General features: G+C 41.1%; 1 protein-coding gene and 1 pseudogene across 4 annotated transcripts; both read left to right on the forward strand.

Moving 5' to 3' along the window:
- Positions 1-9897: 9897 nt before the first annotated feature.
- On the forward strand, positions 9898-59963 carry SFPQ (splicing factor proline and glutamine rich). Of its 4 annotated transcripts, none has more exons than XM_047726087.1 (12): positions 9898-10807; positions 11524-11712; positions 12066-12367; positions 12467-12562; positions 13855-14051; positions 14156-14240; positions 14578-14695; positions 15031-15079; positions 15160-15281; positions 24154-24201; positions 25684-25770; positions 59842-59963. In XM_047726087.1, exons 1-10 carry the CDS (start codon positions 10010-10012, stop codon positions 24175-24177), a joined length of 1980 nt encoding a protein of 659 aa, XP_047582043.1. In that variant the 5' UTR covers positions 9898-10009; the 3' UTR covers positions 24178-24201; positions 25684-25770; positions 59842-59963. The 4 variants fall into 4 exon arrangements, with proteins under 4 accessions (XP_047582043.1, XP_047582042.1, XP_047582041.1 ...); XM_047726086.1 differs by lacking the exon at positions 59842-59963 and adding an exon at positions 31713-33914; XM_047726085.1 differs by lacking the exon at positions 59842-59963 and adding an exon at positions 27090-27770.
- LOC125097905 (ER membrane protein complex subunit 2-like) lies at positions 59613-60214 on the forward strand (annotated as a pseudogene).
- The last annotated feature ends 3525 nt before the right edge of the window (positions 60215-63739 follow it).

Consider the following 63739-nt stretch of genomic DNA (forward strand, 5'->3'; position numbering starts at 1 on the left):
TATTTATAATACGCTTCTAATTGGTGGATTTAAGGGGAAATACTTTGTTTCTATGAAATAAAGAGAAACCTTTTTGGTACTCCTCAAATAACATTTATAAGCATAGGTAGTCTTTATTCCCCCATAAATGTATAAGAAGCCCATTTTGATAGAGTTATCACTATGGGCAGGATACCTTAGTGTTTAAAGGTATGGAGATAGATTGTCTGTATATAATTCTTGGTTCCACCACTTAAAAACTGCATGACTCTAGGTAAGTAATTTAATATCTCAGTACTCCAATTTCCTTATCTTAAAAAAAAAAAGGCAGTGAAATAAGAAAAGAAGAATAATTATAGGGTTGTGAAAATTAAATGAGTTAATACATGTAAAGCCCATATGCATATAAAATCCACTTTGGAAAATCTGGAAATTATAGAAAAATAGAGAAAAAAAACAGAAATTGCCCAACCTCAGTAACTCAATGGGCAGCAGCTAATCTCAGTGGTGCTTTTGTACAAATTACAAAAGTTGGCCCTGCCTCAGGATACTTAACTGTCAATAAGCCAGAAAGTTGTCTTAATAAGGGGCACCATTTATTAATTATGTGGGGACATCAGGCATGAACCTAGATTGTCCCAAGCAAAACAGGACATTCTGTTACCTTGTCTGTGGATGACAATGTAGGATGTTTTCAATTTGAGACCATTACTAATCATGTTGAGATGAGCAAATTTGTACATAAAGTTTTTCCTGTATTTAGAATTTAGGCTAGATTCCAGTACCTAGCAGACACACAGAGGGTATTTGTTGAATAAAAATGAATGAATGAAAGGGGGGGAGGGAAGCAGCTGGAGGGACAGGGAGCCTGTAGGGAAAGAAGAGAAAAAGAATGAATTTGCTGAAGGATATACTAAATTATTTTCTGGAAATGCTAAATCTGTATTGGCTGTTTCAATTTGTGTTAACCTAGATTGAGTGGTATCTCAATTTAATTTGCATTTCTGTAATTACCAGTGAGGTCGAATATTTTCCATATGTTTGTTCATTTATTTTGGCTGTTTATTGGGAAATCGGCTTATAAGATTGTGTAAATTCTTTATATATTGGAGGTATTAACCACTTAATTTTTCTTTGCAACTATTTTTTCAGTTTAATTTTTAGCCGTCGTTATTTCTTGTTGTTTTTTTTTTTTTTCCACGTGGTGATTTCCAGGAAATTTATTGTTGTTTAGTTTTGTATTTATTTTATCACATTAAATCTCAGAAATTTCCGTTCCTGACAAAGAACTGATATTCACATGTATTTCTTTCTCATTCTTTCACAATCTGATTTAATAATATCTTTATCTCTTTAATCCACCTGGAATTAGTTTGATAATCTGTGTGTGTGTGTGTGTGCGTGCGCACAAGTTATTCTAGTATCATTTGTTGAATTTTTATTTCATTTTTCATCCATTTTGGATGTCACCTTAGGGTAAAAATTCATATATATATGGGATCTTTCTCTGTGCTATCTTCCTCCATTTGGTGATTCTTTAAATTATTTTTTTCACCTTTAAGATCAGTTCAAGTGGTCAATTTAGCAGCCAAGACTGATGGATATCTTCAAGGTGATATGGTACTTATGTGCAGGGAGTCTGGAAGTACATTTAGTTCATTGTGGGGGGTGAGAGGTGATCAAGATCAGGTAGAACATCATAATCACCTCAGATGAAGACTCCTTCCTGCAAAAATAAATACATAGAAAAATAATCAAGTAAATGCATGTACAGCCAATACAGTATGTCATCCCTAAACAAAGGAAAGTAAGAAGAATGAGACACTGCGATTAATCCAATGTTCCTATTATTAAGAGAGGCGATCTAGCTATTCATGAGATCTGCTGGAAAATTAACCCAGTGTTGAAATCAACCTTCAGAAATGTTCTTTGCTTGGAGGCTCAGTAACAATAGAGTAATGGTGTGTGCAGCTAGCTGCTTTCCAAGGAGATGGAGGAAGTGGCACGGCCACTGAGACACCTAGTGGCGAGGATCTTTACTGCACCGTTAGAGTTCGCCAGTTGGGCTTGTCTAGGAAACATTTATTCCAGGGGAGTGTACGTTTGGGGGGCTTAGGTGCCCTCTTTGCTCCTCCCCAATAACGTAATTTGAGGCCTCTGCTGCGTGCAATGAAGCTGCAGAAACAAGTGCCAAAAGATCTGGAAACTGAATAGCCCCTGCAAAGTTGGAGCCATGAAGCTAAATGAACCCAAATTAAGCTGACCAACATGGATTCTCAAGCCCTGGGATGCAGTTTAAGATGCAAATTCAGTCAGTCCCATTAATATTCATTAGGGAGCAGCAGAGTGTTTCAGCGAGCATATTATCTCCATCCCCCACCCTTCCAGGCTCACAGAAAGTTGAACCAGAGGATAATTATACTTCTTATTTATTGTAATTATAGTTTTGAATTATAGGCTCACCCACATTCGGACTATTACAAGGTGAAGATTGTTCCACGTGCCTTCCAGGATAATTTGCCACACATGTGAACTGCAGAGTTGTGCTTAGGATCTGAAATTAGTCACTGATGACTGGGGGCATTCTTCAATGGCTCAGAAAAGGACAGATTAATGGAGTCATTCATTCACTCATCTCTTCATTCATCCAAATCCATATAGAGTGTCACAACACTATGCTCTGGGGTTATGGCGGTGAACAGAGAACCTCAGTCATTGCTCGCTCATGATCTCACAACCTAGAGGGTACGATTTAGAAAGTCTCCACAATCAGTGAAATGATGTTAGGAGAGTAAACAATAGGATGACAATCGAGTGAAGCGGCTTGGTCTCTGGGGTCACAGAAAGCCTTCAGAGGAGAGGTACTAGTTGAGTCCTGAGCAACGGATAGGAGCTAACAAAACGTGAAAAGAGAGTGGCCAGAGGGAGGCTATTTCAGGTGAGAGCATGATAAATTTAACTTAGAAGCAGTCATGTGACTTGAGCAAAGGATGCGAGAGGGAGAGACAAGGGAAGAAGAATGTGATGGCCAGAGAAATGTAGGACAGCCTCAGGACTTCGGGGCTTTTTGTGCTTCTCCTAAGGGTGATTCAAAGACAATAAGGAGTGTTTCATTTTGTTCTGTTTAAAGATTTATTTATTTGGGGGCGGGGGCGGATGGAGAAGGAGAGACGGAATCTCAAGCAGACTCCCTGCTGAGCGCGGAGACCAGAGCCTGATTCGAGGCTTGATCCCATGATCCTGAGGTCATGACTTGAGCCAAAATCAAAGAGTCGGAGGCTCAGTTAAGCCTGACTGAGCCATCCAGGCGCCCCAATAAGGAGTTTTTTTTCTTTTTTTCCCAATAGGGAGTTTTTTTTTTTTTTAAATAAAGATTTTTTTTGACAGACAGAGATCACAAGTAGGCAGAGTGGCAGGCAGAGAGAGAGGAGGAAGCCGGCTCCCCGCTGAGCAGAGAGCCCGATATGGGGCTCGATCCCAGGACCCTGGGACCCTGGGACCATGACCTGAGCCTAAGGCAGAGGCTTTAACCCACTGAGCCACCCAGGCACCCCAGCCAACAGGGAGTTTTAAAGAGTAGGGTAAGAAGCATCAGATTTGCTTTTTTAAAATTTTTTAATTTTTTATTTATTTGACAGAGAGAGAGAGAGAGAGAGCACAAGCAGGGGGACCAGGAGAGGGAAAAGCTGGCTCTCTGCTAAGCAGAGAGCCCGATGTGGGGCACAACACCAGGACTCTAGCGTTATGACCTGAGCTGAAGGCAGAGGCTCAACCAACTGAGCCACCCAGGCACCCCATCAGTCTTGATTTTTTTTAAAGTTGATTTTGGATGCTGCCTGGAAAATAGGAAGGAGGAGAGCACTTACAGCACCATTTAAGAAGCTTAGGTGAAAAATCATGTTACTGTATTCGCTGGGGTTACAGTGGTATATTAATCTGTAAAATGAGGAAAACAATACCATCAATCTTATAGTTAAAATGGTAATTCAATATTAAATATTGACACAAGTGTCTAGCATATGGTAAATGACCAACTAATTTTGGCTTCTGTTATCATATTGGCTGTTATTTGAGGCAGCTGTTTCTTACTATATTAAAGAAATTTCCTTTTGGTACTTTTAACAATAGAATGAGAAAGAGTGAATGAAGGTCAGATTTTATTCTAGAAATGTATTCATTACCTGAATCTTTTACACTTAACATGTGTGAGTGTACTATTCGTGTACTTTTTAAAAATTAATAACTAAGCTTAAAATTGAACCTAAGCATTAACATCTGGAATGAAAGAAGAGGAAGGATAGAGGCTTGATGCTTGAAAGGCTCAGAGCTTGAAATGTCAAGTTAGAGAGATTCAGATTCAAATCCCAGCTCATTTATAGCTGTGCAATGCTGGGAAAGTCACTAAACTTCGGTAAACCTCAGTTTCTTCATCTGTAAAATGGAAATAATCATGGTATCTCGTTCATAGCATTGTTGTAAGATTAATGGAGATAATAGAGTGTCTGGTACAAAGCAAGTGGTCAGGGCTGCCTGGGTGGCTCGGTGGGTTAAGCCTCTGCCTTTGGCTCAGGTCATGATCTCAGGGTCCTGGGATCGAGTCCCACATCAGGCTCTCTGCTAGGCAGGGAGCCTGCTTCCTCCTCTCTCTCTCTCTCTACTTGTGATCTCTCTCTGTCAAATAAATAAAATAAAAAAAAAAGCAAGTGGTCATTAACTGGCAGATAATCCCGATATGTAGAATGCATGAAATTACTACTTTTCCATTTCTGAACGTGGTTGGTATAATCTGAATTCACTCAATATAATATAATAAAGACTTTCTAGAAGAAGAATCCTGCTGTTTCAATTTTTTAAAATGTGTATAACTCAACGAGTGTTGAATTTTATCAAATGCCTTTTCAGCATACACCTGTGGTTTTTTAAAATTTTATTTATTTATTTGACAGAGAGCCAAGCAGGGGGAGCAGCAGGTAGGCAGAGGGAGAAGCAGGCTCCCTACTGAGCAAGGAGCCGGATGTGGGGCTCCATTCCAGGACCCTGGGATCATGACCTGAGCCGAGGGCCGTCACTTAACTAACTGAGCCACCCAGGCACTCCTACACCTGGTTTTTATTTATTGATGGGATGTATTATCTTAATACTTTTCTTCTGATACCTTAATAACCTTCCTGATGTTAAGACATCCCACTATTCCTAAGAAAACCCCTACTTAGCTGGGGTGGATCATTCTTTTAGTCTACTGTTGAATTCAAGAATAGACTTTCTTGAAAAATGTATGAAAGGGGCTCCTGGGGGCGCCTGGGTGGCTCAGCGGGTTAAAGCCTCTGCCTTTGACTCAGGTCATGATCCCGGGGTCCTGGGATTGAGCCCCACGTCGGGCTCTCTGCTCGGCAGGGAGCCTGTTTTCCTTCCTCTCTCTTTGCCTGCCTCTCTGCCTACTTGTGATCTCTGTCTGTCAAATAAATAAATAAAATCTTAAAAAAAAAAAAGAAAGAAAAGAAAGGGGCTCCTGGCTAGCAAATTTGGTAGAGCATGCAGCTCTTGATCTTGGGGTCATGACCTCAAGCCCCACATTGGGCATAGAGTTTGCTTTAAAATAAATAAAATAGGGGTGCCTGGGTGGCTGAGCCTGTTAAGCATCTGCCTTTGATTCAGGTCATGATCCTGGAGTCCTGGGATTAGGCCTGCTTTGGGCTCCCTGCTCAGTAGGGAGCCTGCTTCTCCCTCTCCCTCTGCCCCTCTCCCCACTCATGCTCTCTCTTCCTATCTCTCTCTCAAATAAATAAAGTCTTAGATAAATAAATATTTACTGAATCAATAAATAAAGAAATATTTATATATTGAGTAAATAAATAAATACATAAAATAGGAGTGCCTGGATGGTTCAGTTGGTGCGCCTGACCCTTGATCTCAGCTCAGGTCTTTATCTCAGGGTGGTGAGTTTAAGTCTAGCATTGGGCTCCACACTGGGCATGGAGCCTACTTAAGAATGAATAAAAATAAATAAATACAATAGAACTCAATTTTATTTTATTTATTTTTTACGAGGGTGGGGAGGGGCAGAGAGAGAGAGATAATCTTTTTTTTTTTTTTAAGATTTTATTTACTTATTTGACACAGAGAGACACAGGAAGAAAGGGAACACAAGCACGGGGGAGTGGAAGAGGGAAAAGCAGGCTTTCCACTGAGCAGTGAGCCGGATACAGGGCTTGATCCCAGGAGTCTGGGATCATGACCTGAGCCAAAGGCAGAGCTTAACGACTGAGCCACCCAGGCGCCCTGAGGGAGAGAAAGAAATCTTTTTTTTTTTTTTTTAAAGATTTTATTTATTTATTTGTCAGAGAGAGAGAGGGAGAGAGAGCAAGCACAGGCAGACAGAATGGCAGGCAGAGGTAGAGGGAGAAGCAGGCTCCCCGATGAGCAAGGAGCCCGATGTGGGACTCGATCCCAGGATGCTGGGATCATGACCTGAGCCGAAGGCAGCTGCTTAACCAACTGAGCCACCCAGGCGTCCCGAGAGAAAGAAATCTTAAACAGGCTCCAAGCACAGCACAGAGGCCAACACAGGGCTCATTCTCACAACCCTGAGATCATGACCTGAGCCGAAATTAAGTCGATTGCTTAAAAAAAAAAAAAAAGAAAAGAAAAAAAAAAAGTCAGATGCTTAACAGACTCAGTGACCCAGGAGCTGCCAAATAAGTTCAGATTCTTTAAAAAAAAAAAAAAAATCGTTCCAAACTTCTTTGCCTTTCAAGAATACACTAACAAGACTTTACTGAACTCCACTTGTCTTCAATACTCAAATGCCTTTAGAGATCCCTGATTTTTTCCCAACGATAGCTAGGATTTACTGAGGGCTGAGAAACTGCTAAACACTCCGCATAATCCTCCTAAGTTCCCTAAGCAATAGGTACCACTTAGGGAGTGTGTTAGAAAAGTAAAGGATCAGGATGCCTGGGTGGCTCAGTGGGTTAAGCCTCTGCCTTCGCCTCAGGTCCCAATCTCAGGGTCCTGGGATCCAGCCCCCATCAGGCTCTCTGCTCTGCGGGGAGCCTGCTTCCCCCTCTGCCTGCCTCTCTGCCTACTTGTGATGTCTCTCTCTCTGTCAAATAAATTTTTAAAAAATGTTAAAAGAAAAAAAAGAAAGAAAGAAAAGTGAAGGATCTTGGACAAAACCCTGGAGATGAACCAGAGCCTGTTTTTCAGTGTTATGATTTCACTCATTCGTTCATTCATTCAACACGTGTTTATGAAGCATCCCTGTACTGGTGTCTGTGTTAGCTACCAGTGGTACAGCCTTAAAGAACTCAGACTCAGAATCCCAGTCTAAGAGGGGCGTCTGGGTGGCTCAGTTCAGCATCTGTCTTTGGCTCAGGTCATGATCCCAGGATCCCTGGGATTGAGCCCAGATTGAGTCCTGTGGGGCTCTGTGCTCAGTGAGGAGTCTGCTTCTCTCTCTCCCCATGTCCCTCCCTCTACTGGTGCTCTCTCTTGCTGTCTCTCTCTCAGAAAAACAAACAAACAAGAAAACACCTCAGGCTCCCAATCCCAGTCTAACAGAGATCAACAATAAACAAGTGAAGAAACACACAAGATAAACCCAATGTGTGAAGAGAGCTGTTCTGTACATGACACCATGTACAGCATGGTGTAACAGAGGCTTATTTTAGATGTGGTGGTTGGCAGGGAAGTTTTTTTGAGGTGACATTCAAGCTGAGATAGAAGAATGAAGAAGCTATAACTGTAGAAAGTTGGGGGTGGGACCGGAGGGGGGGAAAGAAAGCACTCCAAGGCTGAGTAAACAGCACGTCCAAGAACCCTGAAGCAAAATGTATCCAGACAAAGTAACCTGATAAATCCTAAGAACAAGTGGATGTTGTCAGGCAACTAGACAGATAAGACTTGGTTGGGGAGCCTGGCTGGGTCAGTCAGTAGAGCATGCAACTCTTGATCCCTGGCTTGTGAGTTCAATCCCCATGTTGGGGGTAGAATTTACATAATGGAAAAAAAAAAAAAAAAAGACTGGGAAAGCAGACAGGGGTCACATCAGATCAGAACTTGGTAAGTTAGTGTTTAAATTTTATTCTAGGAGCAATGGGAAGCCACTGTAGGGCCTTTAAATAAGAGAAGAAAATGACATCTGAATCATTATTTTTTTTTAAAGATTTTATTTATTTATTTGACAGAGAGCGAGAGATCACAAGTAGGCAGAGAGAGAGTGGGAAGCAGGCTCCCGCTGAGCAGAGAGCCCGATGCGGGGCTCGATCCCAGCACCCTAGGATCATGACCCGAGCGAAGGCAGAGGCTTAAGCCACTGAGCTACCCAGGCGCCCCTGAACTATGGTTTTTTTAATTTATTTTTTATTTTTTTTTAAAGATTTTATTTATTTATTTGACAGAGAGAGACCACATAGACGGAGAGGCAGGCAGAGAGAGAGAGAGAAAGAGAGAGAGAGAGGGAAGCAGGCTCCCCGCTGAGCAGAGACTGATGCGGGACCTGATCCCAGGACCCCGAGATCATGACCTGAGCCGAAGGCAGCGGCCCAACCCACTGAGCCACCCAGGCGCCCTGAACTATGGTTTTTTTATTTTTATTTTTTTAAAGATTTTATTTATTTATTTGTCAGAGAGAGCGAGGGAGAGAGAGCGAGCACAGGCAGACAGAATGGCAGGCAGAGGCAGAGGGAGAAGCAGGTTCCCCGACGAGCAAGGAGCCCGATGCGGGACTCGATCCCAGGACGCTGGGATCATGACCTGAGCCGAAGGCAGCTGCTTAACCAACTGAGCCACCCAGGCGTCCCTGAACTATGGTTTTTTTAAAAAAAAAGATTTATTTATAGGGGCGCCTGGGTGGCTCAGTGGGTTAAGGCCTCTGCCTTCAGCCCAGGTCATGATCCAAAGGTCCTGGGATAGAGCCCCACATCAGGCTCTCTGCTCAGCAGGGGTCCTGCTTCCTCCTCTATCTCTGCCTCTCTGCCTACTTGTGATCTTTGTCTGTCAAATAAACAAATAAAATCTTAAAATAAAGTATCTTAATCTGTTCACAAAGTGTTGAGTGCTAGTGGATTATTTTATTTTATTTATTTGAGAGAGAGGGGGAGAGAAAGCACAAGCAGGGGAAGGACAGAGGGAGAGAGTGAGGGAGAAGCACACTCCCTGCCCAGCAGGGAGCCCAACGCGGGGCTCCACCGAAGGACCTTTGGTATCATGGCCCAAGCCGAAGGCAGATGCCCCAGTACTAGTGGAAGTAAAGAAAATGTTATATTCCTTCTGTGATTTGTGTATGTAAATTACTAGTCTATACACACGCACGTACACAATTAAAATTTTTCTTTTTGAACAGAGTGCAAATTGAACAGAGTGCACTAATTTAAGCCTATTCCGAAGTTTATATTGCTAAAACAAATCTGTACTCCAGTGAGGGTCCAAAATGAAATTAATAAGACTGTGTGTGAAATCGGTAAGATTTTATTTCTCTAATTTAATTGGCCCAGCACAAGGTAGAGTAGGTAGTAAGCACAAGTAATTTATGCTTTTGAACCGGAGAACATCTGTTCTTTTCGGGCAAGAATACCGGCAGGCAGCTCTTGGGGGGTAATCAAGAAAAGAAAAGGGTCCTCTAACATCTCTCCCTAGGAGCTGATAGGGCCCTGGCTATCAGGGAAAATTGCTCTGGCGAACCCATTCAAATTTCTCACAGCAAATCACAGTGGCCTACAGCCAACTCCTTTTCCGCTCATTGGCCAACTGGAAACTTCAGCCCCTCCCCCTATGCCTCCCTTCTCTCATCCGGAAGCCAATCGGAAAGATTAGCGCTCCGTAACTTAGTGTCATCAAGTACCGTACTTGTAATTGGCTATTGGAGCTACCGATCGAGAAGTAGGCGGGGCCATACCAGCTGGTCTATATAAGAGGAGGACAAAGGCGGCGCGCCGCCTGTGTCATCCGCCATCTTGTGCGAAGCAAGGTGGCCTCCACGTTCCCTGAGCGTCTTCTCCGCTTCTGCCTCGACCGCCCCTTGATCACAGACATGTCTCGGGACCGGTTCCGGAGCCGTGGCGGTGGCGGTGGCGGCTTCCACCGGCGCGGAGGAGGCGGCGGCCGCGGCGGCCTCCACGACTTCCGCTCCCCGCCACCCGGCATGGGCCTCAATCAGAACCGCGGACCCATGGGGCCCGGCCCGGGCCAGGGTGGCCCCAAGCCCCCGATCCCGCCACCGCCTCCGCATCAGCAACAGCAGCAGCCACCGCCGCAGCAGCCGCCACCACAGCAGCCGCCGCCGCTTCAGCCGCCACCGCATCAGCCGCCGCATCAGCCGCCGCCGGACTCGTCCAAGCCCGTCGTTCCTCAGGGACCCGGCCCGGCTCCCGGAGTGGGCAGCGCTCCGCCGGCCTCCGGCTCGGCACCGCCTGCCACTCCTCCGACCTCCGGGGCCCCTACGGGGCCGGGCCCCACCCCGACTCCACCGCCCGCTGTCACCTCGGCGCCCCCCGGGGCGCCCCCGCCCGCGCCGCCGAGCAGCGGGGTCCCCACCACCCCGCCTCAGACCGGGGGCCCGCCGCCTCCACCCACAGGGGGCCCGGGCCCCGGGCCTAAGCAGGGCCCGGGGCCCGGAGGCCCGAAAGGCGGCAAAATGCCAGGCGGGCCGAAGCCCGGCGGTGGTCCGGGCCTAAGCACTCCTGGCGGCCACCCCAAGCCGCCGCACCGAGGCGGCGGGGAGCCCCGCGGAGGTCGGCAGCACCACCCGCCCTACCACCAGCAGCATCACCAGGGGCCCCCGCCTGGCGGGCCAGGCGGCCGCAGCGAAGAGAAGATCTCCGACTCAGAGGTGAGTGTCTACCGGAGCTACGCGTCGGTTTCTCTAAGATGGCGGCGGCCCCCTCCTCTTTCCCTTCCCGGCCTCCATTTTGTCAGAAACCGGAAGGCGCGTGCGCGCGGGCGGCGGAGGGCGGGGCCGCTGCCGGAGCGAGGGGTGGAAGGCGTGGGTCCTCTTCCTGGCCCCGGGCTAGCCTCCCGGCTGGCTGAGGACCCAGGGTGGGTGGCCTGAGGAGGCAGCGATGAGAAGCTGTGCTGGGCCCTGTTAAAAGTAGAGGATCCTGGGGACGGAGTAGAGCGTGAAATGCAGGGTTGGCCAGGTCGGAGGAGACCTTAAAAGCGCAGGCACAAGGTACGGGTGATAGCAGGATTTTCTTCGCATCCTTTTTTTCACTTAATAGATGGTGGCCTTTTTAACTTAATGTGTGCTACGACTTAGGTTTGCCAGGAATACTTAACATATACAGCTGATGTTGGTTGTGTAGAGTCGAGTTTGGAGAGCGTTATAGGTCCATTCTCGAGTGTTTTGGATGGTTTGGGCTGTTTGATGTTTGGATAGTTAATACGTTGGAAATTCCTCAGATACGGAATCTTGACTTCGACTTTAAACGGAACAGAAAAGCAACCCGATTGGTGGTACTACCCAGTCTGGGAAAGCGAACATTATTACCGGATTTTTCTATTTGCTAAGGTCACTGGTTTCTGAAAATTTCCTTCCTTTTTCATTAGGGATTTAAAGCCAACTTGTCTCTCTTGAGGAGGCCCGGAGAGAAAACTTACACTCAGCGTTGTCGGTTGTTTGTTGGGAATCTACCTGCTGATATCACAGAGGATGAATTTAAAAGACTTTTCGCTAAATACGGAGAACCAGGAGAAGTTTTTATCAATAAAGGCAAAGGATTTGGGTTTATTAAACTTGTGAGTTTTTTTTCTTTTTAATGTGGATTTAGAGGGGTTTTCCCTTGTTTTTTTGCTACTGCAAACTCTAGTGTTCGAGCCAACAGCAGTAAGTTGGTCTTTAAAATTTTCATCGTTTTTTACAAAAAAGGTGCAACTGTTGTATTGTGAATAATTGTTGGTACTAAGAAAAGAGAGGAGTGGGTGGGTAAGACCTTACCTACCCTGGGTGGTGTCAGGGAGAGCTGCCTGCGGATCTTGAGCTGAGCTGAGCTGGAGAAAGGGAAGGGAGTTAAGCTTTTGACAGACAGTTTTAGAGTGGGTGTTAACTGATGTTGAAGTTATATTAACATGAATATGTCTGATACTTTCAGGAATCTAGGGCATTGGCTGAAATTGCCAAAGCTGAGCTTGATGATACACCCATGAGAGGTAGACAGCTTCGGGTTCGTTTTGCCACACATGCTGCTGCTCTCTCTGTTCGAAATCTTTCACCTTACGTTTCCAATGAACTGTTGGAAGAAGCCTTTAGCCAATTTGGTCCTATTGAAAGGGCTGTTGTAATTGTGGATGATCGTGGGAGATCTACAGGGAAAGGCATTGTTGAATTTGCTTCTAAACCAGCAGCAAGAAAAGCCTTTGAAAGATGCAGTGAAGGTGTTTTCTTACTGACAACGTAAGTTCATATGCTTATACTGATTTTTATTTATTAACTTGGATGAAGAAGTTGGGATAAAACTGAAAGCAGTTAAGATGGAACCATTTCTGTTACTAGAACTCCTCGTCCAGTCATTGTGGAACCACTTGAACAATTAGATGATGAAGATGGCCTTCCTGAAAAACTTGCACAGAAGAATCCAATGTATCAAAAGTAAGATTGATTTAATCTGAGCAATTTTTAATTGCAAATGAGAACTTGTAATTTTTCAGTTTTGCTTAGAGATTGAGAAATTCTTTGAAATGCATGTGCTTGATAGAAATATAAGGGTCAGGAAGTTTAGAGGTTTTGGAGCAGAGATAGTCAAATGCTTAATGTTACTGAGATAGGTATTTTTTTTTTTTTAAAGATTTTATTAATTTCTTTGACACAGAGAGAGACAGATCACAAGTAGGCAGAGAGAGAGGGAGAAGCAGGCTCCCCGCTGAGCAGAGAGCCCGATGTGGGGCTCGATCCCAGAACCCTGAGATCATGACCTGAGCCGAAGGCAGAGGCTTAAACCACTGAGCCACCTAGGCGCCCCGAGATAGGTATGTTTTATATGCAGTTTTGTTTGGCCTTCGAACAACTGCATGATGAATACCTATCTTTTTAAGGATTAAAAAAACAGTCCTTGAGGGATGCCTGGGTGGCTCAGTCGGTTAAGCTGCTGTCTTTGGCTCAGGTCATGATCCCGGTGTTCTGGGATCGAGTCCTGCATCTGGCTCCTTGTCCAGCAGGGAGCCTGCTTCTCTCTCTGCTTCTGCCTGCCACTCTGCCTGCTTGTGCTCTCTCTCTGACAAATAAATAACATCCTTTAAAAAAAAAAATAGTCCTTGAAAAGGAATTTGGTTAGAGGAAATAAAATTAGGAAATGAGGAAGGTGGATTTATCTCCCAGGATTTATTGTCCTGGGATCTATTATTTATTACTTGGTGAAGATTTGTTTATTAGCACGGCCGTGTACGCGTGGCGTGGCAGTGGGTGGGAGTAGAAGGAGAGAATCTTTTTTTTTTTTTTTTAAGATTTTCTTTATTTAACAGAGAGAGATCACAAGCGGGCAGAGAGGCAGGCAGAGAGAGAGGAAGAAGCAGGCTCCCTGCAGAGGGGAAAGCCCGATGCGGGACTCGATCCCAGGACCCTGAGATCATGACCTGAGCCGAAGGCAGAGGCTTAACCACTGAGCCACCCAGGTGCCCCAGAAGGAGAGAATCTTAAGTAGACTTCTGCTGAGGCAGGGCTCACTCTCATTGCCTGAGCCAAAATCAAGAGTCAGAATGAGCCAACCAGCTGCCCCTGGAACATGCCATTTTTAATGTAGGCTATTTTACATGAACCATGGGGGCCGTTGCCTTTTGGGATTTCTTACATGTGATAGGCCGGGGGGACATCTGTGTTTTTAGGGCAATCAGGTAGTATCTCTTGTGTGTGTGTCCACAAACTGGTTCATGTTTAAATACTGTCAGGGAGAGAGAAACGCCTCCTCGTTTTGCCCAACATGGCACATTTGAGTATGAATATTCTCAGCGATGGAAATCCCTGGATGAAATGGAAAAACAGCAAAGGGAACAAGTTGAAAAAAACATGAAAGATGCAAAAGACAAATTGGAAAGTGAAATGGAAGATGCCTATCATGAGCATCAGGCAAATCTTTTGCGTCAAGGTAAAAGACCCTTTTGTGTAAATTTCACTGATAGGATCAGTTGGTTTTTGAAATTTTTTTATAGTCCCACTGACGTGAATTCAAAACAATTTTCTAATGTTCAGATCTGATGAGACGCCAGGAAGAATTAAGACGCATGGAAGAACTTCACAATCAAGAAATGCAGAAACGTAAAGAAATGCAACTAAGGTAAAATTTTGTTAAGCTAATAAGCCTTTGCTTCTGGATTAACATTTAGAGGAAAAGATGGGCCTAAATTTTGCAGGCAAGTCTAATGGACTACAGAGAGGTTACATACTGTGTCAGTGTTGGTTTAACAGAAAGTTGGAGTAGAATGTAAGGTTTTGATTGATGATGTGTTTTCTTTGCCAGAATGCTTCTAAGTCTATTATACACCACACTTTCATGTGTGTTTGCTGTAATCTAGACTTCATAAAGCTCTGAGGCACATTACTAGCTTTCTTTAAAATGGCTTTTAAAAGATGCATATGACACTTTAGTTTATATGCTTGATGAATATTTCCAGGCAAGAAGAAGAACGACGTAGAAGGGAAGAAGAGATGATGATTCGTCAGCGTGAAATGGAAGAACAAATGAGACGCCAAAGAGAGGAAAGTTATAGCCGAATGGGCTACATGGATCCAGTAAGTAAAATTCTTTTGAAATGTAATTGGAGTTGTCTACAAAACTTGGAGGTACCTAAAATGAAAATTAACTCAAATAATGACATTTTACTTCACTGCCGTTCTTTATACAAGTGTGTTATTATGATTAATACACTTTAAAGTTTTATTTTCTTGTCTGGGCCTAAAGATTTCACTGGGTGGGAAGAAGCCTTACAGGTTTTCTGATAATTGAGTTCTCAACATTTGGTTTCAGAATATTGGTTTTACGTGTAGTCTTAACCGATTTTTAAGTTTTGGAAATTTTTAGGTATAGTACAGGTGTATGAAAGGGTTTATTTTTATTTTTCTTGCAGAGAGAAAGAGACATGAGAATGGGTGGTGGAGGAGCAATGAACATGGGAGGTAAGCAGGAAAATAAAATTAGCAATACCATTAGAGAGCAGTGTCCTGGTTGAGTCGTAACCAGCATTTTTGTTTCTTAGATCCCTATGGTTCAGGAGGCCAGAAATTTCCACCTCTAGGTGGTGGAGGTGGCATAGGTTATGAAGCTAATCCTGGAGTCCCACCAGCAACCATGAGTGGTTCCATGATGGGAAGCGACATGGTAATGTATCCTGTATGACGTAGTACGAAGGAAATTCTCATTTTTCACAACTTACGTGTGTGTGTTTTGTTTTTTGTTTTTTGTTTTTTTTTCTTTTTTAAGTAGGTAACTGGACCTCTTTTTAGTTCTCTTATCACGTAAATCATAATATCGAGGAGTACTTTGGCAACATAGAAGAACTGTGTGCGGTAACCTAAACAGCAATGGTTGCCAACAACAAGTCAACGCTGTCAGTAGTGTGTTGGAGTTCTCTTTGGCAATAAGTAGACATAGGTGCTTTCTATTATATTGCTTGTGTACTTTTGCACTCTAGCACATGGCAAATTCAAATTCTAAATGTTAGATGATGTACCTGATTATTCTACATCCAAGTGAGAGTAATCAAATGGCAAACTGTCATTCATTAAGCTGATCTTTGCCATAAGTATGAGTCAGACTTGTAGTTTATAGTTTTAGGCATGTTCTAGTGATGTGTAGGACCTTGATCTATATTTGGTGTGGTTTATACCCATGAAAAGGGAGTTGTTCACTGTTTTTGACTCGTCGTTTCCCACTTGTTGGGCCTGTCCATAGGTGTACCTTCTAAAATAAACTGACATCTCTATTTTGCTACAGGATAGCAAAAATCATTGACAATTTCAAGCATACTAGTTGTGTGCATTTGATCTGAACCTTCTTGATGCTTTCATATTTTAACTGTACAGATAGCCTGTCAGGATGCTTTAGAACCACTAAGTGAGTTGGTCTGAGTGGCTGTGAGGGCTTTACAGATCGTAGGAAAATTAAATAGTGGATTTAGAGGTGGGTTTAGAGAAGAGTGCATTTTCACAACTGAACTGAATCTGATTGGTTCACCTGCAAACTTTTGGCAGAGGAGGGAAGAAGCTTCAGCTTCATTAGATTCATTTTATATTTTTATATATTTTACATATAGGAGTATAAGGATTTGGTATGGGGCCTAGTCTATTTAAAATCTACATAAGGTTTTTTGAGAATTAGAATCATAAATACCTGGTTGGGTTAAAACATAGTGTTACTAGCTTTCTTTAAATTAAATTTTAAAAAATACTGTGGGTAACATTTTGGTTTATATGCTTTTCTAAAAGGTAGATTGTAGGTCTGTATCAGATTTGTAAAACTAATTTGACGTGATGTTCCCACAATTAAGGTTCTTTGTATGTCCCTTGTAACAGGTAGGGTTTTAAGATGATGTAATAACATAATCGTGAAACCCAAAAATTTTCTTAGAGCTTTTGAGATACACAGCATAATGTGCTAATAAAACCCTCAAATTTTTAGGATTTTGAGAAATAGTTTAGAGGGTTGAGGTTTATTTTTTTTAAGTAGTTCTATAGTATTTAGTAGGAAACCTATTGGAAATATGTATAGGAACAGTTAAACCCTGATCCCCCCCCCCCCCCCCCCCCCCCCCGCATTTTTGGAGTGATGCTCTCAGTAATTTATTTTGAATGGAATTTGAAAGATAGTTGAGGCTTCTGTGCTTTGCATATCTATAGGGTTTTTCTGTTTGGGGACTACAGGTTTCTCAGATTAGAAGTACTTAAAACTAGGTGGAATCATGAAATCCTGCTTTATTGCAGTTACTTGAGCTTGGTGTTTAGGTTGTTTGAGAGAAAGCCAAAATGTGGAATCGTAGCTAACCAGTGGACTTCCAAAGACCTGAAGAAAAAGCTGGGCCGGTGTGGGGGTGGGCTGTATATTCAGTCAATTTGCAGCAGTACAGACTACTGTGAACATAATTGTCTCTGGTTACGTAGTGATGGTTCTGAAGGTGGTATACCTGTGAGAATATGGCAACACTTTTTAATGAAGTTACTGTGCCGGTTAAGTGACTAAATCTGTTAGTCTTTTATGCTTTTTCTTTTCGTAGTCTGGTAGCATTTTATTAAAACTTTGAACCTTTTAAGATTTCTGCAAGTTAGCAGATGTGTCTTAAGATCTTGAAAAGCACAAGGTTTCTTATGCAGCTCATGCCACTAACTGGTGAGTAGGTCTTTGTCACTTCATTGAGTGCATTGAATCTGTCTGGTTGGGCTTGTTAGGCTTACTTGGAAAATAAATTTCCTGTTCAGACCTTGAAAGTGAGAAGTTTGCAAGCTTTTCCAGTGGGTTAATCTGATGTGAAATTTCTTAAAACTCATTTTGGAATGGGTTTTCACATCTGCACTAATTCTTAAATTTTTTAGCACTACAGGGAAGACCTATTCTTTGAAACAGGTGTATGAGAATGGCTCAAGTGGGAACATACCACAAGGCATGTATTATCGTAAACTAATTTTCAAATTACCCTTTTTTCCTTTCTATGTTCCCGGTACCTGTGGATCGACTCATTGGTGATTGTATCGACGAACGTTGACTACGGAACCTTCTAAAATATTTACTTAACACACATGGACATCAACTACATATAATGAACTGTTAATTTACTGTTCCAATAGCGTACTGAGCGCTTTGGGCAGGGAGGTGCGGGACCTGTGGGTGGACAGGGTCCTAGAGGAATGGGGCCTGGAACTCCAGCAGGATATGGTAGAGGGAGAGAAGAGTATGAAGGCCCAAACAAAAAGCCCCGATTTTAGATGTGATACCTAGGTTTTCATTCCAGTTTGTTTTTGTCTTTTCTTGTTTAGATACCAATCTTTTAAATTCTTGCATTTTAGTAAGAAAGCTACCTTTTTATGGATGTTAGCAGTTTATTGACCTAATATTTGTAAATGGTCTGTTTGGGCAGGTAAAATTATGTAATGCAGTGTTTCAAACGGGAATTTTTTTTCTTTTTATTTCCTTTTTTTTTTTTTTTTAACTGTATAATGTCCCTCAAGTTATGGCAGTGTACCTTGTGCCACTGAATTTCCAAAGTGTACCAATTTTTTTTTACTGTGCTTCAAATAAATAGAAAAAATAGTTATAATATTGATCTTCAACTTTGCCATTCATGCTTCTATGCACATTAGGCTAGGTATTCCACTTTGAAAGCATGAGCGTGTCTAGGCCTTCAAATGGCACCTGCCATTTCTGGGAAATGTATCTGTAGGCTAAGTATTGCTTTCTACAAACAAGTACCCCCTTGTTTTAAAAAGAAGAAATGCATATTGAAGTAGTTTCATGATTTGATTTGTTTGGCATTATAGGAAGCAAGCTGGTGCTAAGTATTTTTAAATGGTTATGTAAGCAAGCTGAACTGTAAATCTTCCTTCGGGAATGTGTATTAAGATGATGGAATGGGTGAAAGACTATCGGTAGGGAGAGGAAGTGGGTATGACTAAATGGATCTTTATGGCCCTATGATCTATCCTTTCCTTGAAAGTTTCTGAAGAAAAAGTGGAAAGATCATTCTGTTGCATTTCTCCATTCTTGTTTTTAAAAGAACAAGTCCAAGCCCTACATATGGCTTGTATTGAACTTTCACATTTGAATTAAAGATTGTTAAACATGAAGCCTTTTCATGTATTACTTCAAGTGATTTATGAAGATGGGGTTTAGTCTGAAAAATGCAACTGGAAAGTAAGAAGCGTAGTAGCCATAAAGTAGCTTTAGCTATGTATGCATTTGTACTCTGTAACTTTTACATCTCCTTGTGCTACTGCTGGTGGGCAAAATCTGTAGGACTGTAACAATCTACTTATTCTCTTGTCTAAGAACTAGTGGTGACTGTTAATGACAAATAGGGTTGCAGATAACAATTCTTACTGTAAAATATTTGTTAACATGTTTTTCCATAGTTTACTTTCGATGTAGCACTAATTCTGGAGAGAGTTGCTTATGCTACACAGTACAAATAGCCCTTCTTCCCACCATAAAGTTTTGGAGTGTTTCGATGGTGTTGTCAGTTGATTGTCAACTTCATTGAATCTCCTTCCATTAGGAAAGACATTATGACTTTTATTAAAGTAGATCGTTACTGTTGTCTGTTAGTACAACGGGAACCTGTTTTCCCAGTGCATATATGTTAGCAGAGGAACAGTTTCCTAAAAGTAGGTAAAGTAATGAACAGTTTGGCTTGTTCTTAGTTAACATTTCCATTCAAATTTGTACATTACAGAGCTCTCACTATGGAATGTGTCTTCCTCTTTTTCACCTCTGTTCTTGGTGCTAATTGGCAAAAGTAAAATTCTAAATCAAATCTTGGTTAAAATGCTGAAGCTTAGTATTGTGCCTGAGTACAAAGGGAAACCTATTGTTGAAACAGTTGAGCACTTTTTGCATAGGAAACTGGATAATACTAAAAGTAAAACACTAGTGGAATATAATTATAGGCGTGTCACCCAGTTCTGCTTGTGTGACTGACAGGTACATGGTGTGCTAATTAAGGAAGAGAGTCTCCTTAGAAAATCATCATTTCTTCACCAAGACACTTGGAAATGGGTAGTAGTTCTACCACTATCCTATCAATAAGGAAGTTTTTGTCCTAAGTCCTCAATTGGTGATATGTATGAGGTTATCTGTATGGAAACAAGGGTGTGGATTTGAAAGGAATCCCTTACAATCTGATTGAATTGCATGGTAGGGACTCCACTAATGATAAAATAAGGGGTGTTCATGGGACACCCACAGAGGGTGAACTTGAATGTGTGTGGGCGGGGGCTGGTGGGGAAGTGGGAAAATCTGCCTATAAAATTAATGTTTCAGTTTATTTTTCAGATTACATGCCTTTCTTTATAAGGGATGCTGGCACAGACCCCTAAAATAAGCTTTTGTTAGTACTGTACCTTTGAAGAGTGGTGAAGGATGCTAATGGATAATCTCCTGAAAGTTGTGGCTTTGATAGCCTTACTGTGGGCTGTAGAATTGCTAAACGTCGTTTAGCAAATAATGTTGCTTAGTTCCAACTAAGTTTTGCCTTTCATCACTGAAACAGCAGTGTACCAAGGGTTGTAAGCTACTCAAATAGACTTTCAATAAGTCTTGGAATGCATATGATAGTTTTTAGACTAATGTGAATTTAAATCATCTTAAAAAGGAATTTCCTAAAAGCTGATAATGAAATGTGGGGTGGGAAAGGGAGTGTAGTACCTTTGAAGTATTTTAGTCCTTTTTCTCATTTAAAGTAACCACCTGCCCCCATTTCCTCTCCTCTACTTTCTCTCATAATTTTGTGTTAAGAGGAACGCTGATCGATTTAAGCCTATTACTCCTAATCTTAAAAAATTGCATTCTCTAAGAGACCCCAGTGTATTTAGTAGGTACCTTCTAAGATTAACCCAATGGCTCACATTCAGTGAAATCCTAATCCTCTTGGCTTAGAACACTAATTAAACTCCTTCTAAGTAGAAGTACTATAAACCCCACCACTCTTTATAGATATATTATACCACTAATATAAACAGATAATAATTTGGGAAATTGTAACGGTACGCCTGTGCAATTTTTTTATAAGTGGCATATTATGGCAGACAAAAATTTAGATACTTGGCTTTTCTTGGGCGCCACTATGTTGTGGCGGAATGTTTTCTGGTGTTCTTGGACTGCAATTATGCACTCTTAAAGTAGTGGCCTGCTACATAACTGCGTTTAGCCAGCATTTCTGCAGTGCGTAACTGTGAGGAACGTAGTACCGCAAATGGCAATGGACATTAGGACCCGGATGTAGTATTCCTGCTTGCTCCAAGATTCTCATTGCCGACTGCATACAGGTAGGTAACAAGCAATATAATCTAACTTGGTGACTTGCTATGTACTTTTATTCCGTGGGCATTCTGACATCACACTTCTGACAATGAAATTACAGTGCAGCACCTAACACTTGTATGATAAAGCTAGTTTCTATCAAAACTGTGTGGGTTTGGGCTTAGAGCTGTAATTTGTCAGGCAGAATTCAGTGCTGTTGCAGTTCTCAGATAAAAAGTGCAAACTTGATTCTTTGGTATGTCTGATTCAGTTGCGTGGTTTCCTTTAGTTGCATTGTAACTGAAGAGAACCTGGAGCATATCAGTGGTGTGGGGGAGAGGGAATCAAACCATACGTGGGAAGTAGAGTGCTTTTAAGCATCTTGACACGACTGTATAGCATGTGATACTGAGTCTCTGTGGTAGCAAACTGACCTCATAGGTCAGCAATATTGATTTCAGAATGTAATCTTGGTAATTTCTGTAGGTTGAGTGAATTAAGACAAAGTACAGTTGTTTTTTTTGTAATGTGATTAAAAAAATTTTTTTTTAAATGGGCTTCATGGGAATACCTTTGTTACTAATGTGGGCTTAGGTGGGAATCTAATGTGTATAGTTCAAGTTATGTGACTTATCTAAATATGTCTCTGCTCTAAACCTGGGGGAAAGTGGCGTGGCATGTTGATTTGCCTGCAGTTGAATACATGTTGGGAATCATTTCCCAATCCTAAGCCTTCGTCGTATTCTGTAGGATAACTGCACATGTTCAGAGTAGCTTTTCGAATTTGGTTCCCTTATTAGCTTTAGGGATGTGATGTTACATAATCCAAAATGTTCACCCAAGAAAAAGAAAAGTCTTCAAAAGCACCTTCTTTTGTTGCTTAGGACTTAAGCTTTGTAAGCTTTGCATCAACTGTTGTTCCAGACCTCAATTCAACTTAACTTTGGTCTCTGAGCTGGTTTTTAGATAGCATGCATGAGAAACAGCTATCATGTATAATGCTTTCTGCTCTGTAACTGGAAAGTTCGGTTTACTTTGCATAAATGCCGGTGAAAACTCTTCATGACTATGAGAATTTTCTTCCACTCTATCAAGAAAAATGGCTTGTTCTTTGGCAAGCAATTCACAAGGTGGGGACAAATTGGTACTTAATATGTAGTCTGTTCAAGCAAATAACTTGACTCTCCTATTAAAAAAGCAAATGGTGACTAGTTTAGTTCTATATTGATAGTACAAAGGCAGTGCAAACATAATGCTCAGTATTAGTGATGAGAGTGTCACTAAATTGACATACAACCCTGATGGGGTTTTCCTGTGGCATAATTCATTAAATCGGTGGCCAACACTTGCTGCCGTGATTTAGTGATTCGAGTGCTTAGAAATAAAAGCTCAAGTTTATTTCCTAACAGCCAGTAACAATTTTGAGAGAACGTACTTGTTATAATCTATGGACTTGAGGAACATTACTGGGGAGGGTGGTTAATTTTTGCTTCATTTCTGCTTATTTCAAGATGAATAGGTTTTTGCACTTTGAAATGAGAAACCTGTGACTTAAGTCGATTCTTACTAGTTTCGATTTGTATGTAGCTATAATTTGTGAATCTTAGTGTAGAGGGTCTCACTCACCCAAAAAGCTGGGAATAAATGGGTTGCAGTAACAACACTATACCGAGGTGCTTGCATTGTATTTCATAGTCTTTTCTTGTTACAAACCAAAATTATTCTTTTTAATGAGAATGGTCTAAGGTTCAGAGGTGTGATGCCAGAATGCATTTTCGTACAGTTAGGCCCTTGGAACAGATACCGGTGCTTTCCGAAAGATGAAAGAAATGGAATGGGTGCTCTTCACACAGGTTGCAAAACCTACAAAGAATGCATAATAGTCTCATTTTTTCCCCTAGAGAAGAGATGCGTGTGACTAGTTTTGGACTTTTAACCTAAATGGGGGTTGCATGTCTCTTATTGTTAATCATTGTCAGCTGCAGTGACATGATCCACAGTCCTGCATTTACTGCCTTTCCCTTAATGATTTTGGACAGGTTTGAGAGAGCCAGGATGTTTGTTCTGGGCCTTTATTTGGTTTTGGCTTTAGCTGATAATGTTTCAGTGTTCTGTCAGCTAGTGCAGTTCTCAAATGGCTGCCTATTAGGGAAAGAATTCTGAGGATTTGACTGTTCCTAATCATCTGTCATTGCTGCTAGATAATGATTGGCAATTTTTAAGACTCAACTGTGGAAATCTCACAGTTGGTAAACCATCAACCATAAAAATGTTGCTTTTGAACACCAGTGCTGAAAAGATTTTATTTGGAGGGTGAGAAGGGGGCTGGATGCAGGATAGGATAATCTGGAGAATGGGGGAGAATGCAAACGATATAGTATCCCTTATGGATGGTACATGTGCAACAGGGAGCTCTTTTTTTTTTTTAATCCCCTTGGCAGTAACTGATAATCAGGGAGGAAGAAAAACCTGGAACTTGAATTAAGGCTGATCTTTCTGGTTTTTGTGCACCGTGGCCCTGCCAGGCATATATAGTGAAGGTGAATGTTTTCTCCCTCAGAAAAACTCAGGTTCCTTGCTGTCCCGAATAAGGCCTAGCTTCCCTGCCCTAACTGAAAACTCAGTGAGGACTTGGAGGGAAAGAAAGAGGCAAATACAGAGGATTGCAGGATAACAACTGCATTGTTGTGTACTGTGGATGGGGGAGGGCACTCTTGGAGGACTCCTGCTGCAGGTGGTCAGTCCACCTGAGACCGGAAGACATACTTGAATGGGGAGCAGGGTACGTGCTTTTATATGAAAAGAGAGCTGATGTTAAAACTCATTTGGTAAGGTAAACGTTGTCACATACCTTCACATAAGGGATAGTATATTTTGGGTTGCAGTCAAACTTGATTGTGCTCAGACTGGTGAAAATAGCAGATAGGCTTTTGTATTTTAAATAAGGTACAGTTTTTATTCTTTGAATTGAGCTGTCTACTTTATTACTTTACATAAAAATAATTTTAGATTTTTTTCCCCCCATCAAGTTTCTTCCTGTTTTTTTTTTTTTTTGTTTTTTTTTTTTTTTTCCTTTTTTCTTTTCTTTTTTTCTGGTTTTTTTTTTTTTTTTTTTTTTTTTTAAATGCTGTAACTTGCCCCTAATCTTTGTCTCTGGAATTTTACTCTCTAAATTTTAAAGTTAACTAGCATTTTCAAACCTTTATACCCTTGTCTTTTATATTAACTTTCTCTTATTATTCTTTAGGTAAGAATGATTGAGGTTGGCTGATACTGGAGTACTCACTCACTTCAAGTAAGTTTCCTTAGAAGTCCTAACCTGTAGAAGACTTTTGAGTGTGATTTGTTAACAAAGGTTAAGTAATGTGATTTAGCTATGTGGGGTGAAACGTGTTTGATTTTTCTTTTTTTAAGATCTTATTTATTTGACACACAGCAAGAGCGGGAACACAAGTAGGGTGGGGGGGAGTGGGAGAGGGAAAAGCAGGCTCCCTGCTGAGTAGGGAGCCCAGTGTGGGGCTTGATCCCAGGACCCTGGGATCATGACCTGAGCGAATGCAGCCTCTTAACGGCTGAGCTACCCAGGCGCCCCAAATGTGTTTGATTTTTAAAATGCTTACTTCTGAGATAATACCCATGTGTTTTTGTTTTTGAAAACAACATGCGGACGGCACCTGGGTGGCTCAGTCAAGTGTCGGCCCATGGTTCAGGTCATGATCCTGGAGTCCTGAGTTCAAACCCTGCATCAGGCTCTCTCTGCCTGCTTCTCCCTCTCTCTCTCTCACTGCCTCACCCTGCTTATGTTCTCTTATGCGCTCATGCTGTCTCTCAAGTAAATCTTTAAAATGGGTGTGTGAGCTTGAGAAAGTGGGGACTATTTTATTTATAAAAGTGTCAGACGATAGATGAGTTGATAGAAGGTACACGGATGAAGCTGTGTTGTATACCTAAAGTTAATAGACTATTGTGTGTTTTATGTTTCAGTTTTAAGAAAAGATACAGGATTGGGGCACCTGGGTGGTTTGGTTGGTTAAACGTCTGCCTTTGGCTTGGGTCATGATCTCAGGGTCCTGGGATTGAGCCCCACATTGGGCTCCCTCCTCAGTGGGGAGCCTGCTTCTCCCTCTCCTGCCTGCTGCTCCCCCTGTTTGTGCATTCTCTGTGTCAGATAAATAAATCCAAAAATAATAGAGATACAAGATTATGTAAAGGGAAACCAGCTTGAATTAGTGGAAAAATGCCATATTTTTAGAACTCTAAATTCCACTCTTGACCCATTCAGAATCTCCCTTAAGATTCTTTTTTATTGCGGTGTCTGGGTGGCTCAGTGGGTTAAAGCCTCTGCCTTCGGCTCAGGTCATGATCCCAGGGTCCTGGGATCGAGCCCCACATCCGGCTCTCTGCTTGGCGGGGAGCCTGCTCCACCCCCACCCCCGACCCTCCACCGCCACCCCACCCCCGTCTCTGCCTGCCTCTCTGCCTACTTGTGATCTCTGTCTGTCAAAAAAAGAAAATTCTCATTTACTTAGAGAACAGTCCAGTCTTGGGTAGGAGGAAAAATCCTGTGTGTGTGAGGAAATTTTCGAAGACTATAACTGTAGTGTGGACCAGGTCTTTTCTAAGCAATAACAGCAAAACAAAAGAAAAAAACCACTGATTGGGTGGACTCAAAAATGTGCCTCTTGGTGATGTGGAGAATAAGATGTACACACTATAGTTAATGAAAATGTAGTATGCTGTACATGTTATTTTAATAAGATGATATTTTTAATGATAGGTGGATAAGCTATTAGTCTCAAGACGACATCACACAACGTGAACCAAGAAGGAAAGCCACAGCCTATTAGACTGAGGAACTATCTAGGTAAGTTGAATGTTTCTTATTCTGTAAACTCCCTTCAGAAGAACTCTTGGGTGTTACAGACATAACTACTTGTGTGTGAATATTTAATTTTAACTTACTCTATGTAGGGAGTAATGTTTTTATACTACTAAAAATATTTACAGTCCTTTTAATAGCCCTCTTGAGGCTATAGGCCTTGTTGTTGGTTTGCCTCAACCCTCAGAAAAACAGGGACTGTAGGGACGCCTGGGTGGCTCAGTCGTTACGCAGCTGCCTCTGCCTCGGGTCATGATTCCAGGGTCCTGGGATCGAGCCCCATATTGAGCCCCATCTCAGGCTCCTGCTCAGTGGGAAGCCTGCTTCTCCGTCTCCCACTCCCCCTGCTTCATTTCCCTCTTTCACTGTGTTTCTCTCTGTCAAATAAATAAAATCTTTTAAAGGGGGGGCGGTGCGCCTGGGTGGCTCAGTGGGTTAAGCCTCTGCCTTCAGCTCAGGTCAAGATCTCAGGGTCCTGGGATCAAGCCCCACGTCGGGCTCCCTGCTCAGTGGGAGGCCTACTTCTCCCTCTCCCACTACTGCTTGTGTTCCCACTCTGTCTCTGTCAAATAAAATCTTTAAAAAAAAAAAAGAGAAAAGAAAAGGGACTTCTAGTTTTTTGTAGGCGTTTGTCTTTTTGCCTCCGTACATAGAACTGTGCAAAAGAGGGTTTGGAAAATTGGAAATTGCCTATTTTTTAACCAAATACTTATAAGATGGGGTCATCTAGAGTTGATGATGTCCTAGAAGGGTTGGCAGTTTTAAAGGGCAACTCAGTTCTGCTGTTGTAGCTGGGAATGCAGTCATAGACTGTATGTAAACAAAGGGACAGGGCTGCATGCCAAGTTTACAGAAAAGTTAGTAGGTAGATAGTAGCCTGTTATCTCATCATCTGATACAAATGGATATATAGTTAGATTATAGCTCAGTTAAAGGGCTGTCATAATCATTTAAGAGTAAGGTAGAAATAGTGTTAAGTAATTGACTGGATTTTAAACCTAGGGGAGGTGCCAGGTAGTGGAGTGTCTTAAAAGATCTCCCTTCTCAGTGGTTGCAACTAAAGTTCTAATAAATGGAATTAAAGGTGAATCAACTAGCTGGTGACAAAGGCTGATGGTAAAATAATCTGCATCTTAATCCTTAACTATATAGTACTTAATGATTATTAAGTACTGTTAATATCCCATTTTTTGATTAGTATTACTTTGATATTAAAAAGTTTACTTGGTTAGTGCTAAACGGTGAGTGTTTGACAACTCTGATTCTTAACATCTTTTGGAGTAATTGTTTCTTTTAATTGGCAGGATCAGGTGAACTCTGTCCAGAAAACCAATGAAGAACAGGGCAAAGAGGAATGAGCAGCCTAATTGTTAATAAAGACATTTTTAAATCAGATTGTGCTTTTATTTGTTTTGGTTTTTGTGTTTAAGTAGGACTTTTTGTTTGTAATATTTTCTTTATATGTCATCACCTTGTTTTTAGGTGACATGGGCATGGAACATGGTGATTCAGGACTCGGGCTTTCTGGCCGAGCTGCTTCAACATTAATTACTGATCAGCCTGATGGCCCTTCCTTCGCTCTTGTCCTAACTTAACTGATTAAGCCATCAATATTTTAAAATTGCCTTGATTCTTTATAGGTTTTATTCCTAAAATCAGCATGTAATGAAATACAGCAATTATAACTACATGCCCCTCCTTGATTGGGCTTTAGGCATAATACCATTTTGTATCCTGCTTTTGTATTTCCCCAAAGAATTGTCAGATGACGGTTATAGAGTATTGACATTACTTCACAAAGAAGCACAGAGTTAGAATTCCATCTTGCCAAATAATCATGTTTGGGTTACCCTGAGTAGCAATTTCTTAAAATGAATTGGAATTTCATACGCAGTGTGAAATATGAGTAGATGAATAGAAGTAGAAGGGAAGGATTGTTGGAATTGACTGTAAAATCGGCTCAATAAAGAAATCTGGAAGTAAAATCTGCTTTTCTCCCTTCACTCTATTTTGTTGAAATTTGACAAGTTTAGTCAAAGGGTTGTTTGGCACCAGCTTAATTAAGCATTTGTTCAGGAAAAGGTATGAAGCACGTGTTTAAAAGGTAATTCTGTTGATTTGTCACTGTGGGCCATGTTACTTAGAGTGCAGAATTTCAGAAAGCTCTAATTTGTTAGCTTGCTGTAATTAAATAGAGGAAGCTCAGAGTTTAGAACATCTTGCTCAGTGTTACCTGAAAAAGCACAAAGAGAGTTGAAAGCCAAAGCAGTCACTGCTCCCATGGGATTTGCTTTGAAAACCTGTGCAAGAGGAAGCCTAGCACTTAAAAACTACCAAGAGGTTGAGCATGAAAAAGACTGAGAAGAAATTCAAGGTTCATATGGGGGAAAAAATGCCATGTTCAGGGATTTAAAGACTTAGCAATTGGCTCACTTGGTTAAGGGTCTGCCTTCAGCTTGGGTCTTAATCTCTGTGCTGTGAGATACCAGGGTAGTCAAACTTAGGTGGCAGCTGCCTTCCCTCAGAGTAAGCATCCGGAGAAACCCTGATGGAAGCTGCATGATGTGACCTCTCTGACCTAGGTTTGTTACTTCTACACTTGGTAGAAACAGTCACAGTCCCAATGAGATTAATGGGGAGGGGAAATACCCTCTACCACTCAATGGAAGGAGTGTGAGAATATGCAGGTACAGTTTTGGGGTTTTTGTTTCTTTGTATGTATGTATTTTATTTATTTATTTTTAAGATTTTATTTATTTATTTGACAGAGATCACAAGTAGACAGAGAGGCAGGCAGAGAGAGAGAGGGAAGCAGGCTCCCTGCTGAGCAGAGAGCCCGATGCCAGAGAGCCCGATGCGGGACTCGATCCCAGGACCCTGAGATCATGACCTGAGCCGAAGGCAGTGGCTTAACCCACTGAGCCACCCAGGCGCCCTGTATGTATGTATTTTAAAGATTTTATTTGATCTCAAGTAGGCAGCCCGATGTGGGGCTCCACCCCAGGACCCTGAGATCATGACTAGAGCCAAAGACAGGCTTAACCCACTGAGCCACCCAGGCGCCCCTATTTTTTAAAAGTGCAGATAATGTTTTGAGACCACTAGAGTCTTAAAATTCGTAGGCTAGTTATTTGTTCATTTTTATCAGCAATACATTTGATTTAGCCAAAAGGACAAACATTTATCTGCAAGACATTTTGTCTCTTTTGTGCCAGATACATACTTAAAATGGAGATAACAGAGATGAAAAGATGTTCTGGTGGGGAGGTCTACGTAGGTGTAAAGGGGGAGAAAGTATATATATTCCACTTAAGTGTCGGAGCCTTTATGTTGGTCACGTAAGTTTAATTTATTGTCCCAACCATTCACTAGTCCTCGACATACGCTGAAGCATGGAAATGGAATGATCTGTGTAAGTAGTAGGCAGTTGGGTATTTTTTACTTTTCTCAGGTCTATGCCCAGCAGAGGGCTTGAACCCATGACCGCAAGATTAGGGTTTCATGCTCACCTGACAGCCAGACAGATCCTCTGGGGTATTGTTTTAGATGGAGACTTAACAAGCAGTGCACTCAGCAATAACACATGTAAGGGGTAAAAAGGAAACAGGCTTAGATGGGAAAGTTGGAAGTTAACATAGAACAGGTCTCGGCCAATCCATGAAATCCCAAATTATGTAAGGGGTTGAGCCTTTTTGTCCCACCGGATATTGACTGTCTCTAGTGGAATGGGGGGAAGGGTGGGCATAAACTCAGGCCTCTCTTAAAACTGAGGACAATTCCCAGAAAGGGATAGAATTAGGAGCCTGTAGGAAAGGTGGGGGAGCAAGGGACTCAATTCTGAAAGGGGTGTCTGGTGGTATATCTGAATCCAAACCCCGTATGTTCACAGGAAACTCAGGGAAGACCAGTGCGCACAAGCAAATATGTATTTGGGGCTCATCAGCCTATAGGTTAACAGTTGAAGTCATGTGCCCAAGTAAGATTGTCCACGGAGCATATACAAGATGAAGAATCTGAGGATGCACCTCTGAGAACACTGTGTGGACTCTGGTACTAAGAGTTTATGAAAGAGGGTTGCCTGGGTGGCTCAGGTTATGATCACAGGGTCCTCAAATAAATAAAATCGTAAAAAAAAAAAAAAAAGCTCACGAAAGAGATAAGGACAGGCAAGAAGTTACTCTCTAAAACAGAAGTTTGGAGTTTTGGAGGCAGAGGAAAGTGTTAAGAGTCTAGAGTGCAAGTTGGCAGGAGGATTTTCTATTTCTCTGAAACCAGAGGGAGGAGTAGGGAGGACATCTGGTGTTACCCTGCTGTTTGCTGTGCTGTGAGTAAAAAGAACCTATCTTGGGGTGTCTGCCTGGCTCAGTCGGTGGAGCATGCAACTTGATCTTGGGGTTTTGAGTTCAAGCCCTCTGTTGGGCATAGAGCTTACTTTATTTTAATTTTTTAATTTTTGATGGAGAGTACAAGCATGCGGAGCAGCAGGGAGAGGGAGAAGCAGGCTCTCGCTGAGCAGAGAGCCTGAGTGGGGCTTGATCCCAGGTCCCTGAGTTCATGACCCGAGGCAAAGGCAGACACCTAACTGATTGAGCCACCGCGGCACCACTAGAGCTTACTTTAAAAAAAAACTTCTTGAGTGTCTTATTCCGACCCATTGAGTTTCATTTTTAGCACATACGGAATTTTGGCAAGCTCCTGAGCTTATTTGGTTAGTCATTTTTCTTGGAGTCTTGTCGTCCTCTGTAAGATTTGCCATCCTCTATAAGATTTGAGTTACCTCTCTTTTTTTTTTTAAGGATTTTATTTATTCACTTGACAGAGTGAGAGAACACAAGCAGGGGGGAAGTAACAGAGGAGGAGGGAGAAGCAGGCTCCCCACTGAGGAGGGAACCCAATGAGGGGCTCAATCTCAGGACCCTGAGATCATGACCTGAGCTGAAGCCAGACGCTTAACTGAGCCACCCAGGTGTCCCCAAAGTTCATTTCTTCAGACAGTATATTGAAGCTTGCTTTTTCAACCAATTTGACAATCTTTATTTTTCAATTGGAGTCTACTTTAGGCCATATATTTAATATAATTACCAATATGGTTAGACTTAAGTCTCCTATCTTACGTATTTTCTGTTTGTTCTGTTGTTTCCTTTTCCCTCTTTCTCTGCTATCCTTTGGCTACACTGAATATTTTTAGTATTCCATTTTATTCCTTCTATTGACTTATTATTCCTCTCAGCGTGTCTTAGTGGTTGCCTTAGAGCCTCAGTATGCGCCTTTAACTTACCACTCCTTACCATCAAATATATGCCTCTTCACAGAGAAGTTAGAACCTTAAGACAAATTTTCCCCATCCTTTGTGTTATTGTCATACTTTATTTCTACTTGTGTTATAACCCCTAGAAAAATATTATTTTTTCCTATATATTCAAATGTATTTTAAACAAATCTGAAAATAAGGGAAAATAACATATATATGTATATATGACCTTTTCCCAAGAGCTAATTCTAGTGTTTGCCGGATGCCTCAGGTGTGTAACAAGGTTCTTCCGTTTTGGATAGACAGAATGCCAATGTTTCCCAGGTCTGTGGAATCTCTGGGTTCGTCTTACAGTTCCTTGGCTGTTCAATTTTAAATAGTTGTTCTTTGACCTGATGGAGTCTCATTCTATATGTGCAGAGTTTAGTGTTCTGCCGAGAATGCAAAAGAAGCTTTATACAGGGGCGCCTGGGTGGCTCAGTAGTTAAGGGTCTGCCTTTGGCTCAGGTCATGATCCCAGGGTCCTGGGATTGAACGTCGGGCTCCCTGCTTGGCCGGAAGGCTAGCTTCTCTCTCCTACTCCCCCTGCTTGTGTTCCCCTCTCTCGTTGTGTCTTTCTCAAATAAATAAAATATTTTTTTTAAAAAGCCTTACACAGATTTCTTTCTTTGCATAGCTCCCTCCATTCTAGTAGTCTGTTCCACAGATTCCAGCTGCTTCAGCCTCATCAAACACCCATCTCTTCTCAATGCAGCAAGACCATCACGCTCTGCTTGGGGCCTCCTTCCTATGCAGTGAATTGAATAATGCCTCCAGGCAGATGGCTGTGACAAGCACTTACCTCATTCATTACTCTTCTCGTGGATCATGGTACAGCATAGTCTGTTTTCCAGTTTGTTTTGCACTGACTTATATCCCTCCCAAATTCATATATTGAAGTCTTATCTTCCAGTACATACCAGAATGTGGCTGTATTTGGAGACAGGGCCTTTAAACAGGTAATTAGGTCATAAGTTTGGGCTCTAAACCAGTAAGACTGGTGGCCTTATAAGAAGGGGAAGAGATACAAAGGTCATATGCAAAGGCCATGTGAGAACACAGTAAAACAATGCTATTGGCAAGCCAAAAAAGTAGACCTCAGAAGAAATCAAACCTCCTGACACCTTGGTCTTGGACTTTTGGCCTCCAGAATTATGAGAAAATTAGTTTGTGGTATTTTAGCCATCCAATCTGGTATCTTATGAAGGCGGCCCTAGCAAACTAATGCATAATGTACAATCAGTAGTCATTTAATATACTTTGTGTAGTTCTGGTGTTTATAGCAGAAGGACAGATCTGGTACTAGTTCTTTGAGCTGGAAGCTGAATCCAACAGATTTGTTTTACCAGAGGACAGAACAAGTTGGACAAAATATTCACACAAGTCTGTTTTACACTGGAAAACATGATGAATATTTTTAAAAAACAGCTTTATTAAAATATAACTGATACATAACAAGCTCATATATTTAAAGTGTAAATTTGATAAGATTTGACATATGTATACACCATGAAATCATCACCACAATCGAGTTAACGAAGGTGTCCATCCCACCCCCAGAATCTTTCTTGAGCCCCTTAGCCATCTGATTACTGCCCTTTCCCCTATCAATCTGCAGGCAACCCCTGGTCCGCTTTTCTCCTTAGTTCACTTTCCCTACTCCTTTACTTCCCAGGAGCATCTCCCAAATGAACTACATACATCCAAGCCCTTGTCTCAGGCGCTGCTTCTATGGAAACAAAACAAAACAAAAGAAAAAAACTAAGAAACTCACCCATTCTGTCTCTAAGGAATGTGATTTGGATATGTAACAGATCTTCTTGTATTACTTGTCAGTATACCTGAATGTCTTAGAGTTCCTAGTATGTGAGACTCACTAATTCAGCGAACATGTAACAGCTTGATTGAAATATAATTAAGGCATAATGAAATGTACATATATGAAGTGTATAACTTGGTGAGTTTTGGTAGTGTGTGATCATGCGTGAAACCATAGCTGCATCGAAATAATAAACATATAAATATATTACCTCCCAGAGTTCCTATTGCTTCTTTGTAACGCAGCCTTTTCTCCTCACTCAGGAAACCACTGGGATGCCTTCTGTCACTCTATATTAGTTTGCCTTTTCTAAAATTTTATATAAATGAAGTAATACAGAATTTACCATTTTTTGGCCCAGCTTCTTTCATTCAACAAAATTAATGAGATTCATTCATGTAGTTTTGAGTATCAATAGTTGGTTCCTTTTTACTGTTGAGTGATATTCCATTGTATGGATATAATTTATTTATTCATTTACTTGATGGGTGTGATAGTTAATTTATGTCTCAGTTTGGGCTAAGAGATGCCTAGAGAGCTGGTAAAAAAACATTACTTTTTGGTGTGTCTGTGAAGATGTTTCCAGAATAGATTAGCATTTGAATTGGTGGACTGAGTGAAAAGATCACCCTCATCAGTGCAGTTGGGGATCAATCCAATCTGTTGAGGACATGAACAGAAGCCTCTGTTCAGAGAAGGCAGAGGAAGGGTGAATTTGCCCTCTGCTCCAGTAGACATACACTCTTGCCCTTGGCGCTCCTCTTGGTTCTTCAAACTCAGATTGGGACATTCATCATCAGCTCCCCTAGGTTTCAGGCCTTTAGGACATGGACTGAATCAGATCACCGGGTTTCCTGATTCCCCAGTTAGCAGATGGCAGACGGTAGGACTTCTCAGCTGCCATTATTATGTGAGTCAATTCCTATAATAAATCTCATTTATATTAATATAAATATTATTAAATTAATACATTGAATATTAATACATAAAATATTAATAATAAATTATATTATGTCTGTATCTCCTATTGGTTTTATTTCTTTGGAGAACTGTGACTAATTCAGTGGGCATTTGGATTGTTTCCAGTTTGGGGTATTATAATAAAGCTGCTATGAATATTTGTGTACACGTCTTTGTGTGGACAGAGGCTTTCATTTCCCTTAGGTAATAACTTAGGAGCAGAATAGCAGGTCATATGGTAGATGTAGATATATGTTACTTTTTTTTTTTTTTTTTTTTTGAGAGATAGAGAATGAGAGAGAGCATGAGAGGGGAGAGGTCATCGGGAGAAGCAGACTCCCCGCCGAGCAGGGAGCCCAATGTGGGACTCGATCTGGGACTCTGGGATCACGACCTGAGCTGAAGGCAGTTGCTTAACCAACTGAGCTACCCAGGTGCCCTATATGTTACATTTTTAAAGGAATTGTTAGACTGTTTTCCAAAGTGCCCATACTGTCTTTTAGTCTCACCGGCAGTGTATGAGAAGTCTAGTTGCCCCACATCCTTGCTGACATGTAAATTTTGCTAGTCTTTTTAGTGTTACGTTAGTGTTAGTAGTTAGTGTTAGTAGATTGTATAGTAGTATAACTTTGAGGTCTTAATTTGCATTTTCCTAAGAACTAATAATGTTGAGTATCTTTTCATGTACTTATTTGACATCAGTATCTCTTCTTTGGGGAAGTATCTGTATCTTTTGCAAAGTAAAAAAAAATTAGATTATCTTCTTCTTATTAAACTGTAAGGATTCTGGGGTGCCTGGGTGGCTGAGTCAGTTGGCGTCTGTCTTCAGCTGTCCCGTGTGGGGCTCCCTGCTCAGCGGGGAGCCTGCTGTTCCCTCTGCCTGCCGCTCCCCCTGCTTGTGCTCGCTCTCTTTCTCTGTAAATAAAATAAGTAAATAAAATCTTAAAAAAAAATAAATTGTAAGAATTCTTCATATATTGTAGCTACAAGTTTTTGTTGGTTCTGTTTGGCAAATATCCTCCAATGTGTGGCATAGTTTTTCATTTTCATAACAGTCTTTTGAAGAGCAAAAGTTTTTAACTTTGATTACATGCAATTTATTATTTTTTCTTTTATAGTTTGTGCTTTTCGTGTCTTATTTAAGAAATCTTTGCCAGGGGCGCCTGGTGGCTCAGTCAGTTGAGTGCCTGACTCTTGATCTCAGCCCAGGTCTTTTTTTTTTTTTTTTTTTTTTAAAGATTTTATTTATTTATTTGACAGAGATCACAAGTAGATGGAGAGGCAGGCAGAGAGAGAGAGAGAGAGAGAGAGAGAGAGGGAGGGAGGGAAGCAGGCTCCTTGCTGAGCAGAGAGCCCAATGTGGGACTCGATCCCAGGACCCTGAGATCATGACCTGAGCCGAAGGCAGCAGCTTAACCCACTGAGCCACCCAGGTGCCCGTCAGCCCAGGTCTTGATCCTGGGGTCATGAGTTCAGGCCCTGCCCTCATGCTGGGCTCCATGTTGGGCTCCATGCTGGGCTCCATGCTGGGCTCCATGCTGGGCATGAAACCTACTTTAAAAACAACAATGGAATACTATGCAGCCATCAAAAGAAATGAAATCTTGCCATTTGCAATGTGGATGGAACTAGAGGGTATTATGCTGAGTGAAATAAGTCAATCAGAGAAAGACAATTATCATATGATCTCCCTGATGTGAGGAATTTGAGAGGCAATGTGGGGGATTTGGGGGGTAGGGAAGGAAAAAATGAAACAAGATGGGAGGGAGACAAACCATTAGAGACTCTTAATCTCACAAAACAAACTGAGGGTTGCTGCGGGGAAGGAGGTAGGGAGAGGGTGGTTGGGTTATGGACATTGGGGAGGGTATGTGCTATGGTGAGTGCTGAGAATTGTGTAAGCCTGACCATTCACAGACCTGTACCCCTAGGGCTAATAATACGTTATATGTTAATAAAAAATTAAATAAAAAATAAAAACAACAACGAGAGCAACAACAAAAGAAAAACAAAACAAAAGTTCTCAAAACTTTCATTTTTTATTATTATTTAAAAAAAATTTTTTTTTATTTATCTGACAGAGATCACAAGTAGGCAGAGAGGCAGGCAGAGAGAGGAGGAAGCAGGCTCCCCGCGGAGCAGAGAGCCCGATGCGGGGCTCGATCCCAGGACCCCAGGATCACGACCCGAGCCTAAGGCAGAGGCTTTAGCCCACCAAGCCACCCAGGAGCCCCTCTCAAAATTGTCTTCCTTTCCATCCAACTTGTTCATCTTTTTGCAGCACATCTTCCTAGTCCATGAACTTGCAGGTTTTAAAATCTATTTATAGCACAGCTTTATATAAATGTAACACTGTTGTAATCTTATATATTTGATCTGATTCTTTTTGGGGGAGAGCTCTTCCATCCTTTTTTTTTTTTAAACTTTTATTCTATTTTATTTTATTTTAGAGCAAGAGGGCACATACACATGTGCATAGGGGGAAGGGCAGGGGAAGAGAATCTTCAAGCAGGCCCACCCCCCCCAAATGTGGAGGATGACACAGGGTTCAATCCCGGGACCCATGAGATCAAATCAAATCAAAACCAAGAGTCCCACGCTCAACCAGTTGAGTCACCCAGGTGTCCTGTGAGGTCTTTCATCTTTCAGATTCCTGTCATATGTTGCGTCCAGTCCTTTACGTCCTCCTGACTATTGGGCCTCTTCCCTTCACCATCCTTCACATTTTCTCATTACTCATTTTGTTTCCTTCTCTTTTGAGCCTAAATTTCCTCTGGATCCACGTGGGGTGCCTTTACTTCCACAGGCTGCTTGCAGTTCTTCTCTTCCACCATTTTCTTCTTCCCTGGACAAAGCTGTTCATCCTTTTGGAAAGTAGCCACTGTGGTCATTTCCTAACCCCCTTCTTTCTTGTGGGTTTTCATCCTCACTTAATACCCTTCCTATTTCTTCTCCTTCTCTCCTCCCACCCCCTTTTTTGTGTTTTTTTTTTTTTTTTTTTTTTTTTCTTACCATGTCTTGTTTTACACAGCCATTACTGGAGCCTGGTTTCTTTATAAGATGCTCTAAGAAGTGGCTTACAGAACCACGAAATATCATCTCATCCATCTAGTTCCTTTTGGTTATGAGGAAACTGAGACCCAGAAAAGATACCAGGTGCCAACCAACAAGTTGCTATGTTTAGTGTTTACACAGAGTAGGTTTCTTCAGCTGATGTTCAGACAAGCTGGTTAGAGCAGAAAGAACACAAGGAATTTAGAAGTTGTGCTCTAACATAGTGATTCCCAAAGGTGACTGTGCCTCACAATCACCTGAGGAGCTTTTACAACTACGGTTTCATTAGCTTTTCCCAAGACTTAGTGAATCAGAGCCTCCAGGGGTAGGACAGACGGGACTCCATCTGAATAGCTTATGCCTTGCCAGGTTTTGGAACTGATCTTCTAGGGCAATAAAAGAAAGAGGTGAAAGGGGCACCTGGGTGGCTTAGTCAGTTAAGCGTCTGCCTTCGACTCAGGTCATGATCCCAGGGTCCTGGGATCAAGTCCCACATCAGGCTCCCTGCTCTATGGAAGCCTGCTTCTCCCTCTTCCACTCCCCTTGCTTGTGTTCTCTCTCTCACTGTGTGTCTCTCTGTCAAAAACATAAATAAAATCTTAGAAAAAAAAGGAGAGAAAAATTTTACTTGCCTCTGAAGTAAAATTCTCTTTGCTAAAAAATGAATTTGGCAAGCTCATGTGAAGACAGTGGCAACTCAGTTTGTGATAAAAGGTAGGTGACATTTGTTGAGTCCTTATAATGTACTTAGCAAAAAACTTTTCACACATCAATCCATTTAACCCTTATAAAAACATTATGAGTTAGGGTCCTGTATTATCTGTGTTTTACAGATAAGGAAACAGAAATCTGAAAAGATGAAGTTAATCACCCTGGTTCATACAGTTGTCAAGTGGAGAAGGAGGATGACCCAGAGCAGGCCAGAGTTAACTGTTGGAGGTTTTTCTAGAACTTTTGTATCCTATATCTGGAAACCTTCAGAATTTGATCCATCTTTCTGAATATGTATTAATAGGATTAAGTTCTATTCCTTTTTTTTAAAGGATTTTTTTAAAGCTTTTATTTATTTATTTGACAGAGAGAGATCACAAGGAGGCAGAGAGGCAGGCAGAGAGAGAGGGGAAGCAGGCTCCCTGCTAAGCAGAGAGCCTGATGTGGGGCTCGATCCCTGGACCCTGAGATCATGACCTGAGCCGAAGGCAGAGGCTTAACCTGCTGAGCCACCCAGGTGCCCCAGGATTTTATTTTTTAAGTAGTCTCTATACCCAACTCAGGCTCAAACTCAAACCCTCAGATCAAGAGTCACATACACTAGTGACTGAGCCAGCCAGACTCCCCAAGTTCTATTCCTGTGTCATTTATAGTGGTGCTTAAATTCCATAACTCATATTGAAGTTTATATTCCTTAAATATGTAGATTACATGTAAAATGTGGTCTAAAAGTATGTTTTTTTTTTTAAGATTTTATTTATTTATTTTAGAGAGAGAAAGCAAGAGACAGAGCAGGAGCAGGGGGAGGAATATAGGGAGAAGCAGCCTCCCCACTGAGCAGGGAGCCTGATGCAGGGCTCCATCCCAGGACCCTGGGATCATGACGGGAGCCAAAGGCAGATGCTTAATGACTGAACCACTCAGGCGCCCCAGCCACTCTTGATCTTGAGGCATGAGTTTGAGCCTCATGTTGGGTGTAGAGATTACTTGAATAAAAGTAAAAAAGAAAAGAAAACAGAAAAAGAGCTGCTTTGATTTACATGCTGAAGGTGAAGAACACCTGCCAAGTGTTTGCTTCTGCCAAGAGGTTGTTCTCTCTGTGGAGAGCTTCTTTGTTTCCTACCAAGGGAACTTCTACTGGCTCTTAGAGGTTTGCCTCAAGAGTCACCTTTTTTCTTTTTAAGATTTTATTTATTTATTTATTTATTTATTTATTTATTTATTTATTTTTGACAGAGAGATCACAAGTAGGCAGAGAGGCAGGGAGAGAGAAGGGAGGAAGCAGGCTGTCTGCTGAGCAGAGTGGCCGATGTGGGGCTCGATCCCAGGACCCTGAGATCATGACCTGAGCCAAAGGCAGAGGCTTTAACCCACTGAGCCACCCAGGTACCCCAAGGGGGTCACCATTTTTTAATACCCTCTCCAAATGCTTATTTGTCATCCTCCACCGCTTGTCTAGCAAGTGTGTCAAGTGATTGCTCCTTACAATCCCCATAATGCTTTAAACATAGTTCTTATACAGCATATCGAATTTGTTTTGTGGGGGCATCTTGGTGGCTCAGCCCATTAAGGTCTGCCTTTGGCTCAGGTCATGATCCCAGGGACTTGGGATCAAGTCCCGTATCAGTCTCCCTGCTCAGCGGGGAGCATGCTCCCCCCTCTACCTACCGATCCCCCTGATTGTGTTGTCTCTCTCTCAGACAAACAAAAATTTTTTAAAGATTTTATTTATTTATTTGACACAGAGAGATCACAAGTAGGCAGAGAGGCAGGCAGAGAGAGAGGAGGAAGCAGGCTCCCTGCTGAGCAGAGAGGCTGATGTGGGGCTTGATCCCAGGACCCTGAGATCATGACCTGAGCCAAAAGCAGATGCTTAACCGACTGAGCCACCCAGGAGCCCCAAATAAATAAAATCTTTAAAAAAAAGTTTGTTTTGTGAATCTGTGTGTCTAAATGTTTTGAGGTGACCAGATTATACTGTCTTGCTACCCATAGCCTAGTACAGGGGCAGGTATTTGTAAGCCCTAAAATATATATATGTTTAAATGAAATGCAGAGACAATCAGAGAGAACACAAAACTGGAAAGCAGATCAATTCAAATAATAGTGTGGAGCCATTTGTGTAGGGATGGAATGTCCTCTGTTTGTTACTTAGTTCTGAAGAAGGTACTTTCTGCATATGGTGACAAGGTTTTGTGTAGTACCACCTGTTTAAGATTGACAATCTCTAGCACTATTTTTATAAAAGATCTATTTATTTTAGAGAGAGAGAGAGAGCACGAGTAGGGGGATGGACAGAGGGAGAGAATCCTCCAGCAGACTCCGAGCTGAATGTGGAGCCCAATGCGGGGCTCAGTCCTACGACCCATGAGATCATGACTTGAGCCAAAACCAAGAGTCCGACACTTAATCGATTGAGCTACCCGGTGCCCTTAGCACACTTTTAAAGAACTCATTCCAAATATAAAGATTAAAAGACCTCCCCTTATGCCCAAGATGGAGCCATAGGAACCAGATTTACCCGACTGCCTAAAACAAAAATAAAATTAAAAAAACAAAAAATAAATGAAAACTCAGGCAGCATATCAAAAGTAATGGTTTTCAAACCATTTGACCATTGTCAAAGGACAAAAGTTGCTGAGAAATGAGAAACAAAGGAGGAGAAGCTCCTAGTTGTCCCAGCACACTGCCTTGGAAGAGTTTCCAGCCTCTGGTGCAGGAAGAGGAACCAAGCAGAGGTCAGTGAACTGCGAGTTACGGGAGATGCAGCTGAGCAGCCCAGATGGCTAGAAAAAGAGATAGCCTTACCCAGACAGACAGCCCCAGACAGACAGCCCCACTCGATAAAACGAACTGAAGCAGATAGTCCTTTAGTGTGATGTTTTAGGTCTACCTGGCTAGGAGTTAGGCTGTGTTTACTGTTTCATGCAGCTGTGGTATTAGAGGCTGAAATTCCCTTGGTGTCCTTGTTTTCTTTCCCTTGCTGTCTTGGGTATTCCTAGAGACTCCTTAAGTAGGGTCTGGGTTTGCAGTCCTTTCAGCTGTAATCCTCTGCTATTACACGGGAACACTACTGAGGTGGTGGTGAGGTATGGGGGCAGAGGAGGCATTCTGTAGTCCTATGATTAGGTCTCAGTCAGTGAGCCTGGGTTGGGTATTTTCCTTCCCCTAAGTCTGTTAAGCCTTGGCAAAACCCTAGTCAATTAGGTTCTGGCAAAATGGTTTCCCTTGAGGGCAGGCCTTGTAAGTGAGAACAGAAGGATCTGGAAGAATTTCAGAATGGTTACTTTCCCCCTTCTCCTGCTGGAAGCACAAGAGGGATTTTTCTCTAGTCTTTTCTTTGAGAACCAGTGGGGTCCCAGAGGTAAAACTCACAAAAGCACGGCACCTCCCCATAAGAGCAGGAGTGTGGGCCCCTGGAGTTTTGAACTCTCAAGCTTTTCCACAGTTTGAAGTGTTCTACGGGTGCTGGCTTCAGCGGCAGGCTGCTCCTCCCAGGCTTCTGCTCTGTGCCTTTGTCTGTCTCCTGTCGCTCTCTCCAATACGGGAGCAGCAGTTTGCCCTCTGACTTCAACTTTCTGATGGATCCAAGAAGAGCTGTTGACTGTCAGTACGTTGAGCTTTTTCTTGCTGTGGGGACATGAGTATTGTTTTCTAAACTCTTTGTGCGTAGCCTGGAAACTGTGGATGTTTGTAGAGGTCTCCCTCAAATATTCAGCAGAGTAGTAATCAGCTCATGTGTGCGAAGAATCATCCTGAGGTCAAGATACAACCATTAGGTGGCTCCGTGGGTTAAGCCTCTGCCTTCCGCTCAGGTCATAATCTCAGTGTCCTGGACAGGGAGGCTGCTTCTCCCTCCCTCTCTGCCTGCCTCTCTGCCTACTTGTGATCGCTCTGTCAAATAAATAAATAAAATCTTTTAAAAATAAATAAATAAATAAATAAAATCTTAAAAAAAAAAAGATACAACCATTAGAATAGGTTAGAGAACAGTGCCTCGCACTCACATAGGGTTGAAAATAGTGCCAGGTCCCACCAGCCGGACTAGAAAATCTCGTAATTCTCACTGGGAGAACACTCAGGAAGGTCTTCCCTCAGTCTGATTAGCCCTAGACTGAGCACCGCTTCAGACCACCAAGCCAATTATGAAAACAAGGACAAAAAGGATCATACTGTCTACAAGTAACTTAACTGAATCAGAACAAAGATCAAGGAGGTTTATGAAAGTACAAGAATATCTGGTGCCCAACAAAGTAGATTTGTTTCTGCCATCCAATTGATGATTAGTAGGTATGCAAAGGAGGAAAATATGACCCAGTTTGAAAAAAAAAAAATCTTCAATGAAAATGCACACACACATAGAGCTCACATAGATTATAATTTTAAATCCTAAAAGCAACTTATCCTGGTAGATTCTGTTTTCTTTCTTTGACCAAAAAGAAGTGTTCTGGGACTTGCCTGAGGCTGCCATGCTAATAGGTGCCAGAGTTATGATCCAAACCCTGTCCAGCGGGCCCCAGAGCTGGAGCTCCTTGCGCTGCATGGGGCTGTTCCCTACCATCGCCGCCCTTGGGTCCATTCTGCAGGAGAGTGGGCACAAGAAGGCATACCGTCCTCTTGTTTGACTTTAGCTGGGAATGTCTGTGTCTACACACATCCACATGCCCTCAAAGGACTGTGAAAAAGCCGAAGTATTGATTTTTTTCACTCTTTTGAATTTTTTATTTTTATTTTTTATTAACATATAATGTATTATTACCCCCAGGGGTACAGGTCTGTGAATTGTCAGGCTTACACACTTCACAGCACTCACCATAGCACATACCCTCCCCAATGTCCATAACCCAACCACCCTCTCCCTACCCTCCAACCCCCGGGCAACTCTCAGTTTGTTTTGTGAGATTAAGAGTCTTTTATGGTTTGTCTCCCTCCCGATCCCATTGAAGTGTTGATTTTTGAATTATAAACAAATTTTAAGGAATAGGTAAATTGGCAAATATGGTCTCCGTGAATATTCTAATTTAAAGTATCTTTATGCCATCCTCATTTTTAAAATATTTTATTCATTTATTTATTTGAGAGGGAACATGCATGAGTGGGGGTGAGGGGCAGAGAGGGGAGGGAGAGGAGAAAAAACTCCTAGCTGAGCTGGAAGCCTGACTCCATCCCAGGCCCCTGAGATCATGACCTGAGCTGAAGGCAGACACTTAACTGACTGAGCCATCCAGGCGCCCCTATGCCAGAGTCACTTTTGAAGGGTATTTTTTCCTGGATATAGAATTCTAGATTGTCAGTTACTATTTTTTTTAAAAGATTTATTTATTTACTTTTAGAGATGGGGGAGGGATAGGAGAGAATTTTTCAAGCATACTCCATGATGAGCGAGGAGCCCGGTGCTGGGGCTGAGGGGAATGGTGGTAGAGCTTCATCCCAGGACCCTGATATCATGACCTGAGCCAAAATCAAGAGTCTCCGGCTTAACTGACTGAGCCACTCGGCGCCCCCGAAAGTTTGATTTCTTTAATCTCTGAATTAATGTCTTTCTTCATTAGAAAAATTCTCAGGGAGCACTTGAGGGGCTCAGTCAGTTAAACATCTGACTTCAGCTCAGGTCATGATCTCAGGGTCTTAGCATCGAGCCCCATGTCAGGCCCCTTGCTCAGCAAGGAGTCTGCTTCTCTCGCTGTCTCTGCCCCTCTGCACCCCCTCCCACACGTGCTCACTCTCAAATAAATAAAATCTTTACAAAAATTAAATGTATTGGTGGACAAATATTTTTCTTTTTCTTTTTTTTTTAAAAGATTTTATTTATTTATTTGACAGAGAGAGAGATCACAAGCAGGCAGGGAGGCAGGCAGAGAGAGGGGGAAGCAGGCTCTCCGCAGAGCAGAGAGCCCGATGCGGGGCTCGATCCCAGGACACTGGGATCATGACCTGAGCCGAAGGCAGAGGCTTTAACCCACTGAGCCCCCCAGACGCCCAAATATTTTTCTTATATCGTTAATTTAAAGAGAATTAAATGGATGGCTGTCAGTTAAGCGTCTGCCTTCGGCTCAGGTCATGATCCCAGAGTCCTGGGATCGAGCCCCACATCAGGCTTTCTGCTCGTCGGGGGGCCTGCTTCCTCCTCTCTCTATTCCTGCTTCTCTGCCTACTTGTGATCTCTGTCAAAAAAATAAAATCTTAAAAAAAATCCTCTATGACTAGATGACTAATTTATTGTCCATCCTGGACAATAGTGCCCATCCTGGGACACTTATAGTAACACTTAGGTTATTAGTAGTAACTATAGGTACTAACCTCAGGACAATGGGCATAAACTGGACTGCCCAAGCCACCATGCTATATGACTACTTTACATCTTTTATTTTTCTCTTATATTTTTAGAACATTCTTTTAGGGGTGCCTGGCTGGCTTATCAGTAGAGTATGCAACTCTGCATCTTGGGGTTGTGAGTTTGTGCCCCACATTAGCAGTAGAGATGACTTTAAAAAAATACTCTTTTAAAATTGAGACACAATTTACATACCACCAAACTTAGTGTTTTTTAGTATATTCACAAGGCTGTACAACCATCACTACTATCCCATTCTGGAACATTTTTTTCATCATCCCAAAGGAAACTCTGCACTGTCATTCCCCATTCCTTCCTGTTGCCAGCCCTTGGCAATCACTAATCTACTCTGTCTTTTTGGATTTCCTTATTCTGGACATTTCATATAAATGGAATCATATGATATGTGACCTTTTGTGTCTGGCTTTTTTCACTTAGCATGTTTTCAAGATTCATCCATGTTCTAGCATGTACCAATATTTCATTTCCTTCTATGGCTGAATAATATCCCATAGTATGGATGTACCAATTTTATCTGTTTATCAGCTGATTTGGGTTGTTTTCCACTTTTTAGCAATTACGAATAGTGATGCTATGAACATTCATGTACAAGTTTCTGTGTGAACAATGTGTTTTCAGTTCTTTTGGATCTATACCTAGAAGTGCGATTCATCATGGTAACTTTTTAACATTTTGAAGAACTGATAAACTTTTCCACAGTGGCTATACCATTTTCTATTTCCACCAGCAATGTATGAGGGTTCTAATTTCTCACATTTATATTTTTAATTTTTTGACTATGGCCCATCTAGTGGGTCTAAAGTAATTCATTGTGATTTTAAAAAACAGTTCCTTGGGGTGCCTGGATGGCTCAGTTGGTTAAGCATCTGCTTTTGACTCAGGTCATGATTCCAGATTCCTGGGATCAAGCCCCACATCCCCTGCTCAGTGGAGAGCCTGCTTCTCCCTCTCCTTCCTGCATGTGCTCTCTGTCAATATCTTGTTCTTTCTCTCTCTCTCTCTCAAATAAATAAAACCTTTGAAAAAAAAAAAACATGTAGTTCCTTAATGACCAATGACATTGAGCCTCTTTTCTTTTTTTTTTTTTTAAAGATTTTATTTATTTATTTGAGAGAGAGACAGTGAGAGAGAGCATGAGCAAGGAGAAGGTCAGAGGGAGAAGCAGACTCCCCATGGAGCTGGGAGCCCGATGTGGGACTCGATCCTGGAACCCCAGGATCATGACCTGAGCCGAAGACAGTCGTCCAACCAACTGAGCCACCCAGGCGTCCCTTGAGCCTCTTTTCTTATGGTGATCAACTATTTGTGCCATCTTCTTTGAAAACATGTTTATTCAAGTCCTTTGCTCATTTTTAAATTTTTAAACTTATTTTTAATTCTATTTTTTTAGAAGATTTTATTTATTTATTTGACAGACAGAGGCATAGTGAGAGAGGGAACACGAGCAGGGGTAGTGGGAGAAGGAGAAGCAGGCTTCCCTCTGAGCAAGGTGTCCCATGTGGGGCTCGATCCCAGGACCCTGTGATCATGACCTGAGCCAAAGGCAGATGCCTAATGACTAAGCCACCCTCATTTTTTTTTAAAGATTATATTTAGTTATTTGAGAGAGAAAGAGAGACACAAGTAGGGGAAAGGAGAAGGGTCAGAAGGAGAGGAACAAGAAGACTCCCGTCAAGCAGGGAACCTGATGTGGGGTTCCATCCCAGGACCCTGATCAGGATCATGACCTGAGCCAAAGTCAGATGCTTAGCCAACTGTCCCACCCAGGCACCCTTCAAGTCCATTGCTCATTTTATTTATTTATTTATTTATTTATTTTAATATTTTATTTATTTTTTTGTCAGAGAGAGAGAGAGAGCGAGCACAGGCAGAGAGAGTGGCAGGCAGAGGCAGAGGGAGAAGCAGGCTCCCCACAGAACAAGGAGCCCGATGCGGGACTCGATCCCAGGACGCTGGGATCATGACCTGAGCCGAAGGCAGCGGCTTAACCAACTGAGCCACCCAGGCGTCCCTCATTGCTCATTTTAAAACTGGACTATCTCTTTGTTGTTGAGTTGTAAGGATTCTTTTTAAAAAAGTTTTTATTTATTTAGGTTATCTCGACACCCAACATGTGGCTTAAACTCATGACCCCAAGATCAAGAGTCCCATGCTCTTCCAACTGAGCCCACCAGATGCTTCAAGAATTCTTTACATATTCTGGATAATATACCTTTATTGGATACGATTTGCAAATATTTTCTTCCATTCTGTGGTTGTCTTTCTCTTGAATTTTTATCTCTATTTTTCTGTGCTTTCTTCAACATGGTTTCTTCTGATCTACTTTTCAGTACACTAATTTTCTCTAGGGCTTATCTAAACTGCTGTTACTCATTTATCCGGTTCCTAATTTTACTTACAGTATTTTTCTAGAGGGCAGAGGAAGAGGGAAAGGGAGAAAATCTCAAGCAGACTCCCTACTTAGTGCTGAGCCTGACTTGGGGCTTGATCTCTTGACCCTGAGATCATGACATGAGCGGAAACCAAGATCGGTCACTCAACTGACTGAGCCACCCAGGCCCCCCTCCCCCATTTCTGTTGTTTGTACCTGCTTTCTTTTTTTTTTTTTTCTTTTAAGGCTTTTTTATTTGACAGACAGAGATCACAAGTAGGCAGAGAGGCAGGCAGAGAGAGAGAGGCAGAAGCAGGCTCCCGAAGTTAGAGGCTTTAACCCACTGAGCCACCCAAGCACCCTTGTACCTACTTTCTTTCCTGCTGTCCTGCGTCCTCATGTGTCTGTTTATGCTTGTGTGTTGATAATTGTATTTGTAAAGTTATTTGTAAAAATAACTTTTGTACTAGAAAAGCTTTCCAAGGATTTTTGTTTGCATTTGCTAGGTACCTAGGGTACTAAAGCTGGGCTTTGGGATGTTAATTCCCTTTAATCCAACTTCAGTCTTGACTTTATGCTTGGCTTCAGGATATTCAAGGTCTGATTTACCTGCAGTACCCTCTTACTCTTAGGCTGTATCCCTTTTCCAGTCCAGCTATAAGATTAGGGGTTTTATTGTTTTCTCTTGGTAGGCTCTGGACTCCAAATTTTGTCTTCTTTGGCTTGGAAAGGTGTCAAAAAATTACTCTTAGCTCTTTTTGATTAGCATTTGTACACTGGAGCATGACTGATATCAAATGTTAAGTTCAAACTCTTCACATTTTTGCCCTGAGTTCAGTCTTGGCCTGGTATTTCCTCAGCAATTTGATCCTTTCAGGAAGATTAAAAAAAATATATATTTGGTCTTTTTAGTTGTTTTCAGCTGGAGTAATGATCCAAATTTCCAAATTCACAATCAACAGAAGCTGAAGTCAGTGGCATCTGTTTAATTTTAAAAAAAAAATTTGTTTTAAAAAGATTTTATTTGAGAGAGAGTGCGTGTGCACAAGCTGGGGAGTGGTAGGCAGAGGGAGAGGGACAAGCAGACTCCCCGTCGAGCAGGGATCCAGCTGCGGGACTCGATCCTAGGACCCTGATCGTGATCTGAGTCAAAGTCAGACACTTAACCAACTGTTCCACCCAGGTGCCCCTAAAAATGTATACTTTAAAAAAATAATTTCCTTGTCATTAAGTTATAGATCAATTGCATTGTGATCAAAGAATATTGTCTGGATGATACCAATTCTTTTTTAATTTGTTGAAACTTGATTTATGTCCTGGTGGTCAATTTTTGTAAATGTTCCATGTGTGCTTGAGAATATGTGTGCTCTAATTTTGGGGTGGAGGTTTGATTTTTTTTTTTTTTAAAGATTTTTTTTTTAAATTTATTTGACAGATCACAAGTAGGTAGAGAGGCAGGCAGAGAGAGACAGGAGGAGGAGGCAGGCTCCCTGCTGAGCAGAGAGCCGATGCGGGACTCGATCCCAGGACCCTGAGATCATGACCTGAGCCGAAGGCAGAGGCTTTAACCACTGAGCCACCCAGGCGCCTCGTAGGTTTGATTTCTATCTATTGACTCAAACCTCCTGTTGGCATTCTTTAAATCATCTGTAACTCTTTTTTGTCTGTTATTTTTCTTTAAAGATTTTATTTACTTATTTGATAGAAGGAAGCAGTGTGAGAAAGAGAGAGATCTTGTGATCATGAGTGGGGGGAAGGGCAGAGGGAGAGGGAGAAGCAGACTCCTCACTGAGCAGGGAGTCCAATGTGGGTCTCAATCCCAGGACCGCAAATTAATGACCCGAGCCAAAGGCAGACACTTAACTACTGAGCCACCCAGGTGCCCCTGTTCTTTTTATCTATAATTGAGATACGGATGTTTAATTCTCTAAGTATAATGGTAGATTTGTCCATTTCTTCCAGCAAATGTATGTTTTTGCTTCAGATATTTTAAAGCTATGTTGTTTGGAATGTGTAAGTTTAGAATTGTTCTTTCTAGATGGAGTAACTGGGAGGTGGATATTAAGGAGAGCACATGATGTAGTGAGCACTGCGTATTACAGAAGTCTGATGAATCACTGACCTCTACTGCTGAAACCAATAATACATTATATGTTAATTAATCAAATTTAAATTTAAAAAATTGTCCTTTCGGATACACTGAATTTATGATCTTTTGTTAAAAGATTTATTTTAGAGAGAGAGTGAGCATACAGGGAGGGGCAGAGGGAGAGGCAGAAACTTCAGCAGACTCCTTGCTGTTCTTGGATCCTGATGTGGGGCTTGATTTCTCAACCTGGAGATCATGACCTGAGTGGAAAATAAGAGTCAGAGGTTTAACCAACTGGACCTCCCAGGGGCCCCTGAATTTATGATCATCTTTTCTGTTTTTTTTTTTTTTTTGTCATAAAACTTATTTTTAGGATTTTAATGTAGTATGTCAGCTCTCATTTTTTAAAAGATTATTTATTTATTTTAGAGAGAGTGCAAGTGCGAGGGTGGGGGTGGAGAAGGGGCAGAAGGAGAGGGAGAGAGAAAATCCCAAGAAGACTCCATGCTAAGCATGGAGCCCAATGCGGCACTTGATCCTAGGACCCTGAGATCATGACCTGAGCCGAAATCAAAAGTTGGACGCTCAACCAGGTGCCCCACTACGGCAACTTTTAGATTGTGTTTGCTAACTGTATCCTTTTCACCTTTCTAAGTTCAACCTGTTTGGATCTTTGTTTTAGTTATGTCTTTTCTGAACAGAATATAATAAATTGGTTTTTTTTTCTATCCACTATGACAATTTCTCCCCTTTGCTAAAATTTAAATTCAAGTTAGTTAACATATAATGTATTATTAATTTCAGGGTAGAATTTAGTGATTCATCAGTTGTATATAACACCCAGTGCTCATTACATCAAATTACCCCATTATGTCCATCATCCAATTACCTTATCTCCCCACTCTCCTCCCCTCTAGCAACTCTGTTTGTTCTCTATAGTTAAGAGTTTCTTATGGTTTGTCTCCATCTCCTTTTTTATCTTATTTTATTTTTCCTTCCCTTCCCCTATGTTCATCAGTTTTGTTTCTTTAATTCCACATAAGAATGAAATCATATGGTATTTTTCTTTGCCCAACTGACTTACTTCCATTAGCATAATACACTCTAGTTCCAGACACATCGTTACAAATGGTAAGATTTCATTCCTTGTGATGGCTGCATAATAGTCCATTGTGTGTGTGTGTGTGTGTATATATACATATATACACACCCACTACATTTTATTTATCCATTCATCTGTTGATGGACATCTGAGCTCTTTCCATCATTTGGCTATTGTGAACATTGCTGCTATAAACATTGAAGTGCATATGCCCCTTGGAATCATTATGTTTGTATCCTTTGGAGAAATACCTAGTAGTGCAATTGCTGGGTCATAGGGCAGTTCTATTTTTAACTTTTTGAGGAACCTCCATACTGTTTTCCAGAGTGGCTGCACCAGTTTGCATTCCAACCAACAGTGCAAGAGGGTTCCCCTTTCTCCACATCTTCACCAAAATCTGTTGTTTCCTAAGTTGTTGGTTTTAGCCATTCTTACCAGATCCACTGTGACAATCTCTTTTAATGGACAAGTTGAATTCATTTAGAATTATTATAATTATTGATATATTCAGATGTTTATGCCAGTTTACTTCTCACATAAATTTAACTTAACCTCCCTGTTTTTTGCCTTATTTTTCTTTTGCAATGATTTTTTTATTTTTTATTTTTTGTTAAGATTTTATTTATTGACAGATGGAGATCACAAGTAGCAGAGAAGCAGGTAGAGAGAGAGGACGAAGCAGGCTCCCTGCTGAGCAGAGAGCCCGATGCAGGTGTTGATCCCAGGACCCTGGGATCATGACCTGAGCCGAAGGCAGAGGCTTTAACCTACTGAGCCACCCAGGCGCCCCGCAATGATTTTTTTAAAAAATTCCACATTTTTCTTCTGCTGGTTTTTAAGTTATACATTCTTATTATTTTAATAGTTTCCCCTGATGTATTAATATGCATACTTAGAGTATAAAGTTAGTCAATATTTTAACCCAGTCCCGCAATTAAACCATGGACCTAGGACACTTTTGTAATCTGATTGCCCCCTCAATAAAGTAGTATTGCTGCCTAGTCTTACCTTTTTTGACCACAGGAATTAGAAATTATTAATAATAGTATTTGTTTAGGGGTTTCTGGGTGGCTCAGTGGGTTGAGCCTCTGCCTGCGGCTCGGGTCATGATCTCAGGGTCCTGGGATCAAGTAGTGCACTGGGCTCTTTGCTCAGCGGGGAGCCTGCTTCCCCCTCCCCCTCTGCCTGCATCTCTGCCTACTTGTGATTTCTCTTTCTGTCAAATAAATAAATAAAATCTTTAAAAAATAATAGTACTTGTTTAAATATACTTGTATATTTACCAATTTCTTTGTTTACCATTATTACTTGCACCTGAGAATTTTTTGAAATTATTTTTTTCCTTTTTCCTGAGGTATATTCCTTAGTAATTTGTTTTTTTAAAAATTTTTTTATTTTTTTTTTCTGTTTATTTATTTATTTATTTTTTTAATTTTATTTGAGACAGAGAGTCAGAGAGCATGAGCAGGGTGGTGGGGGGGAGGGCAGAGGGAGAAGGAGAAGCAGACTCCCCACTGAGCAGAGAGGCTGATTCTGTGTTTTTGTTTTTTTTTAAAGATTTTATTCATTTTTTTTTAAAGATTTTATTTATTTATTTGACAGAGAGAGATCACAAGCAGGCAGAGAGGCAGGCAGAGAGAGAGGAGGAAGCAGGCTCCCTGCTGAGCAGAGAGCCCGACGCGGGGCTCGATCCCAGGACCCTGAGATCATGACCTGAGCCGAAGGCAGCGGCTTAACCCACTGAGCCACCCAGGCGCCCCAAAGATTTTATTCATTTATTTGACAGAGAGAGAGACCGCAAGTAGGAAGGCAGAAAGAGAGGGAAGCAGGCTGTCCGCTGAGCAGAGAGCCCAATGCGGGGCTCAATCCCAGGACCCTGAGATCATGACCTGAGCCTAAGGCAGAGGCTCGACCCACTAAGCCACCCAGGTGACCCCTGATTCTGGTCTTAATCCCAGGACCCTGGGATCAACCTGAGCCGAAGGCAGATGCTTAACTGACTGAGCCATCCAGGTGCCCCTTAGTAATGTCTTTAGTGAAGACATCTCAGTGATGAACTCTTTGATTTTTCTAAAAAAATGTTTGTCTTTGCATTATTAAAAAAATAGATTCTCTGGCTACAGAAATTTGATAATAATTTTCTCTTGGTGCTTAAAAATAGTATTCCATTTGTCCTCTGTCCATTGTTGTCATCGAGAAATCTGCTATCAATGTTTCATTCCTTTGTACCTGAACTTTTTCATTCTGGTCTTTTTTCTTTTTTCTTTTTTTTAAATTCTGTATGACACTATAGCTCGGATGTAGGTTTCTGTTTTTTATTTTTTCTTTTTAGAGAGAGAGAGAGTGAGAGTGAGAGTGAGGGGGGTAGGGGCAGACGGAGAGGGAGAGAATCTCAACCAGGCTCCACACTTAGCACAGAGCCCCATGTGGGGCCTGACCCTACAACCCTGAGATCATGACCTGAGCCAAAAACCAAGAGAGTCAGATGCTTAACCAACTGAGCCACCCATGTGCTCCAGATATAGGTGTATTTTTATCATACTTCTTGATATATATATATATATATATATATATATATATATATATATTTGTATTTCTTAATTTATAGTTTTAACAGTTCCAATAAATTATCAGCCATTATCTCTTCTATCATATTGGCTCTTCTTCATTCTCTGATTTTTCCCCTTTTGAGACTTTGGTTAGATTATGTTAGATATTTTCATTCTATACTTCATTTCTCATTTTTTTATCATTATGAGACATCTCCTCGTGTCTATTATATTTTGTTGCCTTTGCTTTGTGTCAAATCCAAAAAAAATAAAAGAATTGCCAAGACCAATGTCAAGGAGCTTACCACCTATGTTTTCTTCAAGGAGTTTTATCACTTCAGGTTTTACTTTCAAGTCTTAAATCCATTTTGAATTGACTTTTGTGTATGTAAAGTATGTGTATATTATAGGATCTAAGTGTTTTGTAGTGGGAGGTCCCAATTTTTACTTTTACTAAAATAGGTCTTAGGAATCATTTGGCATCGTGTTGTTTCTGTAACTAACTTAGATCTTAATCATTAGCCTGCTGAACTGTTCTTTCTTCAGAGACACAGATACCGTAAAATATTTTTCTGACATCCTTGTCAACTGTTGTAGCTTGCTGAATCAAAGCAGCCGAATTAGAAATTCAATGTTCTTTTCTTCAAGAATTAACTCCTCTTTCTGGGCTTGAGATAGTGGACAAGGAACACCTGGCCTCATTTGAAATCTGAGGATGTATTTTTTCACCCATAAAAATCCCAGATTTCAACAAAAAACTGGTTCTCCTGAATAATAAGCTTGATAGGGAAATAGGCATAAACAATCTGATTTTGTAATGGAAGCTCAGTGTGATCATCTAGGATCATGTTCTGTTAATGAAAATCATGGGAATAGTGGTCAGTTCCTGTTTCCTCAGAATTTGTCAGAGTCTCTTCCTTTTCTTTCCAAGGAGATTGAGTTCTCCATTGATGTGATTGAAGTCCCTTTGCAGGGTTCTTCTGGGGCCCTGCACCATAACTGTGTGTTCTTTCAGAGTAATGTTGACACTTTCTCGAATGTTGACAGTCTGAAGAGTCTTCAGTCTTGTAATAGATGTGGGAAAGAATTATAAAGTCTATCTTGTAAGGCATTTTTAATCAACCCTTTCTAGCATTTATACAACTCTTTCTCTAATCTGGGAAATTAAAAACATTTTTTATAAAAATCTGTACATAATTTCAACCTTACAAAAAGTTGGAATAAGAATAATACAAAGAAGGGGCACCTGGGTGGCTCAGTGGGTTAAGGCCTCTGCCTTTGGCTCAGGTCATGATCCCAGGGTCCTGGGATTGAGCCCCATATTGGGCTCTCTGCTCAGCAGGGAGCCTGCTTCCCTTCCTCTCTCTCTCTCTGCCTGCCTCTCTGCCTACTTGTGATCTCTGTCTGTCAAATAAGTAAAATCTTAAAAAAAAAGAATAATACAGGGGCGCCTCGGTGGCTCAGTGGGTTAAAGCCGCTGCCTTTGGCTCAGGTCATGATCCCAGGGTCCTGGGATCGAGCCCCGCGTCGGGCTCTCTGCTCAGCAGGGAACCTGCTTCCCTTCCTCTCTCTCTGCCTGCCTCTCTGCCTACTTGTGATCTCTGTCTGTCAAAAAAAAAAAAAAAAAAAAAAACAATAATACAAAGAACATCCATATAGCATCATTTAATGAGTGTCACCTACTGATAACATTTTACTCCATTTACTTGATCATGAGTGCTCTCTTTCTGGGCATACAGGTATATATTACAGATGTAATACTAGTTTTTAGAAAAGAACTGATTGATTGTGCTATTTTGGAAAATTATTTACCCCCCCAACTCCTTTCTGGAAATTATTTTTTATAAAGATTTTATTTATTTATTTGACAGAGAGAGATCACAAGTAGGCAGAGAGGCAGGCAGAGAGAGGGGGGAAGCAGGCTCCCCGCTGAGCAGAGAGCCCAATGCGGGGCTCGATCCCAGGACTCCGGGATCATGACCTGAGCTGAAGTCAAATCTCAACCCACTGAGCCATCCAGGCACCCCGGAATTCATTTTTATTTTTATTTTTTTAGATTTTATTTATTTATTTGTCAGAGAGAGAGAGCATAAGCAGGCAAAGTGGCAGGCAGAGGCAGGAGAGAAGCAGGCTCCCCACTGAGCAAGGAGCCCAATGCAGGACTCAATCCCAGAATTCTGGGATTATGACCTGAGCTGAAGGCATTGGCTTAACCGACTGAGCCACCCAGGCATCCCTAGAATTTATTTTATAGAGTCCCTTATAACCACCATTCCACTTTCTGTCTCTATGATTATGACTACTCTGACGACCTCACATACATAGAATCATACAGTATTTGTTTTGCAGTGACTGGCTTATTTCACTTAGCACAATGTCTTCAAGTTTCATCTATATTGTAGCATGTGTCAGAATTTCGTCCCTCTAAGGCTAATAATATTTCATTGTATATATATACCACATTTTGCTTATCTCTTCATCTATTGATGGACACTTTTGTTCCTTCCATGTTTTAGCTATAAACATTAGTGTAAAGGCATCTTTTCAAGACCCAGCTTTTAGTTCTTTTGTGTGTATACCCAGAAAACAGGCTCTTAACCAACTGAACCATCTAGGTACCCCAAATCAGCTGAGTCTTAATTGTGGCCTAACACACAGTCTGTCTTGGAGAACATGTACTTGAGCAAAATGTGTATTTTATTGTTGGGTAAAGTGTTCTGTATATGCCTATTAAATATAGTTATGACTTACTGTGTTGTTCAAATCCTCTACTTCTCTTCTGTATGGTTGTTCTATCCATTATGGAGAGTAGGATATTGAAGTTCCCATCTGTCATTGTAGAACCATTTCTCCCTTTAATTTTGTCAATTTTTGCTTCATAAATATTTTTATGTTGTCATTATGTGCAAAAATCTTTACCGTTATATCTTCTTGCTGTATTTGACATTTCCATTAATATATGTGCTTGTCTCTTGTAACTTTTTTTTTTTTTAAGATTTTATTTGTTTGACAGAGAGAGATCACAAGTAGGCAGAGAGGCAGGCAGAGAGAGAGAGGAGGAAGCAGGCTCCCCGCTGAGCAGAGAGCCTGATGCGGGGCTCTATCCCAGGACCCTGAGATCATGACCTGAGCCAAAGGCAGAGGCTTTAACCCACTGAGCCACCCAGGCGCCCCTCTTGTAACTTTTTTAATTAAAAATTTTTGTTTATTTGTTTGTTTATTTATTTACTTATTTATTTATTTATTCATTTTTTTAAAGTAAACTCTACACCTAATGTTGTGCTTGAACTCATGACCCCGTAGATCAAGAGTCATATGCTCCACTGACTGAACTAGCCAGGTGCCCCTCTTGTAAACTTTTTCATTTAAACTCTATTCTGTCTGATATTGTATAGCCACCACTGTTCTGTTTTTGTTATTTGCATAGAATATATTTTTCCATTTTTCCACTTTCAACCTGTTTCTTTGGATCTAAAATATGTTTTTTTTAGACAGCATATTGTTGCATATTTTTTTTTAAAGATTTTATTTATTTATTTGACAGAGAGAAATCACAAGTAAGCAGAGAGGCAGGCAGAGAGAGGGGAGGAAGCAGGCTCCCTGCTGAGCAGAAAGCCCGATGCGGGGCTCGAACCCAGTACCTGGGATCATGACCTGAGCCGAAGGCAGCGGCTTAACCCACTGAGCCACCCAGGCGCCCCTTGTTGCATATTTTTTAAAAAAGCCATTCTGCCAGAGCACCTGCATGGCTCAGTCAATTAAGCATTCAACTCTTGATTTTGGCTCGGGTCATGGTCTCAGAGTTATGGGATTGAACCCCACATTGGGCTCTGTGCTCAGTGTGGAGTCTTGTCTGTCTCTATCGGCTCCTCCCCTGCTCTCTCTCTCTCTCTCTCTCAAATAAATAAATAAACAAAATCTTAAAGGAAAAGAAATACCATTCTGGGGCACCTGGGTTCTGCAGTTGGTTAAGCATCTAACTCTTGGTTTCAGCTCAGGTTGTGATCTCAGGGGCATGAGATTGAGCTCCATGTTGGCTCCATGTTCAGAACAGAATCTACTTGGGATTCTCCCTCTCTTCCCCTCTCACTGCTGCCTGTGCTCTCTCTCTCTCTCAAAAATAAATAAATAAATAAATAAATCTTTTTAAAAAAAGGTATTAAAAAGAAAAAGCCATCCTGCCAATCTCTGTCTTTTTGTTGGAGAGTTTAAACCATTTATATTTAATCTAAAAAACCACTTCTAGCTTGCTCACTTCCCTTACCATCTTCCTAGAAAATCTGGTCTGTGTAAACAGGGAGTAGAATCAAGAGTCAACATTATTTCCTAGAAATAATGTAAGAATGGATGAGATCATGTAAATAAAAAAAACTTACTTTTTCTTTTTCTCCTTCTTAATGTTCCTAGTAGATGGTAAGCACTCAACAAAATGGTACTTAAGGGATGCCTGGGTGGCTCAGGCATTCAGATAAGCTGCTGAATCTTGAATTCAGTTCAGGTCATGATCTTGGGGTTATGAGATCAGGCACACATTGGGATCCATGCTTAGTGGGGAGTCTGCTTGAGATTCTCTCTTTCCCTCTCCTGCCCCTCCCCCAAACATGGCATTCTTACATGATCTGTCTCTGAAACAAGTAATTAAATCTTAAATAAATAAATAAATAAATAAATAAATAAATAAAACAGTGCTTAATACTGATAATTGTAAGTTAGAATTGCAAATGTTCTAATTCCTCTGCCCCATTTTTGATTAATGGAACTCATTTGGCAAAAACCAAAATCATCTCAAATCCAACTCTCCATCTAATCCGTACATATTGACTGCTGTCTTTAGATTCTGTTTATTAATCTCTAGGGACCCTTCTCTGCTGCCTAGCAACCACACACTTTTTCTTTAATCTATTAAAATCTATGTCATGTCATATCCTCTTTCTTCAAATGTCTAATGCTTTCTCTTTCATCTTCATTTTCAGCAGATAACCTTGCTTCCTATTTCACTGAGAAAACAGAAGCACTCAGAAAATAAGTTCCACAAGCTTCTAAAGTCATACCTCCTGACCTACCTACATCTGTACCTGTATATTTCTTTCCTTCTATTACAACGGATGAAATGTCCATATTTCTAGCAAAGGTCAACTCCTCCATTTGTGAACTAGATCCCCTCTCCTCTCAAACACATGACTCCAGAATCTTTTCTACACATTATCTAACACTTTCAAAGTCAGTATATATTTGACCTATTTGCTTAGTTATGGTTTATCAGCTCTCACTAGAATGCAAGCTCCATGTGAGGTCAGATTTTATTCTGTTCAAGGATATATTCCCAATAGCTATCTGGCACATGTTAGGTATACTCAGTAAATATTTTTGTGCTTCTATTTGATAATATTGTGTAGTATTTTAAAAGTTTATACTTCCAGAATAGAATGAAAAAGAAAGAAAATGCATACCAGTTAGAAATGAATAAATTGTCCGTTTTGGGGACAAGGTCTATGTAGAAAATCTCAGAGATTTTTACCAAGAAAACTTCCTAGAACAAAGTGAGTTTGGCAGATTTGCAGGATATAAAATACATACACAAAACATAATATTTCTTTATATGAACAATGAAAATGTGGAAACCAAAATGAAAAACAGTACCATCTACAATTTCTCAAACATAAAATGGATTTTTCTCTCTCTCCCTCTCCCTTCCTCCCTTTGTTCCTCTCCTTCTCTTTCTTTCTCTTTCATTTTCTTTCCTTCCTTCCCCCACCCCTCGCCTAATTGCTCTGTCTAGGACTCCTAGTACAATCTTGAGTAGGAGTGATGAAAGTGGGCATTCTTACCTTGTTTCTGAACTTAAGGGGAAAGCTCTTAAGCTTTCCATTGAGTTTACTGTTAGCTCTGTATGTGTGTGGTTTTGTTTTGTTTTGTTTTGTTTTTTAATAAATGCTTTCTGTCATGTTAAGGAAGTTCCCTTCTATTTCTAGTTTGCTGAATGTCTGTGTCTAACCAATTGTTTTTGACAAAGATATAAAATAAGTTCAGTGGAGGAAGGATAGCCTTTCAAAAAATGATGCTGGTGGGACGCCTGGGTGGCTCAGTTGGTTAAGCAGCTGCCTTCGGCTCAGGTCATGACCCCAGCATCCTGGGATCGAGTCCCACATCGGGCTCCTTGCTCGGCAGGGAGCCTGCTTCTCCCTCTGCCTCTGCTGCCACTCGGCCTGCCTGTGCTCACTCTCTCTCTCTCTCGATCTCTCTGGCAAATAAATAAATAAAATCTTTAAAAAAAAATTAAAAAAAAATGATGCTGGAGCAATTGGATATCCATAAGGGAAAAAAAAGAATTCTGACCTAAATACAAATGTTAATTCAAAATATTTCACAAGCTTAAATGTAAAATGTAAAAGTATAAAACCCTTATAAACAAAAACCTGGGGGCACCAAGTGGCTCAGTTGGTTAAGTGGCTGTCTTTGGCTCATGACCCAGGGTCCTGGAATTGAGCCCCACATTGGGCTCCCTGCTCAGTGGGGAGCTTGCTTCTCCCTTCTCCCTCTGCTTGTGCTCACTTGCTCTCTCTCTGTCAAATGAATAAATAAAAAATATTAAAAAAAAAATAGGAGAAAATCTCTGGGATCTACAGTCTGGTAAAGAGAACTTAGTTGTGACACCAAAAGCACAATCCATAAATGGAAAAATAAAGGACTAATATTTACATATATAAAGATTTCTCAAAGCTCAACAATAAAAACAATCAAATTTGAAAACAGGCAAAAGAATGACGAGATGGGGCGCCTGGGTGGCTCAGTGGGTTAAGCCTCTGCCTTTGGCTCAGGTCAAGATCCCAGGGTTCTGGGATCGAGCCCCGCATCAGGCTCCTATCAGGCTCAGCGGGAAGCCTCCTTCTCCCTCTCCCACACCCTCTGCTTGTGTTCCCTCTCTGGCTGTGTCTTTCTCTGTCAAATAAATAAACTCTAAAAAAAAAAAAAAAGAATGAAGAGATGTTTCATCTTGGAAAATATATAGATGACAAATAGCCACATGCAAATGTTTTCAACATTATTACCCTCAGGGATATGCAAATTAAAATGAGATAGAACTACACATCTGTAAGAATGGCTAAAAACAAAGTTCTGACAACACCAAATGCTGCTGAGGATGCAGAGAAACTGGATTATTTATACATTGCTGGTGGGACTATGAAATGGTATAGTTACTTTGGAAAAGTTTGGCAGTTTCTCTCTTTCTTTCTTTCTAAAAATACTTGTTTATTTGACCGAGAGAGAGAGCATGAGAGAGATCACAAGTAGAGGGAGGGGTAGAGGGAGAAACAAACTCCCTGCTGAGCAGGAATCCTGATGGCGGGACTCTATCCCAGAACCTGAGATCATGACCTGAGCTGAAATGCTTAACCGACTGAGCCACCCAGGTGCCCCAAGCTTGGCAGTTTCTTATAAAACTAATTGTGTAATTGCCATACAACACAGCAGCTGTATTCTTGGGCATTTAGACTAGAAAAATGAAAACTTATTCCCTGCCTCCAGGTTCTGAGAAGATGGCAAAGGTCTTAGAGCTTTGGGAAGAAATGCGAGATAAAATGAGAAAATGGAGAGAAGAAAACTCATGAAACAGTGAGCAAACTGTGGAAGTTTAGAAGAATTAATTAATGAATATGGATCTAAGCTTGGAGATGATATTCGGGTCATATAAGAGCAAGTGATGATTGCAGCCCTAGACTATAGTTGAGATGACTTGGCATTGTTTTGTCTTCAGGAGTTGAGAAGACAGTTCCCTGGCAGTCACGGAGTCAAGAGACTAACTGGCATAAGATTTGAAGCCATGGAAAGATATGATGATGCTATACAACTACATGGTAAAATTTTACAAGAAGATCCAGCTAACACTGCTGCAAGAACGCCTGATTGTCATTTGAAAAGCCCAGGGGAAAAATGTCGAGGCCATTTGGGAACTGAGTGAGTATCTGGAAAAAAGTGCTGGGGACCAAGAAGCCTGGCATGAACTTGCAGAACTTTATATCAATGAACATGACTATGCTAAGGCAACCTTTTGTTTAGAGGAGCTAATGATGGCTAATCCACACAGTCACTTACATTGTCAGCAGTATGCTGAAGTTAAATATACCTGAGGTGGACCTGAAAACCTCAAACTTTCAAGAAAGTATTTTGCAGAGGCACTGAAACTGAGCAACAGAAATATGAGAGCTTTGTTTGGGCTTTTCATGTCAGCAAGTCATATTGCTTCTATAAGTGCTAGTGCAAAAACAAGTGCAAAATCAAGTGCAAAAACAAAAAAGGACAACATGAAATACGCTAGTTGGGCAGCTGGTCAAATAAAAAGAGCTTATCAGTTTGCAGGTCGAAGTAAGAAGGAAACCAAATACTCTCTTAAGGCAGTCAAAGAGATGTTGGAAACACTGCAGATCACCCAGTCTTAAGGTTTCAAGCTCTTTCACATTACATTTCCCAACTGCACAATTAAATTTATTGGCCTGTGAATTATTTACTAAATGCCTAGTGCTACTTATAGACTAATTTTTTGTTAAGAGGACAATTGTAAAGAATGTTTATATAAACCTAAAAATGCCTTTTATTGCTGAGCAGGAAGATGGAGAAAGTCCATGGAAGAGAGATTTAACAAGATTCATATTGATTGTACATCATTATCTTCATATAACTTCTTTTAAACTGCAACCTGATACAGAAATCCCATAAAAAATCATGTGATTTATTAAACTTGCAAAAAAATGAAAACTTATGCTCATACAAAAACATGTATACAGATGTCCTCAGTGGCTTTATTTCTAATAATCCAAAACAGGAAAAAATCCAAATGTCCTTCAATGCATGGATTGTTAAACTGTGTTACATTAATAATGCTACTCGGGTAATTAGGAACAAACTGTTGATACACAAAACAACTTGGACAGATTTTAAGGATATTATGCCAAATGAAAAAAGTCAACCGAAAAGGCTACCTACTGTATGATTACAATCATTCTTGAAATGACAAAATTTTGGAGATGGTAAATAGATTAGTAGTTGTTAATGGTTAGGAAGAGGAGAAGGGGAGTGGAAGGTGGATGTATTTATAAATGAATGTCATACGAGATTGTTGTATTGATGGAACTGTTTTGTATCTTGATTATAGCGGTGACTATAAGAGTCTATACATGATAACACTGCATACACACAAGTGCGTGTAAAGCTGGTACACCTAGATAAGAGATTATATCTATTTTTGATTTCCCATTGTGATACTGTATCATAGTTATGCAAGATGTTATCATAGGGGAAAACTGGGTGAATGATATGTGTGATCTCTATTATTTCCTACAACTTGATATGAATCTACAATTACCTAAATATAGTCTAATTTAAAAATATTACATAAGGTTGATAGTTGGTAGGTTTCTGATATTTTTGGGAACAGTGCTCCTAATATTCTAATTATTGGCTGGGTCTATATGTATATATTAATACTAATATTACTTATATTTTGATAAGAAATAGCTTTTTGTTCTAATTTTACCTATGTCTTAAAATCAGGTACAAGGGGCACCTGGGTGGCTCAGTCAGTTAAACATCTGACTCTTGACATCAGCTCAGGTCTTGATCTCAGGGTTTTGAGTTCAAGCCCACATTGGGCTCCATGTTGGTGTGAAGCCTACTTAAAAAAATAAAATTAAATTAAAATAAAATAAAATCAGGTACAAATGTTATATTTATTGATATTACTTTCTTAACTTGATATATTTTATGGTTTTTTAATATTGAAACACCTTTACATTCCTGCCATAAACACCCATGGGTAATAGTTCATCATTTAAAATATTTTTAATTATTGGGGCGCCTGGGTGGCTCAGTGGTTTAAGCCTCTGCCTTCGGCTCAGGTCATGATCTGAGAGTCCTGGATCGAGCTCCGCATTGGGCTCTCTGCTCAGCGGAGAGTCTGCTTCCCCCCTCTCTCTGCCTGCCTCTCTGCCTACTTGTGATCTCTCTGTGTTAAATAAATAAATAAAATCTTTAAAAAATAATAAAATATTTTTAATTATAGAAAACTTCACATACAAAAGTGAGTAACAATAGAATGAGTCCCTATGTACATATCACCTAGATTCAACAACTATGAAATCATGGCCAATTTTGTTTCATCTCAGCTCTCATATACTTCTCCTCCACCAAAGTATTTTGAAGTCCCAGATTTCATATAATTTCATCTACTAAGAGGCAGTGACTTTTTAAAACACACATAAGCACAATGTCACTATTATACCCTCATAATTAACAATTCTTTGATATCATCAAATATCCAGTGTTCACATTTGTTTAAAGTGGGATTCAAACAAGTTTCACATACTACAATCTGTTGACATGACTCCGACTTCTCTTTTAAGCTACAGAATCTTTAGTCATATCTTACTTTTTCCTTGTAAGTTTTTGTTAAACTGTTGTTTATTCTGTACAGTCTTCCAGGATTTGGGTTTTGCTGGTTACATCCTAATGATGTTAAGTATGTTTCTCTGACCCGTGTCTTTCAGGAAACAAGCAGTTAGATCTAGGTTTTTTAAAAAAAATTTTTTAAAAGAAGTTTCATTTTTTTTTTTTAAAAGATTTTATTTATTTATTTGACAGAGAGAGACAGTGAGAGAGGGAACAAAAGCAGGGGGAATGGGAGAGGGAGAAGCAGGCCTCCCGCCAAGCAGAGAGCCCAATGCAGGACTCAATCCCAGGACCCTGGGATCATGACCTGAGCCAAAGGTGGATGCTTAACAACTTAGTCATCCAGGTGCCCCTTAACTTTTTTTTTTTTTTTAAGGCAGAAGATTCATTTGATCTGAAGAGAAACCAGAGTATTAGATCTAGGGTCTTGATGAAATTAAAGATTGAATTATTTTGGCAAGATCACTTCATGGATGGTTCTATATCGACTGGGAGACTGAAACCACATGAGTTATTTGAATTCTAGAGCTAAGAAGGCACAGTGAGAGCACTAAGGTGCTATAGAAGCAGCAATTCCAGAGCTTCTACCACCTCTAGCACTAGGAGTGGGGGGGGGGACAGGAAGAGGAGAGGTTGGAATTCTTAATCCTTAAAAGCCTGGAAGAATCCTGTGGAATTAAAATTCACACCTCCGAGGGGATGCACTGCTCAGCTGGTGCTACGCTTCCCATTGGGAAGTGTAAAACGCCTGACTTCCTGTAGTGACAGTAGCAGCCACGATGGTCACTGCCTAGATCTATTAATTCAAAAGAGTGGGATTCTAATTTTATTATTCCTTCTTGATACTTGATAAAACTATCACCCTTCATGTTAATGCCCCTCTAATAAATCTAGTTATCTGAACCACATTCTCTAGTAGATGACTCAGGCCCAGGGATCATGGAAACAAGGTTCCATGAGTTTGCATATTGATAGTTTGCCTGTGGTTTTTATACTTGAAAGTCAATTTCGTGGGGCACCTATGTGGCTCAGTCAGTTAAATGTCTGTCTTTGGCTCATGATCCCAGTGTCCTGGGATCAAGGACTCCCTGCTCAGCAGGGAGCCTGGTTCTCCCTCTGCCTGCCACTCCCCATGCTTGTGCTCTCTCTCAAATAAATAAATAAAAGATCTAAAAAACAGGGTGACTGGGTGGCTCAGTTGGTTAAGCGAC

Source organism: Lutra lutra, chromosome 4 (assembly GCF_902655055.1).
Source record: "Lutra lutra chromosome 4, mLutLut1.2, whole genome shotgun sequence".
Lineage (NCBI taxonomy): Eukaryota > Metazoa > Chordata > Mammalia > Carnivora > Mustelidae > Lutra > Lutra lutra.

Bases quoted from the DNA above. Each gene is read 5' to 3' on its own strand.
- SFPQ (XM_047726084.1), top strand. From the start codon at position 10,010: ATGTCTCGGGACCGGTTCCGGAGCCGTGGCGGTGGCGGTGGCGGCTTC. The intron at 11,713-12,065 runs GTGAGTTTTTTT...TGATACTTTCAG, and splicing joins GATTTGGGTTTATTAAACTT to GAATCTAGGGCATTGGCTGA. The intron at 12,563-13,854 runs GTAAGATTGATT...AAATACTGTCAG, and splicing joins AAGAATCCAATGTATCAAAA to GGAGAGAGAAACGCCTCCTC.